Here is a 72,089-nt window from a genome sequence, read left to right on the forward strand (position 1 = left end):
TCTGTGTCTAGCTAAAGGTTTGTAAATGCACCAATCAGCACTCTGTAAAAACGCACCAATCAGTGCTCTGTGTCTAGCTAAAGGTTTGTAAATGCACCAATCAGCACTCTGTAAAAACGCACCAATCAGCACTCTGTGTCTAGCTAAAGGTTTGTAAACACACCAATCAGCACTCTGTAAAAACACACCAATCAGTGCTCTGTGTCTAGCTAAAGGTTTGTAAATGCATCAATCAGCACTCTGTAAAAACGCACCAATCAGCACTCTGTCTAGCTAAAGGTTTGTAAACGCACCAATTAGCACTCTGTAAAATGGACCAATCAGCAGGACGTCAGCAGGGCCAAATAAGAGAATAAAAGCTGGCCACTGGAGCCAGCAGCAGCAACCCCGCCTGGGTCCCCTTCCATGCTGTGGAAGTTTTGTTCTTTCGCTCTTCATAATAAATCCTGCTGCTGCTCATTCTTTGGGTCCGCACTACCTTTATGAGCTGTAACACTCACCTCGAGGGTCTGCGGCTTCATTCCTGAAGTCAGTGAGACCACAAACCTACCGGGAGGAACAAACAACTCTGGACGAGTCACCTTTAAGAGTTGTAACACTCACTGCGAAGCTCTGCGGCTTCACTCCTGAAGTCAGCAAGACTCCTGAAGTCAGCGAGACCATGAACCCACTGGAAGGAAGAAACCCCAGACACATCTGAACAGCTGAAGGAACAGACTCCAGACACCCCATCTGTAAGAACTGTAACACTCACCGCGAGGGTCTGCAGCTTCATTCCTGAAGTCAGCAAGACCATGAACCCACCGGGAGGAACAAACAACTCTGGATGAGCCACCTTTAAGAGTTGTAACACTCACTGCGAAGCTCTGTGGTTTCACTCCTGAAGTCAGCGAGACTCCTGAAGTCAGCGAGACCATGAACCCACTGGAAGGAAGAAACTCCAGACACATCTGAACAGCTGAAGGAACAAACTCCGGACACACCATCTTTTAGAACTGTAACACTCACCGCGAGGGTCCACGGCTTCATTCTTGAAGTCAGCAAGACCAAGAACCCACCGGAAGGAACCAATTCCGGACACACTGGGACTATAGGTGTATGCCACACCTTCCTAATTTTTGTGCTTTTTTGTAGAGACGGGGTTTTGCCATGTTGCTCAGGCTGGTCTCAAACTCCTGGGCTCCAAGTGATCCACCTGCCTCTGCTTTCCAAAGTGCTGGGATTACAAGAGTGAGCCACCATGCCCAGCCACTGTCATGTTTCTTGACATGTGAAGGAAGATGATCCATGTTGAGTGTTTAGGGTACTAATTAATACAATCCTTCTCCTCTCCAAAGTTCTGAATTCAACTGAAACCTGTTCACAGCAGCACAATAGACTCAAATAAAGATGGTAATAGCAGCGTCAGTCCTTTTTAAGGTGTATTGGAGACTATGACTGGAAGCCAAATCCAGGTTGGTCTTCCCATTCCTCTTCCCCCAGCAAATGGAATTTACTTACAAGGCAGTGACAAGCCTGCTATGTCCTGCCTGCAACAGAGGCAGAGAAGGCCCCCATGAATCAACTACAGAAATGAACAAGACCAAAGGGAAAACTGCATGCTACTTGGGGACAGGCAAGATCCAAAAGAGAACCAGAGGAAGGAGGTCAGTCCGCATAATGAGCCTTTAGCAATCTCAGCAGCCTGAATGAGTCACTCCTTCATCCTGGGAGGATACAGGGAGTCTGAAAAGAAGAAGGCTTAGTCCCCAAAACATCTGAGGAAGCCAACACTCATCTTTATGGACTCAGGCTGACACCTGAAGAGAGAGGGAAATGTCCCCTCCCTTGCTTCCCCAGTGTTTGGCTTATGTTTGGCTTTCTTAGTTTTTGTTTTTGTTTTGGAGATAGGGTCTCGGTCTGTTCCCCAGGCTGGAGTGCAATGGTACTATCACCGTTCACTGCAACCTCCACCTCCTGGGCTCAAGTGGTCCTCCTACCTCAGCCTCCCAAGTAGCTAGGATTACAGGCATGGACCACCAGGCCTAGCTAATTTTTATTTATTTATTATTATTTTTAAAATTTGTATTTACTTTAACTTCTGGGATACATGTGCAGAACGTGCAGGCTTGTTACACAGGTACACATGTACATTTTTTTTTTTTGAGACGGAGTCTCGTTCTGTCGCCCAGGCTGGAGTGCAGTGGCGTGATCTTGGCTCACTGCAAGCTCCGCCTCCCGGGTTCACGCCATTCTCCTGCCTCAGCCTCCCACGTAGCTGGGACTACAGGCACCCACCACCACGCCCGGCTAATTTTTTGTATTTTTTAGTAGAGACGGGGTTTCACTGTGTTAGCCAGGATGGTCTCGATCTCCTGACCTTGTGATCCGCCCGCCTCAGCCTCCCAAAGTGCTGGGATTACAGGCATGAGCCACTTCGCCCAGCCACACTTGTACATTTTTAAACTTTTTGTAGAGATAGAGTCTTGCCATGTTGCCTAGGCTGGTCTCAAACTCCTAGATACAAGCAATCCACATGCCTAAACCTCCTAAAGTGCTGAGATTCCAAGCGTGAGCCATGGAGTGTTTGTGTGCTGGCTTCATTTGGCTTTCTTAACCCCTAGGGTGCAGCACAGCCAGATGCAGCTGTTCCCCCTGGGTAAGGGTGCTCAGTGTCCCTGAGCCTTCCCCCTCACCTGGAAGCCTGCTCCAGGCCATCATCACGACTCCTTCAGGAGTCCTCCTGAGGTCAGTGACTTGGACCCTGAAATGGGTAAGAACAGAACACTGGCTGCATTTACTGAAGGTCATAAATGCCCTAGGTTGGAAATTCACTCTGTAGTCTGTTCTTCATTTTACATTTTCTCAGGTAGGACATTCAATAGAGCTCACTGGAGATTATGCAGTGAACTCAAATGAAGGCACAAAACTTCTCCAAATAATAAATGCTAACAATATTAAAATGCCCTGATTTGAACTATATGAAATACTTCACATTATTAAATTCTCAGGGAGGTATTAAGGTCTAAAAAAAAAAGTCATTTTTCTTGAAAATTGAGGTCTAAAGAAATTAAAAGTCCCAAAATTATTCTCTGTCCAATTTTTTTTTTTGGTTTGGGGTCAGCCAGAGGGCTCATTTAGCAATCGTGGTAGACTCTGACTCCTTTTGCACAGCTGCAGTCCCCTGTAGAAGAACCTTGGCTTCAGGCTCTCCAAAATGCCACTCAAGATCTTGGGCAGCTGTCCTGAGTTCATGACTTATGAACTTAACTGGGAGAAATCCAGTCTTTTGAAGTCAGTCCTGCTGCTGTGGGGCCCTCCCCAACCCTGGCAGAAGTCCAGGGCTGGCTGAGGCCTGTGTTCCTGCTGAAGTAGCTCTCCTCTGAAGCTGCTGCTTCTCAAAACCATTAAAAGTAAACCCAAGAGGCTTCTCTGCCTCTTTTGAGGTAAGACTTTCCCAGCTCTAGCAAGCACCTGCCTCGTCCATGTGGGACTGTGAAGTCCTTGGAGAAATGAAGTTATTTCTCATTTCCCTGGGAGTTTCTCCTGATAGGAGGCTCACTAGTGCTTCAGCCTACAGAGCTATGACAGATACAGGAGGCCAAGGACCAGCAAGGCCAATGCTTTCCAACTAAGGCCAAAGGCATGAGGCTTTCCTTCGAGAGAGAACAGGTGAGATAGAATAGCCAGCTGGGGAAGAATTGTGTTATGGTAGAGAAAAATCACGGTTTCCTGATGACAAAAATGGAGAAATCCTAAATGATTTTAATATTTGTAAACTGAAGATGAGTTAACTCAGATTTGTGGAAAGTTTCATCATGGTTCTCTTTAAGAAAGCAATCACTTGAAAAGCATGGCAAAATCGCAGGCAATTGATGGTGGTGTCCGCCACCACGGCTGGCTAATTTTTTGTATTTTTAGTAGAGACGGGGTTCACCATGTTAGCCAGGATGGTCTCTATCTCCTGACCTCATGATCCGTCCCCCTCGGCCTCCCAAAGTGCTGGGATTACAGGCATGAGCCACCGCACCCGGCCCAAATCTACTCTTATTAGTGAGAGAAAACACCGCACTGTCGCTTGTGTATTATATTCAACCACTAGGCCTTGAATACTATGGACTTCACATATAAGACGACTGATTTCCAGCTGGGTGCTGTGGCTCATGCCTGAAATCCCAGCACTCTGGGAGGCTGAGGCGGGCAGATCACAAGGTCAAGAGTTTGAGACCAGCCTGTCTGGCCAATATGGTGAAACCCCATCTCTACTAAAAATACAAAAATTAGCTGGGCATGGTGATGTGCACCTGTAGTCCCAGCTACTCGGGAGGCTGAGGCAGGAGAATCACTTGAATCCAGGAGGCGGAGGCTGCAGTGAGCCAGGATCATGCCACTGCACTCCAGCCTGGCCAGAGCAAGACTGTCTCAAAAAAAAAAAAAAAAAAAAAAAAAGACTGATTTCAGCAAAAAGTTAATATTTTAAATATTTAATTTTTAAAAAACAAAAATGAATGGAATGGAAAGCCATAACGAAACATTTTGAGGCATTAGCCAATTTAAACTTGTAATTGTTATACCAACTAAATTGGAATTGGAAAAGAGAGCAACTGTAGAAAGTGATATAAGCCTAGGTGTCCCTAAAGAAGGGAAAATGAATACCATTTTCTTTTTTTTTTTTTTTTTTGAGACAGACTCCTGCTCGTCACCCAGGCTGGAGTGCAGTGGCGCGATCTCGGCTCACTGCAAGCTCTGCCTCCCAGGTTCACACCATTCTCCTGTCTCAGCCTCCCGAGTAGCTGGGACTACAGGCACCCGCCACCACACCCGGCTAATTTTGTATTTTTAGTAGAGACGGGTTTTCGCCGTGTTAGCCAGGATGGTCTCAATCTCCTGACCTCGTGATCTGCCCGCCTCGGCCTCCCAAAGTGCTGGGATTACAGGCGTGAGCCACCGTGCCCCGCTAATGAATACCATGCCTCACTTGCCGTTCCAGCCAGGCATCACAAAAACAGCCTGCAGTTTACTTGACTGTGAGCAGCAGTGTGGACCTGGGTAGAACTCACTGCTGCAGCCTCTCTGATACATAGTTCTGTTCTTTTGTTATAGTCGGTGACAATAAATATTTGTGGAATAATATTTGTGCGGGAAAGATGCAAAGGCCACATGGTGAAGGAAGAAAACAGGTTTGGAAGTCAACAAATCCTGCTTCTGCCTTGTGCTACTTGAAGCCCTCAACCAAGTGAATCAATACCTCTCGGGCCTCACTCCTTCTTCTTTAAAATAACACCTTTTACTCCTTGTAGGTTTGCAATATTTGGAATAATATACAAAAGTGTCTCCTATCTGCTTACAATAAGGAACTCAATTCTTAGGTAAGATTTAGGTAAAGTTTGGCTTTGGTATAAAGAAATTAGAGTTGGTTAGCTGGCAAACTGATTTTAGTGTTTTCATATCCTACTCAAATTTTATCATTTAAGCTAGGGTTATCTAGCTTTCAAGATTTTGTGGCGTTTTCTTGTTTTCTTAAAGAGATAAAAGCCGCCTTCACATTTCAAGGACTTTGAGGACCATCTTTCTAACACATTAAATAAACCAACTAATCTTCACTGGTCTCTCTGGAACAAGCTAATTATTATTTAATCTGTAAGTGGGTCCTTATCTATTTCTAAACTACCAAGGTTGCCTTTTTTTTTTTTTTCAGTTCACAGTGGTTTAAAATGTACAAACTGTACTAAGAGAACTCGGGCATTCTCTGAGCCCTTTCAGCCACTATCACTCACTATGTGCCTTTGTGAGCAGCCAGCCGTACCTTCTGAGCACCTCAGTCACAGGGCAAAGTCTTCTTGTTTTTTAACTTTTTGACCAAATTATATGTGAAAATTCTCAGGTAGATGTATCAGTTTGAAAACTCAGGTTTTCAGTGTCACAAAAAGGTTCTGAAAAGGGAAATCTAAAGAAAATTACCATAAGACTTTATGGAGAGTTAAAGAGCTCAAGGAAGGTAGGCTTTGGAAGTAATTTGCAAATGCAGAAATGACTTTTAGCCATAAAACAAATGTGGGAAAGACTTGCATTGTCCCACGAGTAGCAGTTTTGTCAGAGGTAAACGGAGCAGATGTTTGAAACACTCTAGCCAGTGTTTCCAAACAGTAGGACATGACCCATTAGTGGATTGTGAAACATACTTCCTGGGTTGCCAACATAATTTTCTTTAAAGGCAAGGAATAGAACAGAACGTGAATTAGTCACTAGAAGTACAATCAGAGTTGTTTGATGCAATTTTCCATTAATTACACGTGCACACAAGGAAGGTGGGGCCAGGACTACTACTTTTAACTTTGCAGAAAACTTCATTTTTACTGTGGGTTGTGGTTAAGTTAAAAACATTTGACTATGCCATGCAGGCGACTCCAACACTTCAGGAATACAAAGCTCTGAAAAGAGGTTATGTAGCAAAGCTCATTTTCATTCACATTGATAAAGAAATAGGTCAGACACATTTTTGAAGAAAAAAAATGGACAGAGCATAAAGGATAACAGTACACATTTTCATTTCCTATGATGAAAAGGAATTTTAAAAATCGCCTGTTGTACATAAAAACATTTTTTTAAACCAAACAACCTAGAATCAAATGGAGTAGAATGTGAGAAGCCCCCCTTTATTCCTCCTCCAGCAGACAAAACCACTGTCAATAGCTTGATATGTATTATCACAGACTCTTTTCTAGGGTGCACACACGCATTTATGCTACGTATAGGTAAACAGGTTTTAACTATACAAATGTAAACAGGAGTGTGTGGTTACTGTGCAACTTCTTCTTCCTGTCAATGTCTTAGAAATATTTTCATGTCCACACTAGAGAGCTATTGTCTTTATCTGCTGCAGAGTGTTACATGTCAGAAATTGGTATGTACTAATTCAACAATTTCTGCATTTATGTACATTTATGCTGTTTCTAATTTTTTATTATCTCAAAAAACACTTCACACAGTCTTGTGTCTGACTCTTTGGGCACTTGTGTGAATATTTCTTCAGGCTGGATGCCTAAAATTAGTCATTAGATCAAAGGCTGGAGACATTTCATGTTGATACACACGGTCAAACTGTCCATCCAAAAGCTGTATCAATTTCTACAATGACTGAGAGTACTCCTTTCCTCACATTATCTCCAGCACTATCACCAGTCTTTAATAATCTGCCATTTCAATATATTGGAAAATAGCATCTCATTTTAACTTTAATTTTCCTGATTGCTTATGAAGTTGAATGTTTATGTTTATAGTCTGTATTTCTTATTTATAAAATATTTTTATAGCCTTTGTCCAATTTGTTTGTAGGTGCTCTTTATATTATCTTAAATCTTCTGTTCTATTACACGTATTTTCCCACTCTTTTATTTATGAAATCTATTTTTATCAAAGTTTTGTAAAAAGTGAAAGGTTTTACTTTTTAAAAATGTAGTCAAATCTATCATTTTTTTTTCATGGCTACTGGGTTTTGTGTCTTGGTTGGGAATGCCTTTCTTACACATTACAATTTTTTTCCAGTATTTTCTTCTAGTTATTTTTAGATTTCCATGTTTAATTCATCTTGATTTTTTTCATCCTATGATATGAAATAAGAAAAAGTAGTAAATAACCTCAACATCATTTACTGAATAGTTCAAACCCTTCTCTACTGACTTGTGATGCCATTTTTAAAATACATATATATATATATACATTGCTGTGTTCCTAGGTTCTCGGTTCTATACCTGTGATTGATTATTCCTGTGTGAACAGCTCATTTACCCCAGCTCCATGGATTGTTTTGAGATGTAATCAAAATTGCTTTATGCCTGATGTCTTTCAGATTAATGTTATAATCAGGTTATTACATCCATTTAAAAAGCTTTACTGTGGTTATATGAAATTGCTTTGAATTTATAAATTAATTTGGTAGAACTGATATATTTATTATGTTGGGTCTTATACATGGCATACCTCTATTTTTGTGTTTCTTTTATACCCTCTAGCATAGATTTATCATTTTATTTATATAGGCCTTACATTTCTCGTTAATCTTATTTCTAGATAATATTTACTTCTTGCAGCTATTGTGGATGCGAGTCTATTTCCTCATACATTTTCTAATTGGTTATTGCTGGTGTACACACTTTTCATACCTGTCTGTTGGTGTGCACAGCCTCCTTACTAAGCTTTATTAGCTGTAATAGCATGCCAGTAGATCATCACAAGGGGTTTTCTGTCCAAAAAAAAAAAGATGTCATATTTACAAATAACGACAGCCTTGTCTCATTTCCCAAAATGTGTACTTTTTAGTACTGTTTTTGTCTTAGCAAAAACTTTTCACCAAGTTTGTTTCCTGTAGATTTGTTAGGTATATTTAATGAAGCCAAGAAGCTAAGCTAAGGAAGTTTCCTTCTATTTTGAGATTGTTAAGAACACCAGAGGATGTTGAATTTATCACATGCTCTTTCAGCTTGTGAAGATGACTATACTTCTTTAATCTGTTAATTTAGTGAGCTACAGTGAGTTACTCTTGACTCAATCTTGCATGTTTCCGTATAAATCTTCCTTGAAAATGATACATCTTTTGCTACAATGCTGAATTCAAACTGCTAGTTTTATTTTGGATTTTTGCACCTACATTAATTGAATTTGGTTTAGTTTTCCTTGTGTTTTATTGTGCAGTTTGCTATAAGGATTATGCTAACCATATGGAATGAATTAAGGAGCTTTACATCTCTTTTCTATCCTCTGGAATGGTTTACAAATAAATGTGCCCCTGGAAGGTTTTTCTTTTTCTTTTCTTGAATCGGAGTCTCACTCTTGCCCAGGCTAGAGAGCAGTGGTGGCATGATCACAGCTCACTGCAGCCTCAAATCCCGGCCTCAAGCAATCCTCCCACTTCAGCCTCCTGAGTGGCTGGGGCTACATGCACGCACCACCATGCCTGGCTAAGTTTTGGGTTTTTTTGTTTTGTTTTGTTTTTTAATTTTTGTAGAGATGAGGTCTTGCCCAGGCTGGTCTCAAACTGCTGGTCTCAGCAATCTTCCCACTTTGTCCTCCCAAAGTGCTGGGATTACAGGCATGAGCCACCACACCTGGCCCCTTTAAAGTTTTTCTAACTGTATTATTATTATTATTTTTTTGGAGACAGAGTTTCCCTCTTGTCTCCCAGGCTAGAGTGCAACGGTGTGACCTCAGCTCACTGCAACCTCTGCCTCCCAGATTCAAGCAATACTCATGCCTTAGCCTCCTGAGTAGTTGGGATTACAGGTACCCGCCACCACGCCCGGCTAATTTTTGTATTTTTAGTAGAGACGCGGTTTCACTATGTTGGCCAGGCTGGTCTTGAACTCCTCACCTCAGGTGATCCGCCCACCTCAGCCTCCCAAAATGCTAGGATTACAGGTGTGGGCCACCACGCCCGGCCTCTTTTTTAAAAATAAGTTCTTGTCCTATTTTTTCAATTTCTCCTAAGATGTTTCATTTATTTACATTTTCTATTTTTTATCAATTTTTACAATCCATAAAGTCATCACATTTCATCTAGTCTTTCAAATTTATTGGTTTAACACTATACAATTATAGTAAATTATTAGAGTACTCTCAATTAAAAATATCTCTTCTAGTTGTAGGTATCCTTCTAAAATTATTCCTAATGCTGGCAATTTTTGTTAATTACTTCTTGCTTTTTTTTTCTTTATCATATTTTACAAAGGTTTATCTTTCATTTTTAAAAGCCTGTGTTTCACTGATCAAAATTTGCTATTTTATTCATTTCTGCTTTTACCAATTCCTCACCTTTCTTTTGGTTTATCTCTTTCTTAGCTTTAAATGTTTAATTCATCTCTTTTGTCTTCTTTCTTCCTGGAAAGTAAATCAAAATCTATACAATTTCCTCTAACACCTATTTGGTAGAATTCCTCAGCTTTAAAGAAGTTTTTACTAATTCTAAATAATTGCAATTTGTTTTGATTTCTTTTAAATATTTAGAAGATCATTTAAAAATTTCCAAGTGGACAGGCCTTTTGTAACTATTATTACATTATACAAAGAGCACATGATCTGTATGATCTTTGAATTTTGTAAGTTTTTTACCTTCATAGGAATCATTTATATGAATGTTCTATTGGTTTTCCAGGAGAATATACTTTGTATTCATCATGGATACGAAATATTTATGTTCAATGGTATCTTTCATATTTTGATCTACTGATGGGCAAGAGGGATGAATTTTTTAAGCTCTAATATTATTATACAGTAAAACTAATTTTTTGAGAGTATGCAGTTCTATACATTTTAACATATGTATAGACTCATGTTACCACCACCGCAATCAGGATACAGAACTGTTCATCACCAAAACAAACAAACAAATAAACAAACTCCCTTGTACAGCCTCTTTGTAATCAACTCCTCCCAACCCCAACACCTGGCAATCTCCAATCTGTTCTGTCACTATAGTTTTGTCTTTTCAAGAATGTCATATAAATGGAATCATACAGAATGTAGCCTTCTGAGACTGGCTTTTTCACTCAGCATATGATGTTAAGATTCATCCAAATTGTGGCATGTTTGCCATCATATGGATGCATCTCTATCCATTCACCTGTTGGAAGACATCTTGGTCACTATGAATGGAGCTGCTATAAATATCCATGCACAGGTTTTGTGTGAACTAACTTTTCATCTCTCTAAATACCCAGGAGTGGGACTGCTGGGTCATATGGTATGTGTATGTTAGCATTTAAAGAAACTGCCTGTTTTGAGTGACTGAGTCATTTTGCATTCCTACCAGCTGTGAGGAACTCCAGTTGCTCTGCATATTTATCAGCATTTCAAAATGTTAGCCATTCTAGTGTGTGTGCAGCAGTTGATCCACTGATTCTGAAAAGAGATGTGTTAAAACTCCTTGTTATAACTGGTTTGTCCGTTTTTCCTTGTATTTCTAAATTCTTACTCTATAATTTTAAGATGAAGGTTTTTGTTTGTTTGGAGATGGAGTCTCCTCTATGGCCCAGGCTGGAGTGCAGCAGTGCCATCTCAGCTCACTGCAAACTCCACCTCCCAGGTTCAAGCGATTGTCCTGCCTCAGCCTCCCGAGTAGCTGGGATTACAGGCATGGGCCATGACACCCGGCTAATTTTTTTCTTTTCTTTTCTTTTTTCTTTTTTTTTTTTGTATTTTTAGTAGAGACAGAGTTTTGCCATGTTGGCCAGGCTGCTCTTAAACTCCTGACCTCAGGTGATCCACCCACCTTGGCCTCCCAAAGTGCTGGGATTACAGGCGTGAGCCACTGCGCCCGGCCTAACATGAAGTTTTTAAATTGCAGATATATTTTTTAAAAAAATCTTCTGCAACACTGTACTTACCAGCCAAAAGAATCTTTTGTCCCCTTTACCAGTTTTCACCTTGGGTTCTATTTAGTCTGCAGCTAACACAGCCGCATTTACTCTTTAGCATCTGCCTGGTATATTTTTATTCATCTCTTTATAATCTATGACAGCGTTTTAGATTTTGCAAATAGCACACAGTGGGATTTCATGTTTTTACTCAAGCCTAAGGATTCCAGAATTTAACCTGTTCATGTTTATTAAGAGTAAAAAACTTGATCTTGCTGTATTGTGGATTTTTTATTTCTATGTAGCTTGTTTCTTTTTCTTTCCTGTCTTGTTGGATCTAAAAATTCCATTCCCTCTTTCCAGGTAGTTTTGTAGCCATTAAAGTTGTTGACATACATTTGCTTCCCTCTCTTCTCACGGCAAATGGCAATTCTGCACTTCCCTGGTCTGTTGAACTCAGGCATAACCATGTGACTTTCTTTGGCCAAAGAAATGTGAACAGAAGTGACATATGTCACATCTAGACAGAAGCTTTAAGTCACAATATATGCTGCATCATACTGTCTTTCCTTGGACACTGCAACCAGCAATGTTCCAAATAGTGACATTCCACCAGCCTCGCTCCCAGATTGAAGTTGATATTGAATAGGGGCCTCTAGCCAATCTGCCAAAGGCAAATTGCATGGGCACAAATAAACCTATGTTGTTGAAAGTAATTAAAATTTGGGAGCTGTTAATGCAATATCACCTAACCTATCCTAACATACCCTTAACTTTATATATATTTTAATGTATTTTTTCAATCAACACCTAGAATCAAACACTACCTGTATCCTTCCCATGAATAAGACAATATCTAGGACAAGCTTCCACTTTCTGTCTCCTGCCATGCCTCCATTCATGTTCAAACCTAGAACTTTAGTTGGACTTTGTTTTCATATGTCATTAGTATTTATTTAGACTTTTTCTGACTACAGGCACCTCTGGTGATTATAAAAGGGGATTTGCAGGTCACAAAGCTGAAGTAGTTTGTCTCATATCTTTATCAGTTTATTTGATCTAAACATCTTTCATGGGGCTGGGCACAGTGGCTCAGGTCTGTAGTCTCAGCACTTCGGGAGGCCAGGGTGGGAGGATCATTTGAGGCCAGGAGTTCAAGACGAGCCTAAGAAAGAACCCATCTTGGCCTATGCAGTGGCTCATGCCTGTAATCCCAGCACTTTGGGAGGCCGAGGCGGGTGAATCACCTGAGGTTAGGAGTTCGAGACCAGCCTGGCCAACATGGTGAAACCCCGTCTCTACTAAAAACACAAAAATTAGCCGGGCATGGTGGTATGTGCCTGTAATCCCAGTTACTAGGGGGACTGAGGCAGGAGGATCACTTGATGGTTGCAGTGAGCTGAGATCGCACCACTGCACTCCAGCCTGGGCAACAGAGTGAGACTCCGTCTCAAAAAAAAAGAAAAAAAGAAAAGAAAGAAAGAACCCATCTCTACAATAATTTTTTAAAACTTAGGCATGGTGGTACATTGCAGCTACTTGGGAGGCTGAGGTGGGAAGATCATTTAAGCCCAACGGTTCATGGTTACAATAAGCTGTGATCCCATCACTACACCCCAGCCTGGGTGACATAAGTGAGACCTTGACTCAAAAAAAAAAAAACCCAAGAAACAAAAACCACACTTTAATGGATTCATTGTTCATTTTGCTTAGTCACTCTGAGAAAGATTTTTTCTAAGTAATTTAGTTGCTGATGAAACGTCTAAGACCAATTAATATCTTCCATTTCATAAATTTAAGCTTCAACTGAATCCATTCTGTATAGTCCATCTTCTGAGTGTTTCAGTTTTATAATCAAATTTTTAATTTCCAGAAACTCTAAATATTTTTTTCATGGCATCCTATTCTTTATGAACACAGTACCTTTAGGAATTGCTGAAGATTTTGATTCATTAATTTAAAAATTTCATGTTTCTCCTAGTAACTATCTTCTTGAACAGGTTAATTTTAATTTCATGCCTCCTTTTATGTTACTGGTTTTCTTCAAATTTGATGATTCTTGGTTGTCCATATTTATAAATGAGGGCCTAAGATTAAAGTTTGAAGCGCTGTTTTTTCATCCAAGTGGGAATTCTGGTTCACTTTTAATGAACACAAATGATTACAGGCACTTATATGGTGATTATAAATGGAAGTGGCGGGTCATCATAGTTAGAGAGATCATGTGGGCAGCTTAACTTCAGTTCCTCTTCGTAGCCATTTTGGATAATTCCCTTATTCTCCGATCCCAGCATTTCTTGGGTCAGAGCTCCCACTTCAGATAGCTGCTTTCTTAGCCTGGTGGCAAACTCCAGAATCAGATGCTCCAAAGTTGAGTGGAATGGCTTAGCTGTTCCACCCTTTAATTAACTGGTACTTAAATCATCTGCTTCTTATCTTCCAGAAATTCCACACTGTTCAAATTTCTGGTTTTCCAACTCTGCTATTATTTTTATTTTAATATTTCTCCAGTCATTTCAATGGGATTCTAGAAGAGTAAAAGAATGTGTTCAGTCATCCATGTTAATGTTCCAGCATGTAGTTTATAATCAGAATTTTTCAAAAAACCAATCGTCTATCATGCCGATCCTCTGAAAATCAAGTGTTACTGTCTTGAGATTAGAGATTCTGTAAATACCTATTTGAAATTGGATGAACTCATTATTGGATATAGAACTGGATGGGCAAGCAAGAGTGATGATTTTTGACCACTAGTAATTATGTGTGAATTTAAGACAGGATGACAAGCTCTTTGCTACAGTATCGCATCTGACTGTTTTCTGAAAAGAGTCCTGTTTGCATACAGATTGTATATGTGCTGGTAAGTACTCAGTAAAGATGCATAATAATTTCTCAGTAAAGGAACACACTTATACCTTTCTCTAAACCAAATGAAAATACCGTATTTCAAAATTAAATGGTATTATTTCAGGTATATTGAAAGTTTAACAATTATTTGCCGGGCTAAAATTGTATATATTAAGCAGCAAAATATCCACATTTATAACTCTTAATGTTATGCTTTTAAGTGTTTGATAAAATATATGTAAAATATGGAAGAATTTTGAAACTATAATTATGTGATTGTGTGTAGGTCTTGTAAAAATCCATGGTTAAAGAAAACTGGGGTTATCAGGTATAAACTCATGTAACTTCTGACTCTTCCCATTTTTGTCTCTGTCCACACTTCCCAGGGTCCCCCAACTCTACAATAACTTTTACATATTTTACAATGTGACCCCATCCCTGATTTTATTTTCTAATCCATATTTCTTGCCCAGATTCTCTAAGTTACTTATCTAACCATTTTGCACTACATGTATGGGAGTCATCTCAAGTTCATCAAGAATTCAAATATGTACATCCCCATCTGTTCAGATCTCTCTTTTAGTCTTAAGAACGTTAAAGTATCTCATGCTCCCTGCTTGTCTGAGATCCTGCTGCATAAATGAGCCTCTCCTTCTTTACTTGGTTCCTTCCTTTCACCTTACAAACATTGAAGTCCTTCTTATTCCAAAAAATTTCTCTTCAGCTAACTCCATTTCCTCTTATCATCCAAACTCCTTCAAAGAGTAGCCCTATACCTAGTCTTCATTGTCCCCTCAGGGCATTCCTGCCCCTCAATTTACTGCAATCTGGCATTTTCATCAGCCAATTCAGTGAATTGCTCTCATTAGGGTCACCTGGGACCTAACTGCCAAAATCCCATGGACACTTATTCTCTGCCGTGTGACACTGTATTCTGCTTCTTCCTTCTTGACACTCTTATCACTTGTCTCTCTCAGAATCCTTTCTTTGCTTATCACTTAAACCTTGACAGTCCCCACAATTCTGTGTTCTCATCAACTTTATGATTTTAACTACTGCTTATATGTGCTGATGACTTTCAAATTCTTTATTTCCATGTCTTCACATGCACATCCAATCATCTACCAGTCATTTCCTCCTGAAATCTGCAGGTGATGTATTCAACCTGCTCCAAACTAAACTCTTCTTTCCAAAGCAGTTCTTTATCCCGCATTCTCAGCCTCAATGATACCACCACCCAATCTTAGTCACAGAAACACAAGTCCATCCACTGCCTCTTTTTTCCATACTTCCCATAACCAAATCTTATTTAATTGCCAAAATAAGATTAAAACTTATTCCCTCCCTTCATCTATACCTTATTTTAGATTCCTTTCTCTTCTTGCTAAGTCATAAGTTACCAAACTGGCATTTCGTGGCACCAGTTGTTAGGCACTCCTATTAAAAAAGGATTCTATAAACAAGTATATTTGAGAAGGGTTGCATACCATATGCCTGTCTTGAAGACTCAGAATGAACATTAGCCTCCAGCACCCTTGAGAAGTACTACTGTAAAGAAACCTGCAGCCGGGCATGGTAGCTCACGCCTGTAATCCCAGCACTTTGGGAGGCCAAGGCGGGTGGATCACGAGGTCAGGAGATCAAGACCATCCTGGCTGACACGGTGAAACCCTGTCTCTACCAAAAATACAAAAAATTAGCGGGGCATGGTGGCGGGTGCCTGTAGTCCCAGCTACTGGGGAGGCTGAGGCGGAGCTTGCAGTGAGCTGAGATCGTGCCACTGCACTCCAGCCTGGGCGACAGAGCAAGACTCCATCTCAAAGAAAAAAAAAAGAAAAGAAACCTGCTTAATTCTGTTTATGCAAGGGTCTCCTTTATGTTTGTCTAAAAATTATTTCAGTAGGAGAGGAAGTGGGAGGATAAGTCCCATTTAAAAATCAAAGACAAATGCTCTTCAGAAGAGTGTGGAAAACTGATCTCCATACTTCTTTAATGTATCAGCCTAAAGCTAATGATCTAAAATGCAAGCCTGAGCATATAATTTCCATTCTTTACTAGCTCATTATTTACTGAAGAGAAAGAACCAGCTCCATGCAATGTGGATTATAAGACCCGATCTTGTTCCCCTAGCTGCCTCCTTGAGCGACATCTGCCAATGCCTGATGACATTTCGGTAACTCTCAACTACTTGTGTTTGTGGTTCCTCAAACACACATACTCACACTCACGGCTCTGTACTTCTGCTCATGCTATTCCCTCTGCCCTGAGTATCCTTCCCCTTCACCTCCTTATTCACCAGCCTGTAACTCATTACTTTAAGACTTAGCTTAGAAATTAACATGACCTTTGGTCTCTTTAGTTGGCCTTTCTTGGCCCCACTGCTCTCCTCCTTCTTCCCCAAACACTGACTAAACTCCCTCAGCATTCCCACCATAGAGCGTAATATACGGTATTATGACATCTGCTTGTGTATCTCCCCTTCACTAAACTGTTAAAAGGCCAGGATTACATCTTGTTCATTGTTTCACTCCCATAACAGTCAATCCATGATTAATGAACTCAGTAGTATTGTAGTAGCCCTTTTGATAACAATCAGGCAAGACCATCCAGAAGAAATCTGACACTCAGCTTTTCTCTCATCTCATCTCTCAAGTCATAGTCTCGTTGTAGGAAAGGACTTATATATGCATATTTTACCAGGGAGGGGTATTTACTCCAAAGATTTATATCCATACTCCTACTAACTCTGCCTTTAAAAAATTCAACCCAGGTGTGCTTTCTGATAGCCCCACTCTTTTCTACTTATAGTGTTCATTGGCTTTTTTCTCAGAATCTTCCTTAAGTGGTTCCTCTCTTAACAGTGAAACAGGATAGCTGATTAAAGTATGGGTTCTGGTTCAGATCCCAGCCCTACCACCTATTTACAGCTGTGCAACTTTGGGCAATTCACATAATCTGTCTCCTCAGACTCCTCATCTATAAAATGGGCATAATAATATTAATAGTTACCTATATTACAGGGTTGCTATAATCCATGAACATGCTTAAGCATCTAGACATGTTTGCTGCTCTGGTTATATATTAGAATATGTCAATGGCTTCTGGCCATGTGATATGTACTTATTTCCACATTTAACCAAATGGTAAAATTATTCCATTTATTCACTCCCATCCCTTTCTATTCATCGTACTCTGCTTTGTTGTTCTGTTTTCTCCCTCCACAGAATGTTAGTTCCTTGAGATTAAAGGCTTTGTTTTGTTCACTGCTGAAAGCCATAGCACCCAGAATGATATTATACATACTAGCCCCTCAGTAAACAATTGCTGAATCAATGTTGTAAACTATCAAAGGGAAAAACAGACCAAAAATTTCATTATAATAAAAAGTATAGAGAAATCTTGCTTTAGTGGCTTCCAATCCTATATTTTAAGACACCATATGCCATAATAAAAACATAAGAAAATTTATTAAAATTTAAAGGCAAAAACATAATTTCAAAAGATTTAGTCATATGAAAGGCGTGATAGAGAATGGATGCTTCCTTGAAATTCAAAATCAGATCCAAGAGTATCACTTTCAGAATGTTCTATTGGACTGGATTTACTTTTATTTGTCTTGGATGAAACAGTCACTATTCTATTTTATTTCTTGACAGAAACGTATTTTTTCAAAGACCTACTTTTAATTGGTTCATTAACCAAAGAACTAGTTTCCCTAGTTCCTTTGCTTTTCTGGTTTTCAGGACAGTCAGAGCAGAAATGCAGGTCCTTTCCAGGGTGTTGCTTACCAGAGTGTTTTTTGGTATATTCACCTGTTTTGGTCTTTTTCTCTGAAGAAGATCTGCTATTTCTGGACAACTCCTCTTCTTTTCTTTGACTTCCAGTTCCAGAAGTCGCATCTGGTGAAGGAGAACACATTCTAGCAATGAATCCTTCAAAAGACTCCTGCCGCTGCTCAGTGGCTGGGACTTCTAGGTTGTCGCTGGAAGTTCCTAAGGCCTCTGGAGTAGAAACTGGGACAGGAAAGGAGTCGAGAAGCAAAGGAATTCTAGCATCACCTGTAATTTTCTGAAACTAGAAGGAAAAACAAAACAAAAATTTAGTGACGAACAAAGCCATCCATTAAAAAGTCGAGTTCAAAACGTCAGTGTTATTCTGTGATCTTAGAAGATTTTCAGGTCATTTTTCCCTTAATTATATCTTGCCAAGTGATTGCCAACTTAATTTAGCTATAGCCAGGGGTAGGTCCAGCACATTTTCAGACTTCTGTGTTTTGTGTAATTATTACTAATTTATCTCTCCCTCATTAAAAAAAATAGAACCTTACTCTATAAGAAAATTAATTTCTTTCCTATCCTCTATGCACATGTAAGCAGTATCCAATTTGTAAGTAGACTGAGTTTTCAAGTCGTCAGTTGCCAAGACCAGTCTGAGACTGGCTGAGATGGGAGATGGGGGCTCCAAGTAAGGCCAGAGGAAAAGCAGCAGGGGACTCCTGTGGCAGACAGGTTTGCCCCTCCCATTCCCATAACTAGATGATGCCTATAATATACTGCCTGTTTGTTATATATGAATTACTTATTCTGAAAAATTATCTATATCAGTACTTGTACCTTCATGAGTGTTCCTTCATTGTAAGCTGACTGCATACAAATAGAAACCTAGATGAAATATGAATAGACATTTATAAAATTTAAAATTTAAAATCATTTCTCTAATCTTTACTTTCTTCACTGAGGATAGTCTACTTTAAATCATAAGTTTTCAAAAGAACTTTCTTATTTTTTATTTACAACAATACAATATAATGAAATGGGCACAAACTTACTAATCTCAGTCTTGGAAAGGACCCCAAAGATGCTTCTGGTCCGAGCATGTGAACAGATCATTATTCTTTTCTCTCTGACTTAGTAATTCTCTTTTTTGCTAATCACTTGTAGAATCACTAAGTTCTGTTCTATTCACTTACCTGGATATTTTGCATTTGCCCTAGGGCATTCTGCTTTGGTTCTGGTTTTTCATCTTCAAGTGCCTTCTTTTCTTCTTTAGGTGGATTACTAACAGTAGAAGTCATCTGGGGATGACCTAGTAATCGAAAATCTGACTGATCTATCCCAGCCATTGTGGCAAGCTGCCCAAGCCTGGTCAAGAGAAGAAAAGGAGGAAAAGGCAAGGATTACTAGAAGCACATAAGAACAGCTTACAAGCCATTCTCCTGCCTCAGCCTCCCGAGTAGCTGGGACTACAGGCACCCGCCACCATGCCCAGCTAATTTTTTCTATTTTTAGTAGAGACGGGGTTTCACCGTGTTAGCCAGGATGGTCTCGATCTCCTGACCTCGTGATCCGCCCGCCTCGGCCTCCCAAAGTGCTGGGATTACAGGCCTGAGCCACTGCGCCTGGCCTACAAATTTTTTTTTAAAAAATTAGCCTGGCTTCCTTCCTTCCTTCCCTCCCTCCCTCCCTCCCTCTCTTCCTTTCTTTCTTTCTCTCTTTCTTTCTTTCTTTCTTTCTTTCCCTCTGTGGCCCAGGCTGCAATCTACTCAGCTCGCTGCTGCCCACGCCGTGGACTGCCTGGGACTGCCGCCGCACGCCACCGCTGCCTGCTTTTTCTCCTTTGGCTGCAGGCGCGCGGTCGCCATGTTGGCCACGCTGCTCACCAGCTCCTGACGCCGAGTGCTCTGCCCGCCTCAGCCTCCCGAGCCCCTGCCCGGCCACTGCCCCGTCTGGGAGATGGGGAGCGCCTCTGCCCGGCCGCCCCGTCCGGGAAGAAGTGAGGAGCGCCTCTGCCCGGCCGCCCCATCCGGGAAGAAGTGAGGAGCGCCTCTGCCCGGCCGCCCCGTCCGGGAAGAAGTGAGGAGCGCCTCTGCCCGGCCGCCCCGTCCGGGAAGAAGTGAGGAGCGCCTCTGCCTGGCCGCCCCGTCTGGGAAGTGAGGAGCACCTCTGCCCCGCCGCCCCATCCGGGAAGAAGTGAGGAGCGCCTCTGCCCGGCCGCCCCGTCCGGGAGGAAGTGAGGAGCGCCTCTGCCCGGCCGCCCCGTCCGGGAGGAAGTGAGGAGCGCCTCTGCCCGGGCGCCCCGTCCGGGAGGAAGTGAGGAGCGCCTCTGCCCGGGCGCCCCGTCCGGGAGGAAGTGAGGAGCGCCTCTGCCCGGCCGCCCCGTCCGGGAAGAAGTGAGGAGCGCCTCTGCCCGGCCGCCCCGTCCGGGAAGAAGTGAGGAGCGCCTCTGCCCGGCTGCCCCGTCTGGGAGGTGAGGAGAACCTCTGCCCAGCCACCCATCGTCTGGGAGGTGAGGAGCGCCTCTGCCCGGCCGCCCCGTCTGGGAAGTGAGGAGCACCTCTGCCCGGCCACCCACCGTCTGGGAAGTGAGGAGCGCCTCTGCCCGGCCACCCACCGTCTGGGAAGTGAGGAGCGCCTCTGCCCGGCCACCCACCGTCTGGGAAGTGAGGAGCGCCTCTGCCCGGCCACCCACCGTCTGGGAAGTGAGGAGCGCCTCTGCCCGGCCACCCACCGTCTGGGAAGTGAGGAGCGCCTCTGCCCGGCCACCCACCGTCTGGGAAGTGAGGAGCGCCTCTGCCCGGCCACCCACCGTCTGGGAAGTGAGGAGCGCCTCTGCCCGGCCACCCACCGTCTGGGAAGTGAGGAGCGCCTCTGCCCGGCCACCCACCGTCTGGGAAGTGAGGAGCGCCTCTGCCCGGCCACCCACCGTCTGGGAAGTGAGGAGCGCCTCCGCCCGGCCGCCCCGTCAGGGAAGTGAGAAGCGCCTCTGCCCAGCCACCCACCGTCTGGGAAGTGAGGAGCGCCTCTGCCCGGCCACCCACCGTCTGGGAAGTGAGGAGCGCCTCTGCCCGGCTGCCCCATCTGTGAAATGAGGAGCGCCTCTGCCCGGCCACCTATCGTCTGGGAGGTGAGGAGCGCCTCTGCCCAGCCGCCCCGTCCGGGAAGAAGTGAGGAGCGCCTCTGCCCGGCCGCCCCGTCCGGGGGGAAGTGAGGAGCGCCTCTGCCCAGCTGCCCCGTCCGGGAAGAAGTGAGGAGCGCCTCTGCGCGGCCGCCCCGTCCGGGAAGAAGTGAGGAGCGCCTCTGCCCAGCCGCCCCGTCCGGGAAGAAGTGAGGAGCGCCTCTGCCCGGCCGCCCCGTCCGGGAAGAAGTGAGGAGCGCCTCTGCCCGGCCGCCCCGTCCGGGAAGAAGTGAGGAGCGCCTCTGCCCGGCCGCCCCGTCTGGGAAGTGAGGAGAGCCTCTGCCCGGCCGCCCCGTCCGGGAAGAAGTGAGGAGCGCCTCTGCCTGGCCGCCCCGTCCGGGAAGAAGTGAGGAGCGCCTCTGCGCGGCCGCCCCGTCCGGGAAGAAGTGAGGAGCGCCTCTGCCCGGCCGCCCCGTCCGGGAAGAAGTGAGGAGCGCCTCTGCCCGGCCGCCCCGTCCGGGAAGAAGTGAGGAGCGCCTCTGCCCGGCCGCCCCGTCTGGGAAGTGAGGAGAGCCTCTGCCCGGCCGCCCCGTCCGGGAAGAAGTGAGGAGCGCCTCTGCCTGGCCGCCCCGTCTGGGAAGTGAGGAGCGCCTCTGCCCGGCCGCCCCGTCCGGGAAGAAGTGAGGAGCGCCTCTGCCCGGCTGCCCCGTCTGGGAGGTGAGGAGAACCTCTGCCCAGCCACCCATCGTCTGGGAGGTGAGGAGCGCCTCTGCCCGGCCGCCCCGTCTGGGAAGTGAGGAGCGCCTCTGCCCGGCCACCCACCGTCTGGGAAGTGAGGAGCGCCTCTGCCCGGCCACCCACCGTCTGGGAAGTGAGGAGCGCCTCTGCCCGGCCACCCACCGTCTGGGAAGTGAGGAGCGCCTCTGCCCGGCCACGCACCGTCTGGGAAGTGAGGAGCGCCTCTGCCCGGCCACCCACCGTCTGGGAAGTGAGGAGCGCCTCTGCTCGGCCACCCCGTCTGGGAAGTGAGGAGCGCCTCTGCCCGGCCTCCCCGTCTGGGAAGTGAGGAGAGCCTCTGCCCGGCCACCCATCGTCTGGGAAGTGAGGAGCGCCTCTGCCCGGCCACCCATCGTCTGGGAAGTGAGGAGCGCCTCTGCCCGGCCGCCCCGTCAGGGAAGTGAGAAGCGCCTCTGCCCGGCCACCCACCATCTGGGAAGTGAGGAGCGCCTCTGCCCGGCCACCCACCGTCTGGGAAGTGAGGAGCGCCTCTGCCCGGCCGCCCCATCTGTGAAATGAGGAGCGCCTCCGCCCAGCCACCTATCGTCTGGGAGGTGAGGAGCGCCTCTGCCCGGCCGCCCCGTCCGGGAAGAAGTGAGGAGCGCCTCTGCCCGGCCGCCCCGTCTGGGAAGTGAGGAGCGCCTCTGCCCGGCCGCCCCGTCCGGGAAGAAGTGAGGAGCGCCTCTGCCCAGCCGCCCCGTCCGGGAAGAAGTGAGGAGCGCCTCTGCCCGGCCGCCCCGTCCGGGAAGAAGTGAGGAGCGCCTCTGCCCGGCCGCCCCGTCCGGGAAGAAGTGAGGAGCGCCTCTGCCCGGCCGCCCCGTCTGGGAAGTGAGGAGCGCCTCTGCCCGGCCGCCCCGTCCGGGAAGAAGTGAGGAGCGCCTCTGCCCGGCCGCCCCGTCTGGGAAGTGAGGAGCGCCTCTGCCCGGCCGCCCCATCCGGGAAGAAGTGAGGAGCGCCTCTGCCCGGCCGCCCCGTCTGGGAAGTGAGGAGCGCCTCTGCCCGGCCACCCCGTCTGGGAAATGAGGAGCACCTCTGCCCGGCCGCCCCGTCTGGTAAGTGAGGAGCACCTCTGCCCGGCCACCCATCGTCTGGGAAGTGAGGAGTGCCTCTGCCCGGCCACCCATTGTCTGGGAAGTGAGGGGTGCCTCTGCCCGGCCACCTATCGTCTGGGAAGAAGTGAGGAGCGTCTCTGCCTGGCCGCCCCGTCTGGGAAGTGAGGAGCGCCTCTGCCCGGCCGCTCCGTCTGGGAGGTCTACCATGGAGGCCAGAAGCAATGTGGGGGCTGGACGTGGTGGCTCACACCTGTGGTCCCGGCACTCTGGGGGGCGAGGCGGGTTGATCACTTCGGGCTAGGAGTTCGAGACCAGTCTGGCCAACTTGGCGAAACATGAAAAATACAACAGACAAACCAACCAACCAACTCAGTGACAACAAAACAGGTCTACCCTGGAGTCATACTCTAATTTTTTCTATTTTCCTCCCTTTCTGATCCTTTATCCCACTTTCTTTTTCTTCCTCTTCCTTCTCCCTCTTCTTTGTCAAATAGAGGATTGAGTTATTATCACTGATCCACATAAAGTCCCTCTCTACCTTATTTTAACTCCCACCCCCCATTTCTATTCCCCAACTTCCCATGTGTAACCTTCCTAATATGTTTGATACGCATCTTTTTGTTTGTATGTATTTTTAGAAAATGTTTATTGTTTTTGTGTGCAAAAAAAAATTAAAAAAAAATGAGAAAAAAAAAAAGAAAAAAAAAAGTTAAAAAAAAAAAAAAAAAAAAAGAACAGCTTACATTTCCCCGAACCTACAATCATGAAATACTTCTAAAATCTTAAAACCCATTATCCTACTCCAGACCACACCCCCATCCCTCCCAATTTCTCAGACCTTCCCACATTTATCCTCTGAGACAAACCATATCAGATCATCCAATCCTTTAAGCACTGTCTCTTCCCCCAACAATGTATTAGATACCTTTTGACTTCATTTCCTTACTTATTCCCTATTTTACATACTGTCTCAGTAGAAGCTGCAATTTCTACCACACACCTACTGCCTCTCATCTTCATCCCCACACTTCTATACCACCTTTCCTCCAGTCCTCAAGAATATGTTTGTTCCTTTCCTCACCAAACCGTTCACCTACAAAACATAGCTCTATCAATTATCTATCTCCAACTCTTTCTTTCAGTATCTTCTTTCAGCAAAATCATTCTTGGTTGAGGACCACTGATCCACATCTCTATCTACCCTGCAGATTAATAACAATTTTAATATCTCAGACAAAGTTAATTTTAATTCAAACTTATGTAACAAGAAAAATGAACAAAAGAAAAATTCCTATACATTCCTGAATACTTTCAATTAAAACTACCTTCAATTTAGTCTTTAACAAGAATTACAGCTACCAATTACTCTATCTACAAGTTACTCTTTTTTTTTTTTTTTTTTTTTTAAGAGATGGGCTCTTGCTATGTTGCTCAGGCTAACCTTGAATTCCTGGGCTCAAGTGATCCTCCTGCCTCAGCCTCCCAAGTAGCTGGGATTACAGGTGCAAACCACCAAGCCAGATAAGTTTACTCTTTCATATTGGGCCCTCAACCAAGGCAGGTTTGTCATTTTGCATTTCTTTTAAAATTAATTCCACATTTAAAAAATCAAGTGTATTACTTATAATTACACAGTAAATATGACTTCAGGAAGCTATAAAAATTGCTCAAGTTCCTCAGCAAAACACCATTAAAGTCATGGAGGGACGAATGTCATAGGGAGAAAGTAACTAACCCAGCATCTTTAAGGAGATCCAAGAAAGCATGAAACTTCTGAAAAGAATTCTCAATGCTGCCCAAAACACCTTCATCATCCAGGATCATATTTGTCAATGACTGTGCATGAAGGGCTTCAGACAAAGAGAAATTTATATTTCTTAACTGGGCATTTTCATGTTCCAGCTATAAAAGAAGATTGAAAATGTGTGACATGATTTTCTCTCATTATCACCAAAATAGTTTTTATGAAACTAAAATAAAACATTTTAAAAATGTAATTAATTTGCAGTTAATCTAACTCTCCACCAGTAAAGACAGACCATATTACATAACAATCAAAACCTGGAGATAACTGACAAAACCTCCTACATAAATAATATAAATAGTATTTCATTAATGATCTTTCAAAAAGATCACATTTCTTTTTTTTTTTTTTTGAGACAGAGTCTTGCTCTGTCACCCAGGCTGGAGGGCAGTGGCGCTATCTCAGCTCACTGCAAGCTCCGCCTCCCGGGTTCACGCCATTCTCTTGCCTCAGCCTCTCCGAGTAGCTGGGACTACAGGCGCCCGCCACCACACCCGGCTAATTTTTTTTGTATTTTTAGTAGAAACGGGGTTTCACCGTGGTCTCGATCTCCTGACCTCGTGATCCGCCCGCCTCAGCCTCCCAAAGTGCTGGGATTACAAGCATGAGCCACCGCGCCCGGCCTCAAAAAGATCACATTTCTAACAGGTTAAATACATACCTGAATCATTCTATATTTAAAAGTTAGCTGTTTAAGGCTTCCCTTAAATTAGACAATGAAATAAAGAGTAAGCATTTTACAATTTGGCTGTTAAGGACTAATTTTTGCCAGTAAAATACTTAATATATAAATTTAAAAGTCCTAAATCATACCCAATTTACTAACTGTACAATTACCAATATTCCCCCTTTGCTTCTTGAAAATATGTACTCTCCTGCACACGAAATCTGTTTATCTAATACTACACATAAGTCTAACTCTAGTATTTCTCAGAAAGGCCATTGTGTTCACAATGCACCTTTTGCCTTATACAATCAGGTGCTCAACCTTTACTGAATGATTAACTGTCTTTCAAACCAATGCATATACTTTCAAAAATTCCTCCTTAAACTTGCTTTGTAATAATAACTTATAGTTATGTAGAACTTTCTAGCTTATGCCCTGGTCTTATGCACATTCACCTAATTTAATCCTCATGGTATAGATTTTTATCTTTCACTGCATTCTTACCAGTTTTCCATTATCTTTTACCTTATTTATTCATTTTCCTAATTCACCTTCAGTAGATAGTCTCATCCCCATCTTTTATGCAATTGTATATACCGTATAAGCCTAATAAATGCATTCTTGAATTGATGCATCATGAATAGAAAATAAGCTCCAGTCATATAAAAGCAGAGGAAAAGAAAACAAACTACAATTTTTACATTTTTAAAAAACATGCTTTTTGGAATACAGATCACACGATCACCAAATATAAGTAAATACAAACATTAACATACTGTGACCAATTTGCAATACACTACATTTTCTCACTTTAAAGTTTACAAAGTGTGTGTATGTATGACTTAAAGTTAAACCAAAACCAAAACAAAAAACTCTCAAAAGGTAAGAAAACTTTTATTTACCTCACTGACTCGTTTATCAGCCTTAAGCCTTATTACTCTTTCTTCCTTTAACTGCTTTAGGCACTCCTCCAGTTTTTCCTAGTATTAAGAAATAAAGTAAATATTATAATTAATTCCCAATATGATCCCCAGAACTCTTCCAGCTGTTGAGCTCACCGAGTGTTTGGGGACAGGGCCAGAAATGAACTCAGATATCAGGATTATAGCCTACTGCTTGTATAATATCATACCATGCTAGGGAAATTAATTACCAAAAACATCAGATTTGCACATTACAGATTTATTTCCACTCTTTCCAAAATAAATTTGTGACAGCTCACCATAGAAGGCATACACATATATTTATTGAGTCAGAAATAAAAATTAAGGCTATGAAAAAGAAATTATATTCTTATTTGTGGATCCCTTATAATAGGAAGCCCTAGTAATACACTTAACACACCTGAATTATGTAACAGCAAATTAAAAGTCAAGTAACCAATTGAAAGGGACAGGGCTCTTTCTGGTAAAGATTGAAATACAAAAGGAATTAGACATGATGGAGATTCTCCAGTTCCCTCCAGAGTGTTGAGGGAAGGAACTCTACTGTATACTTACATTAGGAAAGGAAATTGGTGCCACTTTCTGGAGTAATCTTTAGTAAATACTACCAATTCTATGTCTGGGAATTTACCTTAAGGAAATCACCTAACATGTGGACAAAGATTTATCTACCAACACAATGTCACAGGACTGTTTACAACTAAAAGCCTCCAAATTGTGATTGGTTAAAAAAAAAAAAAAATAGCACATCCCTGTGATGAAATGCTCTATGGAGCCACTAAAAACAATGATACGGGTCTTAACCAGAGTTAATGAATGGTCGTTTTTCTTGGGAGATGGTCCATAAGCTAAGTAAGATTCTCTGATGTGGAAGAGCATTCAATGATGTGACAAAATATTTTGATACCCTTTTAAGATAAAAGGACAAATTACAAAATATCCAGGTGGTGTGTACCATGCAGAGGTGGGTTTTATTTCCCTCAATGTTTCTCATGATTTTCAAAAATTTTCTCAAGGGCATATATTTTTATACTCAGAACACGTTTGAAAAATCAGTAAATGCACTAATAACTACAAATTCTTTAATGTTTCATTATCAGTTAAAGCCAACCAAGTTTTTATGGGAAAAAGGAATAAGGAATTGCAAAATTCCACTACTTATTATTTATATAATGGTTTTAATATTTAGAACTGTTATCAAAGAACTTCTAACCAAACATGCAAATAAGCAAAAAACTTATCACAATTGGAGAAAGAAGAATAAAATCCTCCGTTCCTAACTAGTTCTAAAAATCACATCAAAGCACAATTACGTGAAATTGTTTCTCCCTCTAGTGGAGGAAGTGAGAACATAATGTTACATTTTTAGGAAAGTTCCCTCCTCATTACTCCTTTAAAGAGTAATTCACGCTCCTTAAAGAAAATAAGGAAATATGAAATGAAACAATTAGGAAGTAAAATCACTTAACATTCCACTACTTAAAAACGACTAATGATGAAGTGTTGTAGTAATTTTCCTCTCTGACAGCTGCTCCCCTTCCTCCCTTCTATACATGGAAAAGTTTATTTCTTTTCTGGAACACAACCCCAGAAATATCAAATGTTATCCTGTACAACAACACTTGAATATCAAGGGCTTGAAGTATGCAGGCCCATTATATGCAGATTTTTTTCAACCAAATGCAGATCAAAAATACAGTATTCTGGCTTAGCATGCTGGCTCTTGCCTGCAATCCCAGCACTTTGGGAGGCCGAGGGCAGGCGGATCACGAGGTCAGGAGATCCAGGCCAACATGGTGAAACCCTGTCTCTACTAAAAATATAAAAATTAGCTGGGTGTGGTGGTGCGCACCTGTAATCCCAGCTACTCGGGAGGCAGAGGCAGGAGAATCACTTGAACCCAGGAGGCAGAGGTTGCAGTGAGCTGAGATTGTGCCACTGCACTCTAGCCTGGGCGACAGAGCGAGACTCCGTCTCAAAACAAACAAACAAACAAACAAACAAAAAAAAAAAACAAGTACTCTCCGATGCAAAACCTCATAAGGAGGACTGACTTTTTATATACCCTGGTTCCACAGGCCAACTGTGGGGCCTGAGCATGCATGCATGGATTTGGGTATATGCTGGAGGATGGGGTCATGGAATAACCCGAGTATGCTGAGGGAAGACTGTGTATCCAATTTTATGTTAGACATTCTTCCATTTAACATTGAATCAGAGAACTCATAACTCTGACTTTTCTTTTTTTTTGAGACGGAGTCTCACTCTGTCGCCTAGGCTGGAGTACAGTGGCCTGATCTCGGCTCACTGCAAGCTCCGCCTCCCAGGTTCACACCATTCTCCTGCTTCAGCCTCCTGAGTAGCTGGGACTACAGGTGTCCGCCACCACGCACGGCTAATTTTTTGTATTTGTAGTAGAGACAGGGTTTCACCATGTTAGCCAGGATGGTCTCGATCTCCTGAACTCGTGATCCGCCTGCCTTGGCCTCCCAAAGTGCTGGGATTACAGGCATCAGCCACCGCGCCTGGCCAACTTTGACTTTTTTAGTGGGCTAAATAAAATATTCCACTGAGCCAGCTTATTGGTTCATGTAATCATTCCTTTATGGCTAACAAGACTGTTTCCAACTTTTCAACATTATAAAATAAAATAACCACTTTTAAGCATGAAGGTTTTGTTCTCCCATATTTAGAATAATTTTCTTGCAATAAATAAAAAAGGAATTTTAGGTCAAAGCAAATAAACATTTTTAAGGCTCTGCAATACTTACATCCAAATTGCTTTCCAAAAGATTTCTAAGATTTTATACTGCTACTGGCAATGAAACAGTCTATCACTTGGATATATCACCTCTACTCTAACTGTTGGCTTACCTTCCCACTTAAAGTGCAAGATATTCAAGAGAAGGAAGTATATTTTATTAAGTCTTTATCCCCAGCATTTATGTGTACCACAAAGCAGACAACCAATAAATAATTGCTGAATAAAGAAAATCCCTGCCAATATAAGATTTATGTGTGTGTTAAAGACAGAATGTGTGTTTTTCTCTAATAGATAAAAGGTTACTGTCTTCCTTAAATGTGCACTGTCTTCCTTAAATGTGCATTTCTTTGCTTTCTAATTAGTACTTAAATTTCTCTTTTAGGTTATTTTTTGGAAATTCAGATTCTCTGAGGCAAAGTTCTGGCCCTACCCATCAGCTATATAACCTTGGGCAAGTTCAGTAACTCTAGGTCTTAATTTCCTCATCTATAAAATGGAGATAAATTCATGTATCATAGGGCTCTTGAAAGGAGTAAATTAATTAACACACATATAAAACTGAAAAGAGTGCCTGGTGTACAGAATATGATCAACGCAAAATGAATAAACATACAAATAGAATTAGTAGAGAAGAGCTTAAAATGAAAGTTAATCTCCTCCTCCTTACTCACACATCCAGCTTTCCAGAGGCAACCATTTCTTTAAGCAGGTTTTTTTAATCACAAAATATGCTATACATACTGAAAAGTGCATAAAACACACTATCAGGGAATACTCATGTAGCCATATACCCAAGTTTGCAAGTACAACCAGCTAGCATCTCTGAAATCCCCCATATCTTCCACTCATCACAAGCCCCTCTCCTTCTCCCAGAATTAAACACCATCCTCATTTTCCTAATGATCATTTCCTTTATATGCATGCATCCCTAACAATCTAGTTTTGCCTACTTCTAACTTAAAGGGAATCACAGTGAATGCAGACTTCTGTATCTTCTGTCTTTCTTTTAACATTGTTCTTACAATTCATCTGTTGTTGCCTGTAGCTCTTGTTCATTCAATTTTATTACTTTTATAGTTTTCTCAGTGTACAAATGCAATCTAATTTTTAATTCTTAATGGACATTGGGTTGTTTTCAGGTTGGACTATTACAAATGATGCACGTGGACCCTTTTGCACCTGTTTTTCTGGTGCATATACCCTCGGATGACTTGTTGGGTCCCAAGGTATTTATATACTTTCAATTGATAGACAATGCTAAACGCTTTCCAAAGTAGGTGTGCTCACTTATACTTCCGGTATAAGCAGGGTGGAAGATTCTTATTACACTCCAGGTCTACAATACCTGCCACTATAAAATTTTATTTTTTGCCAATCTGATAGGAGTGTAGTTGCATCTCATACTGATTTCAGTTCATTTTTCTCTGATTACCTATATGGCTATGGCTGAACACTTTTCCATATTTATGGGCTACTTGGAATTTTTTGTGTGTGAGGTTGAAGTCAACCATTCTTCTTTTTAATCCTTCTCTAGTTCTAAATAACATATTATGTAACTACTACATGACCGAATTTTAGACATTATTTACTAACTTCCTGCTTTACTAAATAAGAGTTTGGTTCATTCTTACTTATTTACTTACTCCTCTCAATAAAGTTGTATCACCATTAGTTTTTCCATTGGTCATGATCTCTTCAACTTCTAGTGATATACATTACTTAAAAATCTAAATTGTTTATCAACTCTAAACTCTCTCAATGCCCTGCTTTGTAAAATAAGGACATATATACTTTTGTCCCTTCTTTCCACCTGTGTCCACCTTCCAAACTTAGCTTTTACACTGTTAAAGTTAATATTTATATTCTGTTCTATATGCAGAGTTGTTTGTTTTTTGAGAGACAGATAGATCAGCGTTTAAGAGAACAGGCAGAAAGCTTAAGCTCAAATCCCTGATCCAACTCTAAATTTAAGTACAGTTTGGGCTTACTTAAATTTAGCTTCTTTTCTGAAAAGTAGGACTAATAGTAACACCTACCACAGGTTATTCTGAGGATCAAATGAATTAATATAAGCAAAACACTTAGAACAGTGTCCAATACGTGCTAAATCTGATACAAGTGAGTTATTATTGCTGTTACATGCAAACTGATAATCAAAGCTGCAGACCACGTCAGTATTTCCACTACTACGATTAAATTAATACTGCCTACTGCAGAGTTACATTGTAACTGTGTATATACAGGTTACACCGCCTTCTATACAGTTTCAGTGCCACAGCCCTTGTATAGAGTGACCGCCTATCTTAAGTTGCCCTGGACTGTTCCAGTTTACAACCCTTGTCTTGATGTTAGTGTTAACAGCACCTGCTTACATTATTAAAAAGTGTTCTGGTTTGTACAACAAATTAGACAGGTGGTCACCGACTGCTGTGCCACTGAAAAGGGCGGACGAGCTCAAGTGGATTTTTTTCCCTTTTGTACATCAGTGGTAGCTCAAAAATCTGCCATAGTGTAATTTGTTTTATGTTCGTGCCAACAGAACTTTCTCCTCTGGAGTTTGATTCCCTCCCTTCCTCTTTTCTTCTCTCTCTTTCCCCCTCCCTCATTCTAACAGTGCCTAATACATAGTAATATGCTTCAAGGATTTTTTAAGCTCTCAGTCACACAACCAATGGAAGCCTCTCAAATCCAGACCTGCTGCTCTCCACACTGAAACCACTGATCCCTGATATCCTATTATCTTCCTTCTTGGTTTATACCCTCATTTTGCGGGACTATGTTTTCAAATAACAAGAAAAAGTATAGTGCAGGAGGTCCAAAATGTCCTATTCAGCCCCAACTTACGACTGACAGTTTGGCTGGATGGGAAACTCCAGGTTGTCAATTATTTTAAAACTTTGGAGGTGTCTTTCTAATTCCAAGATCCATGGTAGCTGATGAGAAGTATAATAAAGTCTGGTTTTTATTGTTTTTTAGGTGACTGGTATTTTTCTCTCGGGATTTCTTTCTTTCCTCAGTATCTTGAAATTTTACAGTGAAGACTGTCTACTTATATGTGTCTATCTAAGGCAAGCTTTCTTTTAATTCTTTTTTTGTAATTTCCTTCCATCCGTTTTTTTCTGTCCTGAGATTTTTTACAGTAATATGTTAGACCTCCTAGATGTAGCCTCGCTACCGTGTGATTTCTGTTGTATTTTCCATTCCTGCCTTTCTGTTCTACCTACTGAGGAATTTCCTTAATTCCTACTGAATTTATTTCAACCATTATAATTTCCAAGAGACCACCCTTCCTTTCTGCTATTCCTTTTTAAACAACACCCTATTTCTTTTTTAAAGGCACTGTATCTTTCGTACTTGTGCTTAACAAACCTAAGGATGTTAAGTAGAGTTTTTTTCTTAAAGTATTTTTGTTCTCTTAATCAGCTCTGGTCCTATCAGGACATATTTTTCATCTTTTATTTTCCCTGTCATGTTGTGAGTTTTACTCAACTATCAGGTGAACCATGGTTATTTTCTATTTAAGAATAAGGGAGCAGAGGATCACTGGGAGCTGATGACTAGCTTCTCTTACGCATGAAGAAGTGGGTAGCCAATATGGCAGGATATCCTCAGCTACCCTTTTCTAGCATGCAAAATCTACACTATCTACCCTAGTTCTCCCCAATTACTTTACTGTTTTTCAAAGTCAAATGATCTCATCTCAGGAGAGTGAAGGTAAGCCTAGGAGTCAACTCTTCCATATACAAACTGTCAAGGAGCTCCCTCTATGTTAGTCACATTTCTAGCTCCCTTCCTTTTTCCTATATGCATATCTGTGTATGGAGCTGTTTCTGGAGTTAGATTAGATTCCCTCTGAGCTGTAGGCTTCCCCTGTGTATATTCTAGGCAATGGTTTTCCTCTGTTCTACTGCTTCAGTTTCATACTCATTTCCATCTGTCATCTCTATTTCAAAAATATGTTGAAATCTCCTCAATTCTCTTGATTATTGTAGGCTTACATATGTTAGAAATTTTGATAACATCATTTTATGGAGTTCTTAAAATAGAAAAGAGCTGAGAGAATTCTCAGTGCATCTTGAATCAGAAATTCCCAAGTTATATTTCCTAACCTTCTTGGTCTCCCCAATGGCTATAATCACTTTTAGAATACAATTTCCTAATCCCCTGGTGAAGAAAATAAATACAATACATTTAAAACAATAATGAAGATGAATCAGACATTCTAGGATTTTGTTTTTTCTCTGGAACTTAGTAATAAACCACTTAGATGCTACAAACAATAGGTGCTCATTTATAATAGGGACAATTCTACATTATCTATAGATTTCTCCCTCTAATATTCTATCATTTTTGTAATTATCTTAAAATTTCTCTATATAAATATCACCAATTTTAATTTAAAAAATGAAAATCAGGCTTCATTTTTTGAAAATCAAAAAGTGATTTCCATAGTCACATAAAAATAAGATAACTGCCCTTCCACCATGTGAGGACACGGTGAAAAGCCATCTATGAACCAGAAAGCAGGCCCTCGCCAGACACCAAATCTGCCTGAGCCTTGATCTTAGACTGTGAGACATACATTCCTGTTGTTTATAAGCTACATGTAACTATATTAAAAAGGGATAATTACTTCCATATTTGTAAGTTTCACACAAAAGAAAATTGTATTAATTTTTAAAAATTAATTGTGGACTTCCTAGCACACACAAAAAGATAAGGCCTTCCAAAGAGCCCTGAATCAGCTGGTTACCTTCATTCAGTGCTTAATTTCTTTGAGTTTATCTTATGATCATTAAGGCCTTCCCTAAATCTAATATTCTATGATTCTAAGGAAAGGAAAATATATTACTGATGACATGTTTCAATTTCTATTTCTTAGAGTGTAGACATCCTCCCTTTTATCTTGTTCTATGATAAAGAACCATTCAAGGGATATGAGATAGAAGGAAGGGGAAAACAGAATTCCCATGCAAGCTGTCCAGTGCATAATCAAGCTTTCACCAAAAACTAACTAGAGTTTGAAATGATCTTCTCCATATCTTTAAAGTGATAGCTTTGTACCTGTAATGCTTCTTGTTTTATACTAGTTTTCTCAGGCACTTCATGAACACTCTCTGAAGAATCATCAACCTCTTCAATTTCAGAGGATGAAGGACTCTCTACTGTCACAGTCACAGGAAAACCTGGTTGCTTAAAGAAAGAGGACAAGATTGTATAATAATATAAACTGAATACCAAATACTAAAGGACATCTAATCAAAGTGATCTTTCTGAAGTGTTAAGTCATTCTCTGTAAATGTCTATCACTACTCCTTAGTCTAACACAATCAATAACAAAGTAAAAAGACACTAACTTATTCTTGCTATGTCACTGAAATAATTCTCTCACACAAGGTTTATAATTAATACTGGAATCGCCCATATTATTTTTTTCTTTTTTACATAAAATCTTTCCAAAAATAACCCATATTATTTTATTACACTTTTTTCACATAAACCAAGCGAGGAGGCAGGGTAAACATTTTTTCTCAGATCAACTGCAGATGAGAAATTTATTCTCTACCATCACACACAGAGTCTTGAAGACAAGACGATTTTTAGGAGAAAAAATCCATCAGTGGAGGCCTCACAAAGAATTGGAAGAATAATTTAAACTGTGAATAATAAACACTAGAATGGCCTGTAATCCTAGCACTATGGGAGGCCAAGGCAGGAGGATTGCTTGAGGTCAGGAGTTTGAGATCAGCCTGGGCAACATAGCAAGACCCTGTCTCTACAAAATACAATAAAAACTAGAATTAAAAAAAAAATTAACCAAATACATGCACACAACTAAAACTGAGACATCAAAAACCTCATCTTTTCCTCCTTCTTAAAGCCAAAACTACTGTAATAACAATGCAATTCTCCTGTCAAGTTTCAACACCACTGGAATGTTGTTCAATATGTTTCCAAATATTTCAAAATTGACTGTGTCACAATCCCATAAAAAGTCCACAGAACAAAAAGAAAAGTGCCGGGATACATAACTGTACAGAAGAGAAGTCACGAGAGTGCAGTATCTACTACAAGCATAAATCCTGCAGTACCTGAATATCCTAGATGGTAGAATGAGATGCATGCCCCTACTTTTGGCTATGCAAGGGGCAGTACGGACACACAGGTGCTCCTTCATCTCAGTAGTGCTATCTTTTACAGAGAAATTACAGTCTCTAAAAACAACTGAAAAGGAAAATCTGATACTCTGACAGAATTCGCTTGCTCTAATACCATGATGCAGAATGACAGGGAATGTGTTTGATCCTGACAAGGGAGAAAGAAAAGCTCTGAGAAAGCAGAGGCTTTAGGACTGGTTGCTTTGTTTTAGCTTTAGAATCTGGAATTTATATATATATAAATAAAATATGTATCCCCCAAGAACATTTCTTTTAAACTTAAGGACATTCTTGACTATGATAGCTCCATGTGTCGGGTGAGAAATGGTGGTCAAATTTGTTTTGCTGGGGGCAACAGCTGATTTGTGCACCCAGAGAAATGACTTCCTGTCTACACAGATGAAACCACAAGGCCTCCATTGTGTGACATATCCACATGACTATACTGTGGCACTGGGAGAACCCAGAAAATTTTAAATGAATTTACTTCAGGGAGGGAAATGTTTTTTAAGACCCTATTCAGTTTAAAGAGCACAGAGAATGATCTTCCACCCTTCCCATTCCAATCCCCTACATATTATAAACATGGTAACTACGTACCTGCAACTGATTACATATATCACGTGTTTTGATTAATGGGAAACCCCTAAAAAGATATCGATAAATTAAGTTATATTTTGATGTAAATACACCACCAGTTAACACTAGGTAATAACACTTGCTAGTATTATGTATACTATCCATACATAACTGTGCATAGAAATAAATCACCTCCAAATAAGGGCCTGGAAAGCTCTGCTATGGAGAAAATTGAACAATTTAGCAGAACGGCTTTGGGATAAGACTCTGAAGATGCAGGTAGTTCTTATGTTTAGGATGGTTCAGATTTCCAATCTAACTTCTTTAACTGGTGATATTAATTGTTCTCTAATTCACAACTCCTTGTGACCAAGATGGGACTTGAAATTAGTCAGTATCTCAAGAAGATATGAAACTGTGAAGTTATTAAATGAAAGTGTAAAGACTGGGGCCTCAGCACTACAGTTTATGCAATAATAATTCACATTACCAGTTGTGAAATAAGTATAGTCGTCAGTTGCCTAATAAAGATTATACATATTCAATTTAATCTGAGCAATTGAACAGATATTTTACATAGCACCTATTTCCAGTCCTATTTAAAATCAACTCTCTTTATTTTCTTAAGCAATTGTTAACCTCCAATTTCTTGAACACTAAAAGTCAGTCATTTGAAAATAATTTATAGTAATCTAATTCATTTATTAAGCAAAAAATTATAGTACAACATTTTTAAAAGACTTTTCTGACAAAAATTATTATGAATAGCTACCCCCTAGGTAACTGGCTAAAACTAGTTATATCTGGTTTGATTCACTAAAATGAGTTAGGCCAGTTGGCTGAGTTAGATTAAGTCTAATCAACACTTCCTATCATTTTGCATTGAACAATTTCCTATGCTTTACAATGCCCTTTCCCCAATCTTAAATATCCAAATTCCTATTTCTGCCCTATAGGACTTGGTTTAACTGCACATACTTTAGATGAAACCTTTTCTCACCTGCACAATTGGAGATAATTTCAGTTTCCTCTGGACTCCCACAGGGATACAGCTTGCTGTGACACTTAATAACTTGAAACCCTACTTAGGATTATTTTTTGTTTTTCTTCCTTAAAGGATTCATGAGGCAGAAGCCACATGAGTCATTTTTACCCTATAGACATAAGCAGAGAACTCTCACATAATAGAAGCTCCCAAATAAAGAATTTTGAATCCCATTTTTATCCTAAAAGATAGGAAATAAAAATACCCTACCTGTGTCTTTTTGCACGTTCTGCAGTACGCCATGGCAAGAAACCAGACACACCAGGTGGTAGAGGTGCGGGCGCATAATATTCTTTACCAAGGGAGTGTTTTCTGCCACTACTTACAGGTTTCTTTGTAGCCAATCCTACTTGAGAAGTGTTAAAAAGAAAGAATCAAGATGCACTAAAGGTCTACAGATGAATAGGCACACGTGCATACTCTTAAAAAGAATACAAATAGGCACCTGACTATGACACCAAGTCCCTGACAATGACACCAAGTCCATTAAATCAGGATCAATTTGTAAATAACTTTTTACATAGGCCAGTAATAAATATAAGAATAAATATATTTTTAATATATTTAAATATAATAAATATATAAAAATATAAGTTGTCTAGAGTAACGAGTTATCACTTTAACTAAAATATAAGTTGAATATATGAGACATGCGGAGCACGCAAAGGTAAGTAAAACATGTAACCTAAAGAATGAAAGATTATATGTGATACACTTCATTATGCATTATGCAGAAATTTTAAGTTATTAAATCTCAGAATATTTTTGGCATTCCTGAATCTCAAGGATAGAACATAGATCCACCCATGACTCCTACCAAACAGAACCTTCTGAATTGGAACAAAATTTCAATTTGAGATTAATTTTATCATGTAAAAACTATCCAAGTTGTAAGACTGAAGGTAGCTGGTTAGTAGGTGAGCCAATGTTGCCGCCTATAAGTCTGTCCACCTTCAGTGTTCATTTGCTTTTACAGAACACAAAGACAACAAATTAAACCTACTGGATAACAGAATGAAGTGTAAAGTCTTATCCTACATTTCGGTATTAAAGAGTCAAGTTTTTTTAATGAAATATTTGGTAGCAAAAGCTAGACCTATTAATATTAATAAAATTCACATTTAAATATATAATTGTTTCTGATATCACTGAGAACAAATAATCTAAGTTTCTTAAAATGGTTATATTTATCCTTCCAATCTATTTTACTATGGAAGATCTACTTTAGCAGCTTTAGGACAGCATCTACAAGAATGTGTATGTGGTAATACAGGACAAATACTTCCCATAGTGTAACTTATTGATAATCACCACATCGTGCCGTGCAATTTCTCTGGACAAATTTATATACCTCTTATAAATATATAGGACCTCAGCTCATTGTGTGCTGTTTTTAATATAATTATCCTAAAAAAAAAGTTCCTGTGCATTGTTTGTGGTATGTGTAGAAAGTAATGCAAATATAAATTTTTTTTTCTTTGGAGACAGAGTCTTGCTCTGTCGCCCAGGCTGGAGTGCAGTGGCACAGTCTTGGCTCACTGCAACCTCCGCCTCCCAGGTCCAAGCAATTCTTCTGCCTTAGCCTTCCGAGGAGCTTGGATTACAGGTGCACGCTGCCACGCCCGGCTAGTTTTTTGTATTTTAGTAGAGACAGGGTTTTACTGTGTTGCCCAGGCTCGTCTCCAACTCCTGAGCTCAGGCAATCCGCCCGCCTAGGCCTCCCAAAGTGCTGGGATTACAGGCGTGAGCTACTGTGCCCGGCTGCAAATATAAATTTTAATTAAAACCAAACTAATTTACTTATCTTGTTAGATGAAAAAAATTATAGTTTCCTATCTTCTGTCTGCACACGTAATTGCAATATGAATGTGACATAATTTATATAAATTATATAACCCCTATACTCACTGACACCTAACTATTAAATATACAGCCAGACACTGATTTGGCTTACCTCTGTGTCTCCAAATTACTGAGGCAAATACAAAAAAAGCCCGAGAAATAAAGTTACTCTTAAAATAGCTCAGTGAGCTTGTAAACTTCAGTCACATTTCCAATTTCTTTAATCATGCTAAGAAAAAAGATTTTTGTTTTTTATTCTCATTCAGTGATGTCCAATTATATACCACTAGACACTAAAAGTATAGCATTTCTAATGTTTTATATTTTATGTTAAATGTTTTATATCTTAGCCATTTTTAAGTGTACAGTTCAGTGATATTAAGTCAAGTGATATCTTTTAAAAATTTCAAGTAGCATCCAAATAAAAGATTATCTGGTGTTAATTGTTTGGTGATCTTAATGTACAGGGTATGTAACTAAAGTCACCACAAACCTTTTTCTGGGAAACTGGCAGATTACAAACATAAAAACATTAATTTTTTTTCTCTGTATTAGTCTTCATGGTTTTACTGTTTCAAAATTCAAAGTTACTTACAAGAAAAGGTCACTTTCATATTAGATTTGGCTTAACTTATTCCACTGTCACTCATTCTTATCAGTAAAAAAAGGCTACTTATGACTAAAGATAATGTGTTCTACAAAAGTTAGACTCTTTAAAAAAGAATATGAAAATATCAGTAGAACTAGATTATACCAAATTTATATATTCAGGAGAATGTGAAATTTATGCCATTAGCTGATAAAGAGTTTATAAAGTCTTTTTTTCATTATTCTTGGTCACAAAATTATAGACAATTTCAAAATTCTAGACTATTATTTGGCAGATTAAATAAACCATAAATAGCAAACATTTAGGGAATGTTTGTCTAAAATGTTCCATCTCTGGGTAATAAACTTACCTGCGGTATTGTTTTACAAGGATTACATACATTTTAAGGTTATTTCATCTTTGAAAGAAGCAAAGTGCTACCTGATTCAACAACTCTGGGTAAGAATTTGCAAGGAAGGAGGAGGAAACGGGAAAAAAAATGGAACGGGGAAGAAATTTTGTTTTCTATAGTATGAAAGGATAATTCTTCATTAACAACAACAAAATCATACAAAAGCACTGCTAAAACTGTCATCAAAGTGCATCCCAAATTTCAATTGCAAAGTATCAAAAGTAATCATGAATCAGAAAAGATATCCAAAATGATGAATATTGTATGAAAAACAAATAAGGGTAATTTTTTAAATGGAAGCACTAGCATCCCTTTCCTAATGATTCATTTACTATTTCTACATTCCATAAATTCTCATAATCTTATCAGAACAATTATAGTCCTCGTAATATGCACGGAGTCAATATTGGTTGTTACTGTCAATATCATACAATAAGAAGATATTTTAATTTTAACACACTAGAACACTAGTAGCATTAAAAAGCCAAGACAGAAAAGGTTACCAATTCTAATAGTAGCTTTTCCTTTGTGACCACTTCCTAGAATTATAGTTCTCTTTTTCTGTTTAGCAGTTTTGGATGGTTCCTTCACTGATGGAGAAGTTATCCACTGGTACTAAAAGGGAGAGAATAAACACTACATTTCAGTTACAGATCATTTATGGGGCTACATCTTAAATGGAAATTGTTAATATACTCTAAGTTAAAATAAAAGGTTTGAAATCAGCAGTTCTAGGACCCAAAATTAAAGAATCATACGGTATTTACAAAAACAGAAAAGACATTTGATTGGACTGTAAATTTAAGATGGCAGAAAAGTGCCTTAATAGTTTCATTTTATTCAAAACAGATGAAAAGCTGGGCACAATGATATATACCTACAGTGCTAGCTACCTAGGAAGCTGGGAAGGGGGAAGATCACTGGAGCTCAGAAGTTTGAGCCCAGGCTGGGCAGTACAGTGAGATCCCAGAAGAAAAGCAATTAAATAAGAATTCTTTCTGGAGAAATAAAACATGATATACCTCTGATTTGGCACTCCTTCCATTCTGGAGAACTTTTTTGATAACTGCTTTCATCACAGAATGATCTAAAGTAAAATAAAAATTGAAATTATAGTAATTATTTCCCAGTGAGTGGCTATTCCCATTTAAAAACAAAAGCCAACCAATTATTGCTTTTTCCCATGAAATTAAATATGAATTCCATATAATGTAATTATATACCTTTTCCCCCTTTGAGTATTCTACCTTTTTCCTCAAAAACAAAGTATTCCTACACGCATATTGTCCCTAACGGCTACTATTTTGGCAGCAGCAAAGATCAAGTGTAAACACTTTGGAACTAAAGTAGCTTTAGATACCTCTAAATAGGAAATCAAAAGCCTAAACACTGTCCAGATACTTAGATGCTTAAAAGGCACCTAATATACCCAAATCAAAGTCATGTTGCACCCCCAAAGTTGCTCTTCTCCACAGCCTCCTTTTCTCTATAAACAGTACCACTCAGTTGTATGCAAAATCACCTAGGACTTTTTAAAAAAAATTACTATTTCCTTTATACCCCACAAGTCTTGTTAGCTACACCTTGCTTCAACCACTTTTTACCACCTCCAACCTTCCACCCTAAGTGAAGCCAAAGCCATCTCTAACTTGGACCAGTGTGAGCCTCCTAACTGGCCTCCCTCTTTCCCTTTTATAGCCCCCTACAAGTGTATTCTCCACACCAAGTCGTCTGACTGAATTACTACTTGGAATATAACCTTACCAGCTCAAAATCCTCCCATGGTTTTCAGCTCATTTAGAATTATCTAAGTCCTTACCGTGACCTTCAAACCTTACCAGATCAGGCCCCTGGCTAGTCGTCTGACTTTGTAGCATACCAGGCTCTTCATTACTCGGTGCGCCAACCATGTTGGCCTTCTTGCTTTTCCTTAAATACTCCATCCACCCTGCCACCTATGTACCTACATATTCATTGCTTCCTCATCCTGGAAGGTACTTTATCTGCATCTTCCATGGCTTGTTCCTCTCCTAATCAGGTCTCTGCTCAAATGTCACTTTTTTAGTGAAGCTGTCCCCTAACAAACCTATCTAATATAGTCCCACCTGCCCCCATCTGTCTTCTTACCTTAAGGTATTTTTGCACTTCCTACTACCTAAATTACATTACCTATAACTCCCCAACTAGAATGTAAGCTCTATGAGACCAAGAATTTGTCTAGCTGGTTTACTGCTGTATGTTTAGTGCCTAAACAAGTATCTAGCAGATAGAAGTATTCAAAAATTACTTGTCAAATCAACAAATGAATGAAATACTATTTCCAAGAATTCAGAAGTTCCACAAGAAGAAAATAATGCACTTGGTGGAAGTAGATTATCTAGGTTCACTCCTATTCAGAGTAGCTGCCAAGAGCAATTTAAGTATAACTCTTTTCATCAGTAAATTATCTACTAAAAACATAAGAAAGTGCAAGATTACAAAAGTGTAAGATTAGGGAAGGAAACACATTAAGTTTTCGAAACTGTCAATACATGAGAAATTCTTTTTCTTTTGCTATTTGTTAGTCAATAAAAAATATTGTAGCGACATACCAATGAGTGGATTTTTTCTTATATCCAGAACGACAAGAGTTGTATTGGTTTCAAGGGCCTCTAGCAAAGCCTTTGCTCCTTCATTGGTGAGGCCGCACTGTTGCAGGTCAAGAGCTTTCAATGAAAGACAAACGGTCACTCGCTAATTTTATACAGATTTTTTTTTTTTTGAGACGGAGTCTCACTCTGTCGCCCAGGTTGGAGTGCAGTGGCATTATCTCCGCTCACTGCAAGCTCCGCCTCCCAGGTTCATGCCATTCTCCTGCCTCAGCCTCCTGAGTAGCTGGGACTACAAGTGCCTGACACCACGCATGGCTAATTTTTTTTGTATTTTTAGTAGAGACAGGGTTTCACCGTGTTAGCCAGGATGGTCTCAATCTCCTGACCTTGTGATCCGCCCACCTCAGCCTCCCAAAGTGCTGGGATTACAGGCATGAGCCACCTTGCCCGGCCAATTCTATACAGATTTAACATACAGACAACTCCCACTTATTCATGCCTGGAAGACTCCTGCCCAAGACTACTCATGGCCAGTTTTTAATCTTGAGTATTGAAAAAATAAAAATACAAAACCATATGCACACACATAATACAAAAAAGAAACCCTCTTCATAGATGTGTCATGATTACCCTCCCTTTAGTACCAATAAATTACCCAACATATTTTACAATTACAGAGTTGAAAAATAACTCTACATAAAACATCACAGAATGAATATTTGTTCATAATTAACAAGGATGCTAGGGGCAGTGTAAACCTCATAGGCAAAAACTGGGTGGCGCTCAGAAATTGCACTAGATTCATCATCAAATTCAAATTCAAACTCCAAGTGACTCTCAAAAAATTACATTAAAAAAGGGAAAAGAAAATACAAAAATGTAAGAACTGTTAGTTTTAGAATAAAAATGACAAAGAAAGAACTCTAAGGAGATAGAAATAATGAATCCAAAGAATGTGTGAATAGAGATTATAGAGATTATATACTAAAAACCTATCATGAAAAAATAATGGTCAAGAATTCTCCCTCAAGTAAAAGGTCAAAGAACTAACCAAATGCTCATGAATACTAGTAACACTGAGGCTGAACAATCTACTCATTTAAACTCAAAAGGATAATCACAAAAGTACAGGTATAAAAAAAGATTACATCAGAGCAAAAGCACATGTATACCATTACATAAAATAACTGAAGTCTTTCAAAACCTCATGTTATGGACTACATGTCTGTATTCCCCAAAAATGTATATTGAAACCCTAACCCCCAACAGGGTAGTAGTATTAGGAAGTGGGGCCTTTGAGAGGTAATTAGGTTTAGCTGAGGTCTTGAGAGTGGAGCCGTCATGGGATTAGTGTCCTTATAAGAAAAAAAAGAGACTAAAGTTCTCTCTCGCCACCATTTAAGGATATAAAAGCCTTCCATAAGCTAGGGAGAATGCCCTCACCTGACATCTATCTACTGGCATCTGGATTTTGGGCTTCTCGGACTCTAGAACTGTGAGAAATGAATGTCTTCTCTTTAAGCCACCCAGAATATAATTCTGTTATATGCTTTTATAACGGAGTTATATAATATATACTATATATAATATAGAATATTCTATGAAGCCCTAACTAAGACATCACAAGACACACAGAAATAAGTCAGATATATGGATCTGATAGAATATGGTAAAACCTTTACAAACTCTTGCTGCAGAAGAATGAGCATAGGATGTAATTATCCAACTAGCCAAATTAATAAAAATAACCAGTAAATCTCACTAGTAAATCAAATGAATATAAACTAAAACAATTAAATGTGATTATGCTTCTATCAGATTGGTGAAGGTCACATTTTAAAAAAACCTTTAAAATGTGCAGACTCTGTTAACACAGCAACTCTCCTTCTAAGAATTTACCAGAAGGAAATTAGACACGGGCAACGACAGGTATCAAAGTACTGTTTATAACAATGAAAAACTGGAAATAGCTTAGACATCTAATAGGAATGGATAAGCTAAGTGTACTATTGCATATTAACAAATGGAACCCTGAAGAGTCACTAAAAATGATATGGTAAATGTAAACTTATTGATTTAAGATATGCTAGACTGAGTGAAAAAAGTTATAAAATTCAGAGAGCAATCCCATTTGCATTAAAAAAGAAAAAGCAAGGGAGTTCTCATTTTTGTAAAGTTTAAGGTTTTACAATAGACACAATCCAGCATTTATGAGACTATAATATGGCACAGCATTTCTGGAAGGCAATTTGGTAACACGTATCGAAAGTCTTTAAGAAACATATTATACTGAGTTACTCAACTTTACTAATTTATCCTACAGGAGTAACTTCAGGCTGGGCGCAGTGGCTCATGCCTGGAATCCCAGCACTTTGGGAGGCCAAGGCAAGAGAACTGTTTGGGCCCAGGAGTTTGAAACCAGCCTGGGCAACACAGCAAGACCCTGTCTCCACAAAAATTAGCCTGGCGTGGTGGTGTGCAACTGTAGTCCCAGCTACTCAGGGGGGTAATGTGGGAGGATACTTGAGCCAGGAGTTTAAGGCTACAGTGCGGTATGATTATGCCATTGCACTCCAGCCTGGGCAACAAAGACCCTGCCTCAAAAAAAAAAAAAAAAAAAAAAAAAGTAACTTCAATGGACACAGAGATGTATACATAAGGAGTTTACTACAGAGTTGTTTATAACAGGGGAAAAGCACAAACTGCCTAAATATCTAATAGCAGGGAATTAAATTATTATGCCTCAATGTAATAGAGTACTACATGATACATCATTAAATAAAAAAAGCAGGGTTACAAAATGGTAAGTGCACTATAGTTCTGTTCTTGTAACTCTAAGCACACAAATGTATCTGCAGGAAAAAACAATACTGAAAGTGTATACGCCAAAATGAACATTTTATCTCCAGGCATTGAGATTATATGTACTATTTTTCTTGTTACTTGGTATTTTCTATAAAGAATATATGTAACTTTTACAAAGGCTTAAAAACAAAATAAAACCTATTAGAAAAGAGAGGCTTTTTAAAAAACCTTAGGACAACATTACTGTGCCAAGAGTTAAGCATATTTAATATCAAAAAATTCAATATTTTCCATCTTACAAGTTTATTTAACTTACCTCTCAGCCATAAATCCTCACTGAGAGAGTCTGCAAAAGCACTTGCACCTAGGTCACCAATGAGTGTGTTGCAATTCAATGTGATACGTCTTAAGCCAGCCATACAGTCAAGATCAGGTCTCCTATAGCGAAGACTCTCAGCCCAGGTTTCTTCATGCCTTCTCATGGTCTGATACTTCAAAGATTTAATAAGATGAAATTAATACACTTGGATAAAGAGATAGGAAGACTAAAAGGAACTAAGTACAGCTGATTACATCAGAGTTTTACACACACACCAGGTACATATGCCGGGTGGGTTAATCAGAGAGACTGATTAAATAGTAGATTTTGAGTAAGGAGTCGGTGACCCAGATCCTAGTCTGTCACTGACTAGCTGTGTGACCCTAACCACTAATGACCTGTTACTGATTACTTTATGTAAACTGACAACTTAGTTAACTTCTAAGAATTTTATTTTCTTTATATGCCAAGTGAAGGCATTGGTTCTAAATTCTATCATTGCTGAGCCTCTAAATCATATCGTTCTGTCCTCCAGTGGTCTCTAAACACTTGACTGGACATCCCACAAGTAAACATTTAACATGTATGTTATTTATTAATAAACTATATAAAGGAAGTTCTATATACATATTTTATGTATATTACAAATCAAACAGAAACAACAGATATTTTTTAAATGATATAAAAATATAGAGGTTAATATTTTCTTCTCCTAACCCAAGGGATCTCACATATTACTTAGGGTATGCACACCAAATTTAGAGGCCTAGAATACACAAAGCAAGGTTGATATGCCTTAGGAAATTGGTGGTTTGAGTTTTAACCACAAGTATTATCTTAAAGACATAATCACTTATCTATATCCATAAAGTAAATTTTGGTAACAGGGAACACTGATTTTAAGAGAAAAAAAATTTTATTACATTCTAAAACAACAAAAGATTCAAAGCTCCTACAACTCTGTCAAATGGAAATTGTTGGTGTCATTTGCTATTCATAATAACTGTATAAAAGCAGTAAGAGGAAATAACAGCAAACACTTAGATAGCCAGGCACTATTTTGTACACATTAGTTCATTAAATCCTAAGAATGATAGACACAGCAGGTTTTCTTATTATACACATTTTATGGATGAGAAAACGGAGGAACAGAGCGGTTAATTAATTTGCCCATGGTCACAAGTTATTAAATGGGAGGGAGCTCAGGTTTTAGCCTAGGCCATCTGGCTTCAGAATCCACATGTGTAACCACCATCTATCCCACGGAGAGTGGGCTTGAGCTGTAAAGGCCCCAAAATAAACATTTTCAGCTTTGTGGATCATATAGTTTCCTTTGCAACTACTCAACTCTCCTAGTGTAGGGTGTAGCAATAGTTAATATGTGAACAAATGGGCATGACTATGCTTCAAAACTTTATTTACAAAAATAGGTGATAGGCTAGATTTGGTCCACAGGCCATAGTTTGACTACCCCTGATCTATACCATCAAATTACTAAAAAGCCTTCATGTCACATTATTATGTAATTTTGTCCTAAATACAGTAGTAATAACTACTATAAAGTTGTTAAGGCACCTTTAAAATTATTGTTTTACAAACCATATTTACAGAAAAACCTAATTATTATATTTTAGGTCTCCTATTTCTAAGATTTCTAAATGGTAGAACCCCAGGCTGAAAATTGGTCACATTCTTTAAACAAAATTAAAACTGCAATGCCCGTATGTATCAAAAGACAAAAATAACTGCTGTCTTGTATCAAAATATTAATGTGTGGCAATCATACAACACATTTTCATGGAAGTTGGAACATAAAGTTACCTTTAAGATCTTGGCCATGTAATCTGCTCCCTGCCATGTCAGATTACATCCTGTGAAGTTGACTGTCTTAAGAGTGATAGAGCTCTTTATACCTTGACAAATAACTAAAATGGAAAAACAACCACATACAATAAGATGAAGAGTGTATACAATCTAGTCAATCTTGATTTATTTGCTCTTCTTATGTCTTTTCTATTTTATAGTTATATTCTTAAAATCACTATCGACAATCTACCTAAGCAACTGATTGGTACATTCTAAAATATGTCAGTAACAAAGAGTTACTCCAGTTTATTGCAATAGTTCAATTCTATTTAGATGCCAAAATTGAATAGACTGAATACTGAAACCTTACTTCCGACCACGGTACAGTTCTATATACTTTTTGAGACATCTGAAAGAAAAACATAAAAAACATAAAACTCTTCCTATTTTCATTTCCAAGAGCAGATCTCAATCTGTTATCAACCAACAATTCAGTGTCAACTATAAACCCAGAATTTTATTAGGTGTTATACTAGAGCACCTAATGTACTAGAACAATAGAAGACAGAGGCCTTTTAACTCTCTGCTCCCTCAAATTGAAATGCAGGCTTCCTTACCCCTCCAGATCACTATTCCACACAACGAATACAAGTCAAGACTTCAGGATCCCAACCAACAGTCACCTTCTGTGATAATTTCCATGATTCCAACCCCTTCCCCCCAAGTCTGTCAGCCTTTTATACGCTCCTATACAGCACTTTGCTCATATTTCCTATTTTGGAACATACCACAGTGCATTAAAATTGATTGTATATATGTTTTAATTATTTAAAGTAATGAGGATTTTTCTCTTTACATCTTTTTTTTTTTTTTTTTTGAGACAGAGTCTTGCTCTATCGCCCAGGCTGGAGTGCAGTGGTGCGATCTTGGCTCACTGCAACCTCTGCCTCCCGGGTTCACACCATTCTCCTGCCTCAGCCTCTCTAGTGGCTGGGACTACAGACACCCGCCACCACGCCTGGCGAATTTTTTTGTATTTTTTTTAGTAGAGACGGGGTTTCACCATGTTAGCCAGGACGGTCTCGATCTCCTGATCTCATGATCCACCCACGTCGGCCTCCCAAATTGCTGGGATTACAGGCGTGAGCCACCGCGCCCGGCCTCTTTACATCTTGCTATTTCCTTCCCATAAATATTTCTTGAAGAAAAACTCTAAAAGATGAACAAACACAAAAAAACAGAGAATACCAGATGGTATATATTTGTGTGGTCTGTGGTTTAACACAAACTTAAGTAAAGTTAGTTCAGATTATATTCAGCATGCCAAGCTTTCATGGTAGACTTGAGACTGGACCAAGGTTTGAACAAGCACATGAGGCAGTAGTAAGAAAAAGGTACAGATGGGAATTAACATGGCATGTAGGGAAACATGAAACCAGCTTGATAGGATAAGAGTTAAATGAGATTTAAACTCACTTTCTAAACCTCCATCTCCAATTGGACAATTTGCAAGAGACAGGTGCACCAAAGAAGCCGATTTATTCAATCCCTTTAATGAGGGGGAAAAGTTAAAAATGTTATTGAGGTTTTTTGTCCTCTAAAAGCAACTATCAAATGTCTACAGGCCAAATGAGACAAAGCTTACCTTTGCTAAAATAGTTAAATCCCTCTCTCTCAGAATTAGTCCATTTAGCTCCAGGTTCTTTAGCACACTTGATATACTTAAACAGCCTTTAAGAGCTTTACACAACTGGAAGGTCACATCTTTGTATCTTATCGCAGGAACACGACTTCTGCAAAATTTATTTATGTCAGAACCTAAAACAAGGATAAACGAAAGTTAGTGACTTCAATCATACAATGTATCATTCCAAAACATGTGCTAAGACATAGAAATGAGCCATGTCCTTTAAAGTCCTCTTAAGCACAGACACATGTAAACTCAAGCCACACAAGATATTTCCTTCCTTCCTTCCTTTCCTTTTCTTCCTCTTTTCCTTCCTCCTTTCTTTCCTCCTTTCTTTCTTTTTCTTTCTTTTTTCTTTTTCTTTTCTTCCCTCTGTGGCCCAGGCTGGAGTACACTCAGCTTGCTGCAGACTCCCTGCGTCTGTCTCCCGTGATTCTCCTGCCCTGGCCTGCCGGCTGCCTGGGATTGCCAGCGGGCACCACCACCCCTCCCTGGTTTTTCTCCTTTGGCTGGAGGCACGCTTTCGCCATGTCGGCCAGGCTGGTCTCCAGCTCCTGACCTCCGGTGGTCTGCCCGCCTCGGCCTCCAGAGGTGCTCTGTGTTGCCCGGGCTGCAGTGCGGTGGCGTGGTCTTGGCTCGCTGCAGCCTCCGCCTCCCAGCCGCCTGCCTTGGCCTCCCAGGGTGCTGGGATTGCAGCCTCTGCCCGGCCGCCGCCCCGTCTGGGAGGTGGGGAGCGTCTCTGCCTGGCCGCCCATCGTCTGGGTTATGAGGAGCCCCCCCCCCCCCTGGGAGCGTCTCTGCCTGGCCGCCCATCGTCTGGGTTATGAGGAGCGCCTCCGCCCAGCCGCCACCCCGTCTAGGAAGTGAGGAACGTCTCCGCCCGGCTGCCCATCGTCTGGGATGCGAGGAGCGCCTCCGCCCGGCCGCCCATCGTCTGGGATGCGAGAAGCGCCTCCGCCCGGCCACCCCGTCTGGGAAGCGAGGAGCGCCTCCGCCCGGCCGCCCCGTCTGGGAAGCGAGGAGCGCCTCCGCCCGGCCGCCCCGTCTGGGAAGCGAGGAGCGCCTCCACCCGGCCGCCCCGTCTGGGAGGTTTACCACAGAGGCCAGAAGCAATGTGGGGGCTGGACGTGGTGGCTCGCGCCTGTGGTCCCAGTACTCTGGGAGGCCGAGGCAGGTTGATCACTTGAGGCTAGGAGTTCGAGACCAGCCTGGCCAACATGGCAAAACATATGAAAAATACAACTGACAAACCAACCAACCAACCAAGTGACAATAAAACAGGTCTACCCTGGAGTCATACTCTAATTTTTTCTATTTTCCTCCCTTTCTGATCCTTTATCCCACTTTCTTTTTCTTCCTCTTCCTTCTCCTTCTTCTTTGTCAAATAGAGGATTGAGTTATTATCATTGATCCAAAAAAAAAAGATATATCAAATTACATACATAGACATCTTATGGAAGCAAAGAAGTTGCACTGAAACAATGGCTTCAAGATAATCCTAAAGCTGAATCTAGAAAGATGAGAATGAAAACATGGGGTGAGAGTGGGTGATGCATTAACCAGAGGGAGCAGCAAGAGAAAAGGCATCTAAGCCTGACACCTGCCGGGCACTGGAAAACTGCAGGTGGATCTGAGTAAAGCCCAGAGCTGTGGCGGGAAGAGTCAGAAATTTACAGAGAGGCAGGGAGAAGCAAGCCTGGGAGAGTTGACTTTTACCTCACAGGTGATGAGGACGAGGGCTACCACTGACACATTAAGGATACCCCTAGCAGGTTAGAAAAATGTACCTCACTGTTGGAGTACCAAAGAGATAAAAGAAATGAGAAAAAGCTCCCCTTCCTCAAGACCAACTAACCCCAGGAGGTTTAACAGAACACAGCTGGGATTTCAGTGCCTCTGTGCAGAACACAAGCAACCAATAAACACTGGTCCTGCGTGGGCATGCCACTTTAAGCACGTCTTTTCCTTTTCGAAAGATCACTTGAACCAAAGTAGGCAGATGAACTGAGAAAAACCAAGCTCAGGGGCAGCAAAACTAGCTAGGAGCTTCTGCGATAGTCCAGGCAAAATGTAATTAAGGATGGACAAGCAATACGTAGGAGGTTAAAATCTACAACCTAGACCCACTGGATGCAAGAGATAAAGAAGGTTCAGTGAAGAATATCTGACGAGAATGCTCTGTAATACGTTTTTCTTACATTCAGTGCAAAATATTAGGCAAGGTCTTGTAGGCTAGCCTTGACTCTGAGGTCCCTCCCATCTTTAATTTATTTTGGTTCCTGGTTTTTTTATTTTTTGTGGGGCGAGGGTCATGGATAGGATCTTGCTCTGTCACCCAGGCTGGAGTACAATGGCAAAATCATGGCTCACTGCAGCCTCAACCTCCCGGGCTCAAGAGATCCACCAAGCCCAGCTAATATTTTTTAGTTTTTGTAGAGACAGGGGTCTCACTATGCTGCCCAGGCCAGTCACAAACTCCTGGCCTCCAAAGTGTTAGGATTACCCGTGTGAGCCACCGCACCTGGCCTGGTTCCTGTTATTACTTTGGTTAAGTAAAGTCCATTCAGAGGTACAGAACAGTTCCTGCACCTGAATGAGATGTAGAGAATAATCTGACTTATTTTCAGAAGCAGATGTGTTGAACTGTCCTTGCAGAAGAGATGGTGCTAACCCCAGAGCCTAGAAAAGGGCCGGGCACACGCCAAGTGGTCAGGTTGTTTTTAAACACATCAACAACCATTTCCTCTCCCAGTTCGCACACCCTCCCTCTTTCTCTCAGCTTATAAACATATTCACGTCCATATCCACTTAAAAAACACCTTTCAGACCTACAATTATCTGGATCTTCTTTGTGGGTAATCTAGGTCCCTCCCATGCCTTCAAATACCTGTCCTCCCACAAAGCCTAAATCTTGGGCCCAGATCTGCCTAGCAGACACATTTGGATGTCCCACAGGACCCTCTTAAAACATTAAAGACAAACTGAGATCCTTTTCCCACCCCCAATCTCATTTGAGTTAACTCGGCTGTGTGTCATGAAAAGATGCTGCTGTGTTTCACTTACAGACGCTGCCGTAAACTGTCACCCACACTTGCTGCCCTCCTCTTCTAACTGGTCACCAGGCCCCATCCATTCTCTTAGATATCTGAAATCCTACCCTTCTTTTCTTTTCTTTTTTTTTTTTTTTTTTTTTTTTTTTTGAGACAGAGTTTTGCTCTTGTTGCCCAGGCTGGAGTGCAACGGTGCAATCTCAGCTCACTGCAACCTCCACCTTCTGGGTTCAAGCCATTCTCGTGCCTCAGCCTCCCGAGTAGCTGGGATTACAGGTGCCCGCCACCACGCCCCGCTAATTTTTTTTTTTTTTTTTTTGTATTTTTAGTACAGATGGGGTTTCACCATGTTGGTGAGGCTGGTCTCAAACTCCTGACCTCAGGTGATCCACCCGCCTTGGCCTCCCAAAGTGCTGGGATTACAGGCGTGAACCACGGTGCCCGGCCCCAGCCCTTCTTTTCTATACCTTAGTTTGGGCCATTAGATTACAATTCACCATCCTTCCAATTTTAATTTGCCTTCCATATGGAGGTTAGAGTGAGCTCCTATGGAAATTCCATCTCATCATCCTACAGCGGTTTCCCAAAACCTTCAGGATAAACATCCAATTCCATGACAGGACAAACGAGGATCCTCCCTGTTTGGCCCCCAGAAGGTTTCCAGCCTCAACTCTCTCTGCTCTTTCTCAAACCCTAAATTCCAGTCCTGTACCTCAGCTTGCATACTCTCTCCTATTTCCAAAACTTTGGCACAAACTGTTCCCTCCTGTTACCTAGCCAGCTTCTATAGGAAGCTGCCTCCATTATGTACAAAATGCTAAGTGCTCAAAAGAATAACAGCATTTTGTCATATATCATGGTTGACCTAACATATTTTCCGAATAATCAGAGTCTGAATCCCTAATTATACCACTATACATTTACAAATGGCTTCTATTTGTAAAGCACTTTACAAACTTCTTATATACACCTTAAAAAATTAAGACAGGCCGGGTGCGGTGGCTCACGCCTGTAATCCCAGCACTTTGGAAGGCCGAGGCGGGCGGATCACCTGAGGTCAGGAGTTCGAGACCAGCCTGGCTAACATGGGGAAACCCCATCTCTACTAAAAATACAAAAATTAGCCGGGCATGGTGGCGCGCGCCTGTAATCCCAGCTACTCGGGAGGTTGAGGCAGGAGAATCACTTGAACCCGGGAGGCAGAGGTTGCAGTGAGCCGAGATCTCGCCACTGCATTCCAGCATGGGAGACAGAGTGAAAGTCTCTCAAAAAAAAAAAAAAAAAAAAGACAAAGGCTGACATGTATTAATTTCCTACCTGCTTAGCTCTCCATCAGGCAAATCAAAGTCATTCAATAAAATAGGTAACATCTGTCAAATGTTTAATGACGTCCCGAACTGTGCTAAGAGCTCTGCAGGCATCAGCAGCGCAGGGGATCCTTGCAAAGGCGCACATAACCTGGGTCTCGTTATTAAGCCCATGTTACGGATGAGCACACTGAAGTCCTAGAGACCTTAAACCACTCACCTAGCTCTTGAGTGTCCAGGCCGCACACCCCGTCTACTGCACACATACCCCGACAATGGACACCACCCACCTAAAAACCCACTTCACCGCACCGACTGAGGGGCCCTGGAGGCGGGAACTACAAACCTGTGTCCCCCAGCCAGGGCTGGAAGAAGCTCTTAATGGAGATCAAGGGCAGGTCTTTATTGATCTTGAGGGTGCTCAGCAGAGGCGCCCAGTCCACCCCGCGGAGGCGGTCGGCGTTGAAATCCAGCACGCCCTCCCGGAGACAGGCGCGCACGGCGGGCAGCGGCACCGAGTCCTGCAGGGCGCACAGGTACTCGTAGTGGGAGAAGAAGTCCGCCGCGCTGTCGCGGCGCAGCTTCACGGAGTCGATCATGGCCCGAGGGCGGCCTCGGGAGATGCCCGCCGCTGAGACGCCGCCCGCGCCCACCCAGGAACCCTGAGTCGCCGCCCGGCCGCTCCGGCACCCACGGCCAGGCGATGGCGGCGGCCCCGCACCGGGCTCAGGAGCGGCGATTCGGTCGGAAGACGCAAGGCCAGAGCCCCAGGCTAGGCCGGCCCCTCAACGCCCCGCTCCCGCGCTGCCTCCGGCCCCGCCGCACAGGCAGTTGGCGCCCGCCTCATAGTCCTCAGAGGCGCGGGGATTCAAGTCGGTGGGCGGTGCCGCGGACGGTGCGCCAAGACGTCAACGAGCTCGCTGTGCGTCGACACGCAGGCCCCGCCTCCTGAGGACGGGCGAGCTCGCTGCTACCTGAGAGAGTGGTCAGGAGAGTTTGAGGGTTTGCGAAAGAGTTTACTGATCGATCCGAATAAAAGTGAAATGTGTGGTCGGGCGCGGTGGCCCACGCCTGTAATCCCAGCACTCTGTGAGGCCGAGGCGAGCGGATCACCTGAGGTCAGGAGTTCGAGACCAGCCTGGCCAACATGGCGAAACCCCGTCTCAATTGAAAATACAAACATTAGCCGGGCATGGTGGCGGGCGCCTGTAATCCTAGCTACTCGGGAGGCTGAGGAAGGAAAATCGCTAGAACCCGGGGGGCGGAGGCTGCAGTGAGCCGAGATCTCGCCATTGCACTCCAGCCTGGGCGACAAGAGCGAAACTCCGTCTCAAAAAAAGAAAAGAAAAAGTGAAATGTGGATGTAACAACGCACTTTAAAAAAATAGTCTAAACATCTGAGGAATGTGTCTGTGCTTGCAGTGTCCAGCCAGCACAGAGACTGCACTGAAGAGATGTAGGAACGGCTGATTGAACGTGAACTGCGGTCATTAAATCTTTTATGTCTGTGTTAATGTCTACAAATAAGCCTTAATTTTTGTAGTTTCTGCATATCTCACACGGTTCCTGGCAAATTGAAGAGTGTTTCATGAATTCAGGACTTTATTGTGTTTGCTGTGAATCAATGTGTTTTGTACTGACTATGATGTTGGCTAACTCCCTTATAACTAGTACTTATTTGGAATAATGTCCTCGGGATTATTTTAAGCACTGTTTAAGTATGAGATCATTTCATTCTCCTAACATCTCCTCAAGGAATATACTATTATATTCTACTTTACAAACGGGGAAACTGAGGGACGGGGAAGTTAAGTGGAAGCTAAGTGGAAGAATCCAGATAATTGACCTCTCCTTCTATTTGTATCCAATTGCTAGAGCAATGATAGTCCTCCGGTAGAGCCTTAAACATTGTGTTTATTGCATTTCTTTTCCACCCACTGCATTCCGGATACTCCAACTTATTTCCAACACACACATGCCTGCACCTCTAAAATTCCGGAGATATGGTCACCTATTATTTTTATGTGCGACATGCTCAAATCATAATATAGTAAACACTTGTATATTCATAAACCAGCTTAATAAATGAAACATTACCATTCCTGTTGAAGAGCCTTGTGTAACCACCCTCCCAATCACCACTACTCTCTGACTCTGAGATAACTGCTCTTCTGAACTTGGTATTCATCATTGCAATGTATGTCTTTATATTTCTGCTACATATGTAAGTAAGCAGTATATAACATTCTATATTTTCTTTTCCTATTTTACTTATCGTTACCTTTACTAGGTCCATCAGTGTTGACATGTAGAGATATTCATTTATTTTCCCTGTTGTATATAGGTGTTCCATGTAGAAACATACAGTAATGTGTCTGTTTTTCTGTTGATGGTAATTTAAATTGTTTCCAACTTTACGATTTCTTTGTTGCTCTATCCATTTTCTTTCTAGTCTCCAGCATCAATTAATGTAGTGTCCGTTACCTTCTTAAAGCTCCCTCCTCCCTGTTTCCCATGAAGCCACCTGATTTCTTTTTCTTTACCTCTCGAATTTCTTCTTCTCAGTCTCATTCTTCGGCTTCTCTTGCTTACCCACTCTAAATGTTGCTGTTCGTCAGGTTTCCACCCTCAGCTTTCACCCCTTCTGGCATTTTACAGTTTCTGTGGGTGTTCTTGTCTTCTCAGCCTTAACTTCCCCACTCTAGGCAGATGACTTCTAACACAGATCGTTCTCTTCATCCATCAGATTGCCCCCTAGAGAGCCAAGATTTCTCATTGCCCTCAGGATCAGATCTGTATCACGTAGCTTGACATACAAGCTCCTTCATAATTTGACCATCTCTGTTGTCTCTCTCCTTGCTACATTCTTCCTGGCATGTCTTCTGTAGATACACAGCACTGCTTGAAGTTTCTGATGTCTTATTGTTGCTGTCTGGGTCTTTTCATAGGCTGCTCCTTTATTTAGTCGGCTAACTTCCATTCTTTTCCCAGCCTTGGTTTGGGGCACATTCCCTAGAAAGCCTGTTTCTCTCTAACCCTCATCTCTCCTCCCTTACTTGTTTAGTACCTCACTGCTGTGCTCCCTGACATCCCTGTAGCATAACACTTAGAACATCCAATGATAAACATCTTTTTAGATGGTTTTTCTTCCAGAGTCTGAAAGCCCTTTGAAGGCAAGAACCATGTCTCATTCATGCTTACATTCCCTAGCCTAGTACAGTGTTAGCACAGAGAAAGTGCTGACTAATGATTAATTGTAGGAACATTCTTCCCTATTATCCCCACAAGCTATTGCTAGCACCCTGTGGCCACTGCCTATGAATGCAGCTCAGAGAAGTCTTCCTCATATTAATAATCATTTAACATATTCATTTAAAATTTATGTTTCCTGTGCTTACTTATTTTTAGTGTGGCAAGATTTCTTTCAGGCCTTGCCTGATAATCTCTTCTCTGCTTCAGTTAAATTATGACTTAATAGTTGCTTCAAAAAAAAGAGTGGCTCCAGTTCTCCTTTCAGCATCTGGTGGGTTCACCCACACACTTCCCTGAACACTGAATGAAAACTGTCTCTCTGTGGCACCTCCGGGATCCTCTGACAAACCAGGCTCACACCTGGCCCAAGACAAAATGCCTTGGCTTCCTTGCAGGTGCATGACTTGGGAGGGACGTTCTACTGGGTGGTATAAGAGATGAGCTCTCCTCCTTCAGGGGATCTGGTGAGTGAGTGAGTAGAATACAGGTAAATGATATCATTTAAGCGCTTGTTCACTGTACTCTACTCCCAGTCAGTCCAGACAATGTTATACCCTGACTTCCTAGCCCACTTACCTTTCCATAGAACCACAATGCTAATGTCATCTGCTCATTCTAACATTCATCCTCTCTGTACCTGCTTCCAGAGCAGTGAGGTTTGATGGATCCAGGCACAAAGCAATGCCAACCTGACCAACAACATAAGCTGTCTTACTTTAACGGGCATGTGGTCCCCATTTCTTTTTCCCATTACCTTCCTTATGGCTACTCACAGTGGCTGTTCCAATTCCTTCTCCTTCATTCTTTTCATGTTGCCACTTGATATGGTTTGGCTGTGTCCCCACACAAATTTCACCTTGAATTGTAATAATCCCCGCATGCCAAGGGCAGAGCCAGGTGGAAATAATTGAATCACGGGGGTGGTTCCCCCCATACTGTTCTTGTGATAGTGAATAAGTCTCACGAGACCTGATGGTTTTATAAATCGGAGTTCCCCTGCACAAGCTCTCTTGCCTGCCATCAGGTAAGACGTGCCTTTGCTTCTCTTTTGCCTTCTGCCATGATTGTGAGGCCTCCCCAGCCATGTGGAACTGTGAGTCCATTAAACCTCTTTCCTTTATAAATTATCCGGTCTCAGGTATGTCTTTATTAGCGGCATGAGAACAGACTAATACACCATGACACTTCATTCTACATCCCTGAACAGGACACCTCTTACTTCACCAGGGAAAAAAGTTCCAAATGTAAACTTTCTTGTCTTCTTTCTTCTGACTTCAGCTGCCTTCCAATCCATGCTCCACACTGCAGCCACCACCACCTCCTCTGCAAATCCTTCTGTGACTTCTCTTTGCTCTCATGATAAAGACAAACTTCACAATGGTCTCAAATAGTGCTCCACTCAATATGGAGTCCACAGACTGGCTATTGATCTTAGAACTGTTACTGTTCTTATAAGACAAGGAGCTCAATTCAGAATGTAAATCACACATGCACTAAACATACTGCTTAGACTTTCTTCATGAAAAGAGCAGTGTATTGCATTACATTCTAGAACAAGCTACTTATCTCATTGTCCAGTGGCACTTTGAGTAGCACTAGTCTCCAGGGTGCTGCATCCTCAGGGCATGATGGAGTATGATCTCTGCAGCTTTGTCTTGTATCCTAGTCTCTTTCATTCTCAGCAGTCCAGCCTACAGTAGTCTCCTTTCAGGCCTGCATACTTACAATAAACCACTGTCCATGCTGTCCCCTCTGCATGAGATGTCCTTCCCTTCATTCTGCACCTAATTAGTGCCTCCGCATCTTCTCATCTCAGCTCATGTGTCACTTTGTTGAGGAAGCATTTCCTCCCTCCCTGACTCATCACATCCCCTATCATAAGCTCTCATAATACCATGTAACTCTTGTTGATAACCTTCATTCTATTTCGCATTCATTTTGAAGTAAATGTTTACCATATGGTCCTTGAGGAAGGGATCATGTCTGTTTTGCTTATTCTGTTGTTTTTGTTTTGTTTTGTTTTTGTTTTTTCCTGAGACAGAGTCTTGCTCTGTCACCCAGGCTGGAGTGCAGTGGGGCAATCTCGGCTCACTGCAACCTCTGCCTCCCGGGTTCAAGCAATTTTCCTGTCTCAGCCTCCTGAGTAGCTGGGATTACAGGTGTGAGCCACCACGCTCGGCTAATTTTTGCATTTTTAGTAGAGATGGGGTTTCACCATGTTAGCCAGGCTGGTCTCGAACTCCTGGCCTCGTGATCTGCCCAGCTCAGCCTCCTAAAGTGCTGGGATTACAGGTGTAAGCCACCATGTCTGGCCTGAGACACCACACCCCGCCACTTATTCTTGCATCTCCAGTAGTTAGCCCAATTCCTGACAATATTTGTTAAATGAATAAATGAATGTATCCAACCAATGACCAAGACTTGACACTTTATCCTTTATAGCATCTCTCATACTCTTCCCTTCCTTCTATTTGCATTGCCATTATTCAGTTTCACCGTTTATTATTTTACACATGAATTAAAATTATTGCTTCAGAGAACAGCATGTCTTCCTACCTTCAGGCTCTCCTTACATCCCTTATTACACCTCCCATGGTTCTTTGCTTATGCCATTCCTCTGTTCCAAAACCTTCCATGACATGCATTGCCAACAGAATGTCAGAATGTAGCCCAGACTCTTAAGATTGACATCTAAGACCCTCCATAATCTGACTTTCATCGAACTTTCCAGGCTTTTGTATCTCTGGGTCTAATTATATTTACATGTTTGTTCCCTTCCAGCTTTCTATAATACTATACATTCTTCTGGTTGCTACCCTTATATCTCATTCTCTGACAAATTTTACTGTGTATCCAAGCAAGATGTGGTTACCTTCTGTCCTCTGGACTTGCAAATGGGTGAGTGGAACACATCTGAAACTGCCACAAGGCATCTCTGTCTTGTCTCTCTTTCTGGACTCTCAATTCTCTGAGAGATTTGATCTCTGTTCTGTGCAGTACTCAGTATAGTATTATATACATAGTCAACCTGATCGGTAAGTATTTCATGAATGAATGAATGAATCTCTGTGAGAAGGTATTCTCTGGCTCTTTCTCTATTTTTTTACATTCAAGTTTCTGTAGTTAGGGCTATGTGTGGACAGTGTGCTGCTTCATAGCAACACAATGCTCAAACTCACAAACAGTTGCAGACAGCTAAGAGCATTCCTTTGCCACTTTAGAACAGCTTATTTTCCCTCTCAAGTCGAGACAGCAAGATCCAGTATTTTTTAAATGCCTTTGTTCACTTGGCATTTAGAGGCACCTGGTGCACCAAGGCTATACACTCAGTAAATGCCCATTTTAATTATAATTCTCCCCCATGAATAACTTCTATCAACAAAGATATTCCTGTGCAATTTTTTATGTCTAAAAAATAAAGTTTTAGATTTATTTTTTTAAAAACCATTTTATACAAGGAGAAATTGAATAGAAATAAATTATTATATTTAACAAAAATTTATGAAGATGTTTTTATGGCACATTACCAAATTTATCTGGAGAAACCTTTAGCATTTGAAGTGTTGAGGAGGTGCCAAGAGTTTAGGAATTCTCAAAATTTCTAAGTACACAGTTGCTTCACATATAGGCATGGTGGTGACAACCTATGTAATAATGATTTGGAAGATGTATTAGTTAGTCCTTGCTGCAATAATGCTGTGGAACAAACCACCCCAAAACGCAATGACATATAAACAATAAGAATTTGTTTTTCTTGAATCTGTGGGTTAGCTGTAGTGACTCGGCTTGAGACCCCCAGATAGCTGGGTTTTGCTTCATGCTTTGGGTCTGTCTTAGTTCTGTTCACACATCTCACTCCAGGGTCTAACTATGGGGCAACACCTCCCAGGGCCTGCAGTAGCTGAAACATACTCATTAAACACAAGAGGTGAGCCCAAACATGCAAGCCCATTTAAAGCCTTTGCTGGCATTACATCTGCTCACACTCCATGGGCCAAAACCCGTCACAGATACAATTTGTATTTACAGTATGTGTGGATATTTCAAGTGGCGTGAACTCACAGAAGAATATTGCATCTTGGACAATGTTGCCATAACATTTTCAAAGATATTTGCAAACTTGACAAACTTGGTGTAAGCTTTTTCACTTTTGAAAACTTTTTGAACTTGTGGAAGAATTTCTATGGGGAAAGACAGAAATATACTTTGGAACTCAACTATTGCTATCACAGTGTTGGGGAACTCATTGACACCGGTTTGTAACTTGAATCTACAGGAAGAAATGAAGAGAACCGGAAATGACAATAAATGGATTAACCCAACGAACTCCATAAATATTTATTTTCTTGCCTTTCTTTTCTCAGCTTCTTTAAAAGACGCAAGATGATATAAAGTAATAATAATACCAATGTACTGTCAGATATGTAAGATATATAAATGTAATAATGGCAAAAGTGGTGGGAGGGGGTCAGGCATCATGGCTCATGCCTGTAATCTCAGAACTTTGGGAGGCTGAGGCAGGCAAAACACTTGAGCCCAGGAGTTCAAGACCAGCCTAAGCAACATGGGGAGACCTTGTCTCTCCAAAAGTACAAAAATTAGCCCAACATGGTGGCGTACACCTGTAGTCTCAGCTACTCGGGAGGTGGGAGGATTGCTTGAGCCCAGGAGGTTGAGGCTGCAGTGAGCCGTGATTGTGCCACTGCACTCCAATCTGGGTGACAGAGTGAGATCATGTCTTTAAAAAAAAAAAATGGTGGGAGGGAATGGAGCCATATAGAATACAGTTTCTGTATTTAACTGGAATGAAGTTAGCATAAATCTAAAGTAGATTCTGGTAAGATGAATACCATAAGTTTTAGGGCAACTATTAACTAAAGAAATACAATTAGAGATTATTAACACAATTACATGTTACATTAGAAAATATCCACTCAATATAAAAGGAAACAGGAAGGGAAGAATACAGGAACAACAACAAAGAAAACTGTGGAAAACATAAGGCAAATGACAGACATAAATCCTACCATATCAATAGCAAAATTAAATGTGAATGCATAAACAATTGAATCTAAAGGCAGATATTGTCAAACTGGATTTTTTAAAAGATCAAAATATATGTTATCTGTAGAAGACACACATTACAAAGATACAAATATATTCTAAGTAAAATGGTGAAAAAATATGTATCAGGCAAATGGCCAAAATAAGAATGCTGGAATTGCTATACCAGTACCAGAAAAACAAAGATTTTAAAATGAAAAATATTATTAGCTATAAAGAGGAACATTTTGTAGTTAAAGATCATTCCATCAGGAAGACACAAAAATTGTGAACGTATATGCACATAATAAGAGAGTACCAAAATACATGAAGACCACTAACAGAATAGAAGCATGAAATAGATAATTCAATATTAGTTGAGGACGTCAATACACCACCGTTAGGGCTAGGCATGGTAGCTCACACCTGTAATCCCAGAGATGTGAAAGGCCAAGATGGGAGGGTTGCTTGAGGTCCGGATTTGGAGACCAACCTGGGCAATATAGTGTGATCTCCTCTCTTAAAAAAAAAAAAAAAAAAAAAAAAAGCCGGGTGTGGTGGTGTGCACCTGTAGTCCTAGCTACTAGGAAGGCTGAGGCAGGAGGATCGCTTGAGCCCAGGAGTTCAAGGCTGCCACTACACACCAGCCGGAGTAACAGAATATGACCTTGTCTCTAAATAAATAAATAAAATCAAAATTAAAAATACACCACTGTAAATAGATGATAGATCAAGTAGGCAGAAGATCAACAAGGTTATAAAAGACTTGAACAACACAATAAATTAACTAGACCTAGCAAACATTTATAGAATGCTCAACCCAACAATAGCAAAATATTCTTCTCAAGTGCATATAAAACTTTCTCCAGGATAGATCATATGCTAGGTCTTAAAAAAAGACATTGAAACCCTCATACATTGCTGGTGGAAATGTAAAATGGTGCAGCTATTTTGCAGAACAGTTTGAGGGTTCCTCAAAATGTTAAACATAGACTTACCCTGACCCATCATTTCAACAGCTAGATTTATATTCAAGAAAAATAAAAACATATGTCCACACAAAAACATGTACAAAGATGTTCATGGAAGTGTATTTATAATACCAAAAAGTGGAAATAACCCAAATGTCAATCCACTGATGAATGAATAAACAAAATCTATCAATGGAATATTATTCAGCCATAAAAAGAAAATAAAGTATTGATATAAGTGACAGGATGATGACTCATGAAAGCATTATGCAAAGTAAAAGAAGCCACTCACTGAAGAACATGCTATATGATTCCGTGTATATGAAATGCCCAGAATAAGCACATTTCTAGAGACAAAAAGTAGATGAGTGGTTGTCCAGGGCTGAGAAGGCTGCGGAGAATGGGGAATGAGTGTAATGTTTTTCTTTGGGAGGAGGATAAAAATCTTCTAAAATTGTATTATGGTAATGGTTGCACAGCTCTGTGGATATAGTAAAAACCATTGAATTGTATATATTAGATAAACAAAATTAAGGTATATGAATTTTAACTCAATAAAACTGTTAAAATTATAAATTTTATGCTTTTCAATTGGAAAATGCATCCAAAATTACAAATTCTTAAAAGAATGCAACCTAGCTAGGAGTAGTGGTGGGCACCTGTAGTCCCAGCAACTTGGGAGGCTGAGGTGGGAGAATCACCTGAGGCCAGGAGGTCAAGGCTGTTGTAAGCCATGATCACATCACTGCACTCCAGCCTGGGCATCTGAGTGAGACCCTGGCTCAAAAAAAAAAAAGCAACATAACAAAACTGACCCAAGGAAAAAAAGAGTATCTAATAATCCTATGTTTATTCAAAAAACTGTTCGTGTGTGTGTGTGTGGTTTTTTTTTTTTTTTAATTTCAGATAGGGTCTCACTCTGTTGCCCAGGTTGAAGTGCACTGGCTGATCACAGCTCACTGAAACCTTCATCTTCTGGGATCAGAGACCATCCCTCCTCAATCTCCTGAGTAGCTGGGACTACAGTGTGTGCCACTACACTTGGTTAATTAATTTGTTTATTTGTTTTTTTGTTTTGTTTTGTTTTTGTAAAGACAATCTTACTATGTTCCTCTGGCTGGTCTCAAACTCCTGGGCTCAAGCAATCCTCCGCCTCCACCTTCCAAAGTGCTAGGATTACAGGGATCAGCCATAGCACCCATCCTAAATACTTCCTGATGAAATAATATGCCACTGTCTATAGTCTTTCTTAAGGATTAATCAAGGATCTGGATCCAGTTGTGACTTTACAGGAAATACAGAGGACAGAGGAACGTGCTGAACTGCATCATGCATATGTATTCAGCAAAATCCCTGTTGTGGAAAACTCTACAGGTCAAATGGCCTGGATTTGGAAAACTACAGGCCAAATGACCTGACAAATTTAGGGGTAATAAAGGGATGAAGGCTGAGCTATAGATAAAAAGGAACTTGAACGTCATTATTAAAAGTGGGCAAAACTAAAACATACTGTCTAGGGAGTCAAACTCCAGTGGTGCATTTATACAGAAATTTAAGAAACAGTTAATTACAAAAGTCAGGAAGAGTCTTGCCTCTTGGAGGAGAGATTCAGTTATGATTGGATTAGGACCCATGGAGGGACTTCAGGCAAAGTTTTATTTCTTAACTTTGGTGGAAATGACAAGGGTGTTTGTCTTACAATACTGTTAAGCTACAAATTTGTCTGTTGTGTTTTCTGAATCTGTGTTTTATTTTACAATAAGATGTTTTTTTAAATGTGGCCCAGCATGGTGGCTCACACCTGTAATCCCAGTGATTTAGGAGGCCAAAGCAGGAGGATTGCTTGAGGTTAGAAGTTCAAGATCCACCTGGGCAATATAACGAGACTCTGTACCTACAAAAAAATTAGCTGGGCATGCTGGCAAGCACCTGTAGTCCTAACTACTTGGGAGGCTGAGGCAGGAGGATTACTTGAGCCCAGGAGTTCAAGGGTGCAGTGAGCTATGATCATGCCACTGCACTCCAGCCTGAGTGACAGAGTGAAACTCCATCTCAAAAAAAAAAAAAAAAAAAAAAGAAAGGAAGGAAAAAAGAAAAAAAAAGCACACCTAGGAATAAATATAACAGTGACAACAAAAAAATTGTTTACAAAAATTTTATATATAAAACTAAAAAACTTTTTTGAGAGAAATCAAATCAGACTTAATTAAATGGACAGATACATCATGGTCATTGATTGAATAATTCAATATTGTAAGTCAATAATCTCCAAACTTCTATTAATTCAATGAAAGAGCAATCAAAATTTCTTTAGCTCGTGTGTGTGTGTGTGTGTGTGTGTGTGTGTGAATTGACAAGCTAAATCTAAAATGTATACAAAAATTTTGAGAGAATATTAACACATTGTGAAAAAGTAGAACAAATCTGGAGGACTTACACCATCAAACAGCAAAATTCATCAAAGCTATAATAATTTCAACAATGTGATATTGGCACAAGAATAGAAACAGAGCAATGAGACAGAATTGAAGGTTCAGACACTGACCCACACATATATAGCCACTTCATTTATGAAAAAGCTGACACTACAGTGGAGAAAGGATAGCTTTTTCAATAAACGTGATGTCAATGTTGTCATGGAAAAAATTAATTCTGATTCTTCTATTTCCTTGCACACAAAAATCAATTCCAGAGAGGTTGTTGATCTAAACATGAGAGGTAAAATAGTAAAGCTTCTAGAAGCACACTCATGAGACATTTTAATAATATAGGGGTAGGCAAATATTTCTCAAGCAGAAAATAAATCTTAACTATAATGGAAAGTCTACATACATTGCAGTGCATTTAAAAGAAGAAATTCTGGCCAGGCACAATGGCTCATGCCTGTAATCGTCCCAGCACTTTGGGAGGCTTAGTTAGGCAGATCACTTGAGTCCAGGGGTTCCAGACCAGCCTGGACAACATAGTGAAAACCCATCTCTACAAAAAATACAAAAAAAAAAAAAATTAGCCAGGCGTGGTGGCATGCATCTGCAGTCCCAGCTACTTGGGAGGATAAGGTGGGAGGATTGTTTGAGCCCAGAAGGTCAACGCTGCAGTGAACCAAGATTGTGCCAATGCACTCCAGCCTGGGAGAAAGAGCAAGATCTGTCTCAAAAAACAAAAAAGAAGAAGAAATATTAAGCACTGCTAAAGAGTAAAAAGGCAAGCCAAAGAATGACAGGAGGTCCTTTCAAAACCTATTTGTGACAAGAAATTGATTCCAGCTTATGTGAGAATCCATTAGGAAAAAAAAGACAGTCAACTCAACAGCAAAAATGGGCAAAGCTTGAATAAGCACTTTGCAAAAGAGAATATCCAAAATAAAAGACATGAAAAGGTGCTAATTTGTATTTCCCTAACGAAGGAAATACAAATTAATTAATGTAATTAATCAAAGTTTTAAATGAAAATTAATTTATTATCAGGGAAATGAAGATTAAAACCATAATGTTATACCATTACATCCCCACCAAAATGGCTAAAATGCAAATGCCAGAGCTAATGAGGATGTGGAGCAACTGGAACTCTCATGAACTTCTGGTGGGAGAGTAAATTGGCGTCAGCACTTTAAAAACTGCCAGCATTGTGCATAGCCTATGATCTGGTAATCACACTTCTCGTATATGGTCAGGATATGTGTGAACATATGCATTCCAAAAGGTGCAAGGAAAAATGTGTAAAGTAGCACTAGCTATGCAAAATTCAAATGTCTGTCAAGAAGAGAATAAATAAATTGTGACGAATTCATAAAATGGAATGTAATGAAAGTGAATGAACTCTTGCTATATGCAAATTATGACTGAATCTCAAATTTAATGTTGAATAAAAGAAGCCAGACACAAGTGATTGCACATTATAAATTAGCTATCTACTGCTCCATAACAAATTACCACATAACTTAGCATCTTAAAACAATAAACTTTGATTAACTCAGTTTCTGTGGGTCAGAAATGCAGGTATAGGGTAGCTGGGTGTTTCAGCCTCAAGATGTCTCTCAAGGCTGTAATCAAAATGGCGGCCAGAGCTAAGGTCTCATTTAAAGACTCAAACGAGGGAGGATCTGCTTGTAAGTGTGCTCCTGTGGTTGCTGGCAGGATTCAGTTTCTCCCAGGCTGTTGGACTGAGGGCTTCATTTCCTCACTGGCTGTTGTCTGGTGACCTCCCTCAGTTCCTTGCCACATGGGTTTCCCTATAGGACAGCTGATGACATGGCAGCTGTCTTCCATCAGAGCAGCAAGCAAGAGAACAAGAAAGGGGTTTTTGTAACCCAATCTTGGAAGTGACACCTTGTCACTTTTGCCACATTCTCTTTTGTAGAAGTAAATCACTAGTTCCAGCCCGTACCAAGAGGAGAGGCTCACACAAGGACATTAGTACTAGGAGGTAGGTATCATTGGGACTCATTTAGAACCTGCCTACTACATGACATGATTTTATTTTTGAAGTCCAGAAATAGGTAAAATAAATTTATAGTGATAGAAGTTGGGATTATAGTGAATATTGGTGGGGCTCAGGGTATTGGTATTGTTCTGAGTTTGGAGTGCTAAGGTCTGGTCACACTAGTATACTTTATAAAAATTCACTGATTTAAATTACTTCTGATTTTTGTATTTTTCTGTAGGAATGCTAAATTTCTATTTAAAAGCTTACTTAAACATAGGCTGTTATGGTGGCTCATGCCTATAATTGCAGCACTTTGGGAGACTGAGGTGGGAGGACTGCTGAAGGCCAGGAGTTCAACACCAGCCTCGACAATATAATTAGACCCCTTCTCTACAAGAAAAAACAACACAACAAAAAAGTAAAGAATTAGCTGGGCATGGTAGTACACACCTGTAGTCCTAACTACTGGAGAGGCTGAGGTGGAAGGATCACTTAAGCCTAGGAGTTTAAGGCTACAGTAAGGTAAGATTGTGCCACTCTTCTCCAGCCTGGGTGACAGAGCAAGACCCTGTCTCCAGAAATAAAACAAAATAAATAAAAACAAAAATTTACTTAAAAAATAAAGAGTTCACTTTGGGAGGTTGAGGCGGGTAGATCACTTGAGACCAGGAGTTCGAGACCAGCCTGGCCAACACGGCAAAACCCCGTCTCTACTAAAAATACGAAAATTAGCCAGGCATGGTGGCACACGCCTGTAATCCCAGCTACTCAGGAGGCTTTGGCTAAGTTTTGTATTTTTAAATTTAAAAAACAGTTAATATTCTCTTGCAGAGGCCCATCCTGCTGATAAGCAACTTTCATTGCTCCTGTTCACTAGTCACTTCCCCTCTTCTGGGCCAGGCAGTAAAATCCAATCCCAATTTGTACTCTGCCTCTTAAAAATCTAATAAATTTAACAAAAGTGCAGGCAGCACTGTTTATGATTGGAAAAAATATGGGCTGAGGAGTGATATGTTTTGGCTGTGTCCCCACCCAAATCTCATCTTGAATTCCCGCATGTTGTGAGAAGAACCCTGCGGGAGGTAATTGAATTATGGGGGCAGGTCTTTTCCATGCTATTCTCATGATAGTGAATAAGTCTCATGAGATCTGATGGCTTTATAAGGCAGAGTTTCCCTGCTCAAGCTCTCTCTTTGCCTGCTGCCATCCATGTAAGACGTGACTTGCTCCTCCTTGCCTTCCACCATGATGGTGAGGCTTCCCCAGCCACTGGAAACTGTAAGTCCATTAAACCTCTTTCTTTTGTAAATTGCCCAGTCTCAGGTATGTCTTTATCAGCAGTGTGAAAACAGACAAATACAAAGAGTCAGACCCGGTTCAAATCCTGGTTTTACCACCTACTGATTGTGAGGCCTTAGTTTTCATTTTCCTCATCCGTATTCTTAGTGTGATCAGACGACAGCATGGCAAACTAACAGCTGGAAAACATACAATATACACGTATTGTAAAATAACCTGAAGTTCCCCCAAAGATTTGTACTGATTTGTAATTGCAACATGTGTTCAACCTTCATGCTCATTTTGGCCTGACTCCCAGACCTTTGTTCATCCACACACAGACAGAATGTTCTTGAAACATTCTCTTAGGTTTAACATCGGGCAGACTGCTCTACTTATCTGCACGCATCTTCATCCTAAAATAACCTTCTTTTGATTTGCCTCAGAGAATATACTCACACTAATATCTAAAGAAGTTTTTTGCTTCATTTTTTCCTCGAGTATTTTCTTTTAGAAATCAGTGTTTAATCAATAGGGAAAAGGTTAAACAAATTATGCTATCTCCATTTTATGGAACAGTATGTAGTCAATAAAACATCAAGTCAAGTCACCATCATGTGGTTTTCGTGAACTCGGAGGAGTCACAATAAATAGCCCCCAGGACTCCTGTAGCCAATATGAACCATGCTGAGGGCTCGGTGGTCCTGGACTAGCCTGGGAACCCTACTCAGCAGACGCCAGAGTGTTCTAACGCATCCCAGTGCTTCCTCATCCTCATTCACAGCTGCGTTGTCCAGGACAAAGCCTTAAAGGGCTGAGTGGAGCAATATCTCTCAAAAATTTCAAAGAGGGTGAGGCTACCAAAGAACAAAGCAAAGGTGGTGTGGGGGCCTCCATAAATGTGCAATGAAAGAAGCCACAGGAGCCACTTTTTGTTCTAACACTGCCCTTTCCTCCTAGAGGGGTGAAGGAGTTAGGGCAGTGTGGCCCCTCATGTCTGCCCCCAGCCTGTCTACTGGACCTCACTCCTGCATGATAGTCCTAGAAAAGGCACCTTTAGCTTCCACTGAGTGGGGCAGGCTTGGAGAGCAAACAAAGACCAGAGTGTAGGAGATTAATTTCTGGCTTAATGATCTATTTAATAAAACTGAATACCCATCATTGAATTTGATTTTTCCAAATTGAAATTTAAAGTACTCAGTCACCCATTAGAAGAAAAGCCAGGACTAGAGACCTCAAGGGATGAGACTCCCAGGCTGTGGTTTTTTTCATGTACCTGAGGCTCAAGGACTTCTCACCAAAGGAGAGTTTATGGCTTCAAAGAGCTCAGGGAATGCCCTTTGGTGACATAGACAGTCATTTCTGTATCCCATATCTTTTTTTTTTCTTTAATGCAACATACAAACTTTATTGAACAAAAGTAACAGGTAAAGTCAAACCGGCACTTAAGAGAAAAACTGACTGGAAGAGCTTTTATCTTAAACATCTTACAGTAACCTACTTGCAGTTGCATTTAACTGAGCTATGTTGCTGTGAAAAATACAGCTCATGCACAGGTATGGATGAAAGATTTGTACGTTTCTCAAGTATTCACTGAATACTACCTTATATACACATATACATTAAATTTGAAAAAGTTTTGACAATCCCCAGATAAATTTCATTTTTGTTTATCTTTTGGAAGAGGTCCTCTGAAGAGAATCTGTGGTTCTGGCTCATGAATCATGTAATGAACCCAGCCTAGACGCCGTTGGACACAAGTCTCCTCCACTCCTTTTCAGACATCAGATGAGTTTTAGGTACTTGTTTGGAAAGTTCTCTGGGTAACGTAACATGCCGGTACTTGTAGTGCTCGTCGAAGTACTTGTCCGAGTAATCTGCTTGTGGGCCATCCTGCTGGCGCACTGCAGGAAATGAAATGAGAGAGAGCCAAGAGGGGGCGCAGCAGGCAACATGTCCTCATCCGGCCAAGGCAACGACTCGCCAGAGACTAACTGGATCTCGTATCTTTGCGTATCCCCACAGACGCATAGCAGATGAAGCAATCAGACAGGATTTTTATGCTCAGGGAGCTAATATGAGACCTGTCCCCAGTGGAGATGGGCACGTGTCCAGGAGAGGTGCTTCAGTGCTGTGCTCCCTCCCCTTCCCCAATGCCTGTCCACATGGGAAAATGTAAAGGCAGAAAAGCTAACAAGCTGAATAATGGTGAGGGACGATCTTTTTACTAGGGAAACTTGTAAATGCTTTGTGCACAAACCCAGGGCTCACAGAGGTATTAACCCAGGCGCTATCATTCAGTTTGCCAGGGTTGTACAGAAAGTGCAAAAGTTGCACCTCAGCGGGGGTCACTGACATTGAACACACAGGAATGGACTCCCTGGAGTTCTATATCACCAAACCTCACATCTCACACTAATGTCAGGGCAACCAGTGCGTGAGTTGGCAGGCACCTTGGGAGGGAAGAGCCCTCAGCATCCTCATAGCCCAGCTTCCTCACAGCCCAGCTTCATGGACCACAGATTTATTTAACATAGCATAGGCAAGTGGATGATTGTTCTAGATTGTCACTAGTTTTATGTCAAACCATATCACTGAAGTCCATTCAAAGCTCTCTTTGAAGCAACAAACACACATGAAAAGCATTTGCAGCTCTTGTTGCCTTTGGATATATGCATTCCCAGAATAAACCCCTTCCTATGAAACTAACCTTAGCACTTAGCCTGGGCAGAAAGGAATTCTAACTCCAGTACCTTTCAACATGCAGTTAAGAATATACTAAAACTTAAACAGTCACATGCTGCATTCTGACTTTTCAGCCAAAAATGGATGGCAAATATGATTATAATGGAACTAAAAAAGTACACAATCATGTTTTATGATTGTGTCTATGACATTACTGTACACTACTATAGACTTTACAAACACTGTACACCTCACCTGTCTGTGGTGATGCTGATATAAAAAAAAAAACCCTACTGTCCTAGCTATGAATGTATAACACATACAATTACATATAGTATATAATACTTGATAATGATAGTAAATGACATGTTACTAGTTCATGTATTAATTATACTATATACTTTTTATTGTTATTTTATAGTATACTCCTATTTTTTTAAGTTAACTGTAAAACAGCCTCAGGCAGGTACTTCAGAAAGTATCCAGAAGAAGGCATTGTTATCATAGGACATGACAGCTCCATGCATGTTATTGACCCTGAAGACCTTCCATTAGGACAAGATGTGGAGGTAGAAGACAGTAATATTGATGATCCTGACCCTGCCTGGGCTAATGTGTGTGTTCATGTATTTGTTTTTAACAAAAATTTTTTAAAAAATTTTTAAAAAAGTAATACAAGAAGTTTGTAGAATGAAGATATAAAGAAAGAAAATATTCAAAGTATTTGTGGTGTTTTTTTTTTGTTTTTTTTTGAGACAATCTCACACTGTCACACAGGCTGGAGAACAGTGGCTTAATCTCGGCTCACTGCAACCTCCGTCTCCTGGGTTCAAGCAATTCTCCCTGCCTCAGCCTCCCAAGTAGCTGGGATTACAGGCATGTGCCACCACGCCCCACTAATTTTTGTATTTTTAGTAGAGATGGGGTTTTGCCATGTTGGCCAGGCTGGTCTCAAACTCCTAACCTCAGGTGGCCTGCCTGCCTTGGCCTCCCAAAATGCTGAGATTACAGGTGTGAGCCGCCGTCCCCAGCCTTTTGTGGTTTTTTTTTTTTTTTTTTTTTTTTTTTTTTTTTTTGAGACAGAGTCTTGCTCTGTTGCCCATGCTGCAGTGCAGTGGTGCAATCTTGGCTCACTGCAAGCTCCACCTTCCAGGTTCACGCCATTCTCC

General features: G+C 40.9%; 1 protein-coding gene across 6 annotated transcripts; it reads right to left on the minus strand.

Moving 5' to 3' along the window:
• Positions 1-13,015: 13,015 nt before the first annotated feature.
• Positions 13,016-54,139, minus strand: CEP78 (centrosomal protein 78). Of its 6 annotated transcripts, none has more exons than XM_030809630.1 (17): positions 53,613-54,139; positions 48,868-49,040; positions 48,699-48,771; positions 47,238-47,341; positions 45,414-45,588; positions 42,293-42,406; positions 40,724-40,788; positions 40,205-40,316; positions 37,069-37,204; positions 35,835-35,880; positions 34,141-34,269; positions 26,271-26,348; positions 24,633-24,799; positions 19,144-19,315; positions 18,788-18,835; positions 17,987-18,248; positions 13,016-13,854 (listed from the first exon to the last, which is right to left on the minus strand). In XM_030809630.1, exons 1-17 carry the CDS (start codon positions 53,863-53,865, stop codon positions 13,844-13,846), a joined length of 2,118 nt encoding a protein of 705 aa, XP_030665490.1. In that variant the 5' UTR covers positions 53,866-54,139; the 3' UTR covers positions 13,016-13,843. The 6 variants fall into 6 exon arrangements, with proteins under 6 accessions (XP_030665490.1, XP_003267492.3, XP_030665493.1 ...); XM_003267444.4 differs by having other exon boundaries at positions 37,069-37,207; XM_030809633.1 differs by lacking the exon at positions 18,788-18,835.
• Positions 54,140-72,089: the final 17,950 nt, after the last annotated feature.

The sequence above is a fragment of the Nomascus leucogenys genome, chromosome 1a, assembly GCF_006542625.1.
Source record: "Nomascus leucogenys isolate Asia chromosome 1a, Asia_NLE_v1, whole genome shotgun sequence".
Taxonomy (NCBI): domain Eukaryota; kingdom Metazoa; phylum Chordata; class Mammalia; order Primates; family Hylobatidae; genus Nomascus; species Nomascus leucogenys.

Excerpts from the sequence above, each read along its gene's own strand:
- CEP78 (XM_030809637.1), bottom strand. The coding sequence starts at position 53,865 with ATGATCGACTCCGTGAAGCTGCGCCGCGACAGCGCGGCGGACTTCTTC. Across the intron at positions 40,789-42,292 it reads AAGAAAAAATCCACTCATTG|ATCATTCTGTGATGAAAGCA; the intron begins GTATGTCGCTAC and ends ATTTTACTTTAG. Across the intron at positions 18,249-18,787 it reads ATGAAGGAACACTCATGAAG|TTTCAGAAAATTACAGGTGA; the intron begins GTACAAGTACTG and ends TTTTCCTTCTAG.